Source organism: Pogona vitticeps, chromosome 3 (genome assembly GCF_051106095.1).
Source record: "Pogona vitticeps strain Pit_001003342236 chromosome 3, PviZW2.1, whole genome shotgun sequence".
Classification (NCBI taxonomy): domain Eukaryota; kingdom Metazoa; phylum Chordata; class Lepidosauria; order Squamata; family Agamidae; genus Pogona; species Pogona vitticeps.
Genome location: NC_135785.1, coordinates 6,145,665 through 6,202,199, shown reverse-complemented (window position 1 = coordinate 6,202,199; position 56,535 = coordinate 6,145,665). Strand labels below are relative to the sequence as shown.

The window sequence follows — 56,535 nt, the reverse complement described above, 5'->3', positions numbered from 1 at the left end:
AGGGAGTTTCTCTCTCTCTCTTAGTGCATTATAAATACCTGCCTTGCTAACAACCTTCACCTCTCAGTATTAAAAAGAAAAAAGAAGAGATTTGTTGTCCTGAAAGCAAATCATGAGAATCGGGGAAAAACCAAGCATATCAGGCAAAATCCAAAGAAACAAAAAACAGCAACAAGCAAAACAATATAAAAGAGAGAGACAAAAAACTTATATTTTAAATGTAAGCTTTCCTGGACACCTCCACTTTGTGAGACCTTAAGAGACAAAATGGAATGGAATGAAAGGTAGATGAAATATCCATTTCACATTCGTGAGTTACATGCAGTGGTTAGGTCTATGTTTGTTTTACAATCCTGTTGTAAAAATACTTCAAGATGTTGGAAAACAGACACCAGGTCTAAGCAGAGATGGGGTTGGGGGGGGAGAGAAGAGAGAGGGGATTTGGGAGAGGTTGAAGATGCAGTAAATCCCAAGAAGGAAAAGACAGAATGAAAGAAGTTAACAGAGGAATCACATGTTTTAGTGTAGGGAATACAGATAATTTTCATAGAATCATAGAATCGTCATAGGGTTGGAAGGGACCTGGGTGGTCTTCTAGTCCAGCCCCCTGCCCAAGGCAGGAGACCTCATGCCACCTCAAACCTCATACCATCCAGGACAGATGGCTGTCCAATCTTCTCTTGAAAACCTCCAGCGATTGAGCACCCACCCCATCGGGAGGCAAGCTGTTCCACTGCTTTATGGTTCTCACTGTCAGGAAATTCCACCATGGAGAATAAATCGATGCCCTCTTCCCTGGGGCAGCCCTTCAGATATTGGAAGACTGCTATCATGTCTTTAACCTTAGAGCCTTGTGATGAGAGATGGGCATGGTAAGAAAATTACGGTGGCATTGGATAACAGCCAAAGTGTTACATTTGGTAATGGTTCAAGAAACCTGGCCTTATATTTAATCCATTCCTGTGGGTGTCCATCGTGCGTATACATTTTATTTATACCAAGTGGGTGAGACCAAAGCAACAGGAGTCTCAGAGAAGAGCGGTCGTGTCATTTTGGAATTCATGATACTATGAAACGAGAGATTTGATCTGAGCATAATCAGGCATGTACTCTGATCTTTAAGGGAACCCATTTAAAGAGGAGCTGGGTAAGGACTGATGGATAGAGATTTTGGAGAAAAAATATTTAAGAGGGATGTTTAGGCATCTGACTGTGGCGCCACAGGGTGGGAGTTCGATTTCCCCTCGGTGCCTCCTCGACTCGGGCTGGACTCAATGATCCATAGAGTCCTTTCCAACTCAGCAGCTCTAAGATTGTTCAAAGATTTCTGAAATCTGAAATGTTGGAGATGCAGTCAGAAACTATTGTAAAAAGAAGGGAACATGAATAAAACCGAGAAGGCAGCTGGGGGAAGTCTGGCAGTTCTCTTCTCACGAGATGGCCAAAGGATTGGAGCCTCAGCTTCAGGATCTGTCCTTCTAGGGAGCACTCAGGGTTGATTTCCTTCAAAATGGATAGGCTTGTTCTCCTTGCAGTCCAGGGGACTCTCAAGAGCCTCCTCCAGCACCACAGTTCAAAAGCATCAATTCTTTGGCAGTCAGCCTTCTTTATGATCCAGCTCTGATACATCACCTTAAATTAGAAGTGGCCACCACTTCCCCCTCCTTGATTCATCCAAATTGAACAGAGCCACTTCTTCGCCAAGAGATGGGAAGAATTCTTTGGTCAGGTCTTTTCCTGGATCTGGAAGGTGCGATAAACAAAAGAACACACACACACCCCTCCCAAAATAACTCTGAGCCTTTGGCTGGCTTTCCCACTCCCTTGGTCAGGGAAAATCTCTGGAATGTTAACCAAGGGGCAATGGAAAGGCTGGGTTATTTCAAAAAAGGAAGGAAACTTTATTATGTCTTAAAGGAAAAGAGTACAATGCATTTAAAGCAAAAGGTAGAAAAATCTCAGAGCCAGGTCTCCGGGCACAAACTTTTTAAAATGCAAAAGGGTACACGGAGCGCAGGTGGGAATTTCTGAATAATCAGCACATCCAGACAGAATTATAATCTGTGATGTGACCAGCACTTTATAGTCCTATTTTTCCCCTCACAGCATTCAACTGGTTCTCATCTCCCATTGTCCTCGAATCAGCTCTTTCTCAAGTCTAGCTAAAGAGTGGAAGGCAAGTGAGATAAGGAAACATTTGCTGATCATTCAAAAAGCCCCTGGCCGCCAGGGCTGGCTGATGCTAGTGAGGCATCAGCAGCATCTTCACTGATATCCCCAGCCACCTTTCTCTGGGTGCTAACCTTTCCAACCCTTTCCAAGTATCACCGGCAAGCCCATAAGTTAAACATGAGGACGTTGGACTTATTTTGCCGCCTGATGACGCGGGCAAATCTGCTGTCGGGAGGCAGCAGATGTAAATGTACCTCTGCCAGCTGCAGTTTTCGAATGGAGTGTGGCAAGACGCCTCATGAATTATTCATCTCGGGATTACTTCCCCCCCCCCTTGATTTTTCCCACGATACCATGAGCGGAACAAGTTCTGACATCTAAAAAATGCCTCAAGCTGTTTGATAGGGGAAAGAAAGAGTGTACCAAAGTAGGAAGGCAGGAAAATATATATATATATAAAGAATTCTGAGTATGAGCACACCCATGGGAGAGCGCTTGTTGAGTTAAAAAAAACACCCTCCACTCACACCACCCCAACACAAAGTGTTTCTGTCCCAGGAAGCGGCGAGGAGATGCTGCCGTTCAGTTACCTGTTTCTTCTCTTCATTTTGGGCCTTCTGATTGTCCAGTTTGTCAAATTGCAAGGGATAAGAAAACAGCTCCCTCCCGGACCGGCTCCTCTACCTTTTCTGGGATGCTTATGGCAGCTGAATTTCTTCCAATTAAACCGTGATATTCTGACCAAGGTATTTATTTTCCAAGACTTGAACTGGTTGACTGGTGACTGGGGCTTAGGGCACGAGGTGTGCCAGTGAGCAGACATGAATGAAGTAGGTTTTAGGTAAGAAGGCTTTTTAGAGCGTCATGGGTGCTAAGAAGTTGAGCAAGAGCAAGCTTAAGATCTGGCTCTTTAGGCAGGCTTTCCCTCCTGTCATTACTTTAATGTTTTTCCCCCATCTTGAGCTATATTACTACTGTTGTTTTTTATTATTATATTGTTTTTATTTTATCTATTATTGTTAGCCGCCCAGAGTAGACTTCGGTCTAGATGGGCGGGGTACAAATTTAATAAATAAATAAATAAAGTTGGTGGTTAAGCTGTTTTTACACATTGGGTGCTTGGCTTCAGCATGATAGGCTACAGAGTTAATTCTTGGGCTGCAGGGAAAAGCAGCCAAGCAGGAAAAAAAGTTGGTTGCTGGAAGATCCCCCGTCATGCCTACGGTCTTGGATCTTGGAATGATAGGATGCCGCCTTCTTCCGCGGTTTTTCTAGGTGCAAATATATGCAACCCAAGGACCACATGCACTCCATCGTGGAGTATGGAACTGCATGAAAAGGACTGTGATGGGCAGGGTGCGGTGGAGAGACTCCATTAAGGACAGCAATTTTTGCTAGGGTTGGGCCAATCCTATATGATTAGCTAGATCAGCCTGATATGGACTGATTTGTTGGAGGTCCGGATCAAAACAGAATAGACAGATTCAGTTCTGGAGGTGATGCAAAACTCGTCAAATGAGAAAGGGCACAAATTGATTCAGCTCTATTCCTTTTCCCTTTTGTAAATAATAAAAATGAGAGGAAACTTTAAAGGTGTTTACTATGTAATCTCTGAAGCTAGCTGCCAGAAATTCTGCAGGTTGACTTTAGTGGCCATCATGAGTCTTCTAATGTTATACAGTGTAAAACAGATACACACACACACACAGAGAGATGGCTACTGGGGTTTTCCAAAGCTAATATTGGGAGGCCTATAAATCCATTTGGGTGCATAAATTGCTCTGGAATGTCCTGTAACTAGTAATTACAGTTGTAACTAGTAATTTTGTCACCCAGGGTTTTGCTGCCATGTTGGATAAAGTTGGGTCACTTGGAACAGGCATATGTGGGAAAAGGACAGAAGTATGGAAAAGACAGCTTGGGTTGGAGCATGTAATAGATATACTGGTCCCATAGCAAGCCTGAGAGTTTCATGTTTCCTTCTGCCCATGCATGGGGTGCTGGCTGGCTGGGAATTCTTGCAGCTTCAGTAGCAATTGCTCATAGGCAGGACTGTCCTTTTGCAGCAGCCCTTGTTAGAGCCCCAGTAATGGGTTACGAGCTGAACTCTACATCAGAAGCAATGGATGCCACACATCTTATGTATTAATTGATTTTATCTGTATTCTGCCATTTGCCATAAGTTAACCAGCCTATAGATGAAGTAAGTCGCGTTCTCAGATCTCAGGGAATTATTTAGTTCCTTTCATCTTGAGGGAAGGGGACAAAAATCTTATGGTGAGCTGAGCTGGAGGGGGAGAGAAGCTTGTTTTTTTGCACGTGGTATGACTTGAAGGCCAAGACCCTTATCTCTACTCATTCCGTGCTATAACTGGGGTTCACTGGCTTCAGTGAGAATAAAAGAAGTTGGTGCATCAAAAAGCCAGGGTTGAGAGGAATGCAGTGGGCCACATGCACTTGGACCCGTCATGCCTTATGGAACATGATGGCCTAATTTGGAAACAACACACTTTTTTAATGGTCCTGAACATGCTGGCTGAGCACTCGTCCAGCTCCCTTTTGAAAACTTCACTGGTGATGTTCCCTCTCTGCCTTTGTCACATTAAAATTAATGTGTGCATTTGCCATGTGTGTGGAAGATGTTTAGCATAAACTAATCACTGCATGTTCATTGGCCCTAATTCCAAAGAGAAGTGATTTAGGTCTTGAATATCTGAGGTCAAAGGCCAGTTTGGTTCTTCAAGTAAAAGTGAATAGTTAATACAGCGTTTTAATGCAGTGGGAAGGAAATGAATATATGAACGACAGTTGGATCCTCCTCTCCCAGGCGAGTCCCTCGTCCTCCTGAGTCCTTGGGTCGTATCATTAACTCAAGCCTGTAGAGACTGAATTTGTTGATTCCCCATAACTAGACTGTGTGATATGGATTGTTAATGAAAAAACCCCAGAAAATGTGCATCTCAGTTCAATCGTCAATCTAAGTGGAGTTTGCATCCAAGATATTAGAGGACAGTGTTTTTAGAAGAAAGTCTTGGAAAGGCAGCTATAAAGGAACTAGAAAAAGAGCTAGGATGAAGTCCTATTGTAATTCAGTAATATTTCCAGTCACTGTAATGTGAAAGCTAGATAGTGAAGAAACTAGTTGGAATAAAAAAAAATGATTCATTTGAAATAAGGTGTTGGAAGATTGCTTTATGAATAACATGGAGCATTAAAAAAAGAGAGATCAAAGGGCTCTAGATCAAATAAAGCCAATTTCAAAGGAGTTAACTAACCAATTTCACTCTGATTCAGTGTGCCTAATCTGTTTGCAACTTACTACACTAAACAAAAGGATGTAGTGCCTCAAAAACTTTCTCCAGTACAGTATAGGATAAAGAGAACTTGTTTACCAACAAAGGGGAGAAGGCGATCATGATGTGAATTGGATTCTGCTGACCTGGCAACACTCTCTATGCTGAAGTTGATGGTCATGACACTAGGGTGGCCATGCAGCCTCCTTTATAGAGGAACAGTCCTCTTTTTGAAGAGCTGTCCAGTCAAAGTCTAATGAAAAGAAAAACAGCCTTAAGGAGGGAGATCAGTGTCCTTGAATTTGTGAATCCATAGTAGGAAACCCAGCAGACACAGAAGCCACTTGATCAGTCTTCCCCTTGTAGGCGAAACACTATCATCATCATCATCATCATCATCATCATCATCATCATCATCATCATCATCATCATCATCATCATCATCATCATCATCAGTTAAATACGCAGAGAGACAATATACAGCCTTGTCGTACTCCTAGGATCAGGCTAAATAGGGTTGCTTAATATCATGTAGACATGTGGTATGCCATTTGGTGGGACGCTTGCATCTACATGGCGTACACGCCTCAAGTCACCCTACTTGGTCCGCCTCCCTTTAAAGGGAAAGAAAACAAAAGAAATAAAATAAAACAAAACTGTGTGGGGGGGGTTCTGCACTATTCCTAGGATATTCTACTTCAGGAAAGACGAAAGAGGCTTCAGGATTATGAAATAAAGCATTTTTTTAACATAACTTGTATTAACTCGTTCTTCAACTTCAACTGGTTTCGATAAAGTCAAATGGGGTGGAGAATCGTCCCAAAACCAGGCTAACGATTTCTCAACAGGTAAATCTTTTAATAGTAAGTTTTCGCAGTTTTCTCTTTCTCGGTTGGCATTCTCATGATTCCTTTGCAGACCACACATAGGGTCCCGCAACAGGGATGGCGGGCCCAATCCCCCTCTTTCAACAGCTCTTTCTCTACTTCCGGATCGAATTGATGTACCATTTTCTCTGGACCGTGAGCCCTGTGATATACCAGAACTGTCCATTCTTCAGGGCTAAGACTGGGTATTATTGGTCTAAACTTTCCTTTAGCTGGATCTCTGTATTCTTCATTGATATCGCCCTCGGCCGGTCTTTTCTGTGGGACTGGCCTTTGATCTATTCCCTTCTTCTGTTGTCAAAAATACGTCTACACTCTCCCTGTTACTGCTCCAATCTCCCTTTTCTCTCTCCTCTGCCGCCTCTGACCGTTTCTTCCGTTTCTCCTCCTCACGCTTTCCCCCGCCTTCCCACTCTCCTATTTCAGCCTCGTGGATCTTTCTCTCTTCCTTGGCGCGCGCATCTGTTAATTGCTTTTCTTTACGTCTTGCTCCTAACTCCCTTTCAGGCTTTATCTCTTGATCTATCTCAGATGGTTGAGGGGACGGCTCACTCTTTGATGCTTTTCCTACTTCTTCCTCACATGCCCCCTCCCTTGAGTGGGCCGTCCTCTCGACATCTATGTTCTCCTCGATATCCTGTCGAGAAAAATAATCTGCGTTAATATGATTTTTCCCCTTCCTGTATTGGACTGTGAAAGAAAAAGGTTGTAGGCTAAGATACCATCTGGTCTATCTCGCATTAGAGTCCTTAATTTTGTTTAACCACTGCAGGGGAGCGTGATCGGTCATTAAAATAAATGTTGTGCCCAGCAAATAATATTTAAAAGATTGGATCGCCCATTTCACAGCTAAGGCTTCCTTTTCAATTGTAGAATATTTCCTTTCTCTTTCACGTAATTTTCTACTAATATACATGACAGGATATTCTTTACCATTTTTATTCTGCGACAGGACTGCTCCAATTCCTCTTTCTGATGCATCTGTTTGAACTAGAAATGGTAATTCAAAATCAGGAGCATATCTATGAGGCAATGTGTTTAAGATTTCTTTTACCTTGTTAAAAGCAAGCTGTTCTTTCTTGCCCCAAATTATTTCTTTAGTTTTTCTCTTTTTTGTTAAATCTGTCAAAGGTGCTGTAACTTCTGAATAATTTGGAATAAATTGTCGGTAGTAACCTGCCAAACCTAAAAACTGTTGTATTTCCTTTTTATTTTTTGGAACATGCCATTTTGTTATTTTGTCAACATTATCAGGTACTGGTTGTATCTTTCCATTTTCAATTAGAAATCCCAAATATTTTATACTTTTTCTAGCAATTTTACATTTAGAAGGATTTACTTTTAGATTAGCTCTCCTTAACTCATCCAGTACCTTTGTTAAATGTACCAAATGTTCTTTAAAATTTCTACTATAAATCAAAATGTCATCGATGTAAGCAGCTGCAAATTTTTCTACGGGCTCAAGTACTTTATCCATTACCCTTTGGAATGTCGCTGACGCTCCATGTAAACCAAATGGCATTTTCAAATATTGGAATAACCCTTTAGGGGTGACAAAAGCCGGTTTTCTTTATCTTCTTCTTTTAACGGAATTTGCCAATATCCTTTCACCAAATCCAAAGAACTTAGAATCCTAGCTCCGCCTATTCTTTCCAATAAATCCTCAATTTTAGGCATAGGGTAAGCGTCAAATTTGGAAATCTCGTTCAACCTTCTAAAATCTATACATAACCTGACACTGCCATCCGATTTAGGTACCATTACTGGATAGCTTCTCCACGGGCTATAAGAAGGTTCTATCACCCCTAAAGATAACATTTCGTCTACTTCTTTATTTATCTTTTCTTTAATATGATATGGCCAATTCTTTCCTCCTGATCTCACTACCTTCCCAGGAATAGTATTAATACAGTGCATTCCAATATTTGTAGACCCCGGCTTATTACAAAACACATCTTTATAATTTCGTTCAATCTCCCTAATTTTAATCCTTTCCTCATTGTTAAGGTCGTCTTCTAGTTTTAATTCTTCTTCAGGCATTATACACTCTTTAATATCTGGTCACAAATTCTCTTCTTCTACTTCGCTTACAAAACTATCTCTCTCTTTCCATTCTTTCAATAGATCCACGTGGTAAATTCCTGTTCCTTTTTTCTTATCTGGGGTAGCAATTTCATAATTTACATCACTTAACTTCTTAATCACTTCATAAGGCCCCTGCCAATTTGCAAACAGTTTAGATTGTTCAGAGGGAAGCAACAACAATACTTTTTGTCCCACTTCAAAAGTCCGTTTCCTAACATTTTTGTCATATCTACGTTTTTGTTCAGTCTGCGCTTTTCCCAACTGTTTCTTTGCTTCTTTTGATATATGATTTAAATGTTCTCTCATCTCAATAATCTGTTTAATTTGCAACTGAGATTTATCTCTACCATACTCCCAACTTTCTTTCACTAAATCTAATATTCCCCTGGAATTTCTTCCATATAACAATTCAAAAGGGGTAAAACCTGTGGATGCTTGTGGGACTTCTCTAACCGCAAACATTAAAGGTGCAATTAACATATGCCATTGCTTAGGCTTGTCTTACCGTACAATTGCACTCATTTCGCACGCTAGCAAGGTTATGCTCAAAATCCTACAAGGTAGGCTTCAGCAGTATGTGGACCGAGAACTCCCAGAAGTACAAGCTGGATTCCGAAGGGGCAGAGGAACTCGAGACCAAATTGCTAACTTGCGCTGGATCATGGAGAAAGCCAGAGAGTTCCAGAAAAATATCTACTTCTGCTTCATTGACTATGCGAAAGCCTTTGACTGTGTGGACCACAGCAAACTATGGCAAGTTCTTAAAGAAATGGGAGTGCCTGACCACCTTATCTGTCTACTGAGAAACCTATATGTGGGACAGGAAGCAACAGTTAGAACTGGTCATGGAACAACTGAGTGGTTCAAAATTGGGAAAGGAGTACGACAAGGCTGTATATTGTCCCCCAGCTTATTTAACTTATATGCAGAATACATCATGCGGAAGGCTGGACTGGAAGAAACCCAAGCCGGAATTAAGATTGCCGGAAGAAATATCAACAACCTCCGATATGCAGATGATACCACTCTGATGGCAGAAAGTGAGGAGGAATTAAAGAACCTTGTAATGAGAGTGAAAGAGGAGAGTGCAAAAAACGGTCTGAAACTCAACATCAAAAAAACTAAGATCATGGCCACTGGTCCCATCACCTCCTGGGAAATAGAAGGGGAAGATATGGAGGCAGTGTCAAATTTTATCTTCCTGGGCTCCATGATCACTGCAGATGGAGACAGCAGCCCTGAAATTAAAAGACGCCTTCTTCTTGGGAGGAAAGCGATGACAAATCTTGACAGCATCTTGAAAAGCAGAGACATCACCTTGCCAACAAAAGTCCGAATAGTCAAAGCTATGGTTTTTCCTGTCGTGATGTATGGAAGTGAGAGCTGGACCATAAAGAAAGCAGACCGCCGAAGAATTGATGCCTTTGAATTGTGGTGCTGGAGGAGGCTCTTGAGAATCCCCTGGACTGCAAGGAGAACAAACCTATCAGTTCTAAAGGAAATCAACCCTGAATGCTCACTTGAAGGACAGATCCTGAAGCTGAGGCTCCAGTACTTTGGCCATCTCATGAGAAGAAAAGAGTCCTTGGAAAAAACCTTGATGTTAGGAAGGTGTGATGGCAAGAGGAGAAGGGGACGACCGAGGATGAGATGGCTGGACAGTGTCTGCGAAGCAACCAACATGAACCTGACACAACTCCGGGAGGCAGTAGAAGACAGGAGGGCCTGGCGTGCTCTGGTCCATGGGGTCACGAAGAGTCGGACACGACTAAACGACTAAACACACACACTAGGCTTGTCTATGACCAATTTCCTCAACATGCTCTTTAAAGTCTTATTGAATCTTTCCACTAATCCGTTACACTGAGGGTGATAGACGGTGGTATGTAAGGGTTTTATATCTAATAATTTCCACATTTCCTTCAAAGTTTGGCTCATAAAATTTGAGCCTTGGTCAGTTATCACTTCCTTAGGGAATCCCAACCTGGAAAAAACTTGCATTAATTCTTTAGCCAGAACTTTTGAGGTTACTGTTCTTAAAAGTATTGCCTCAGGATATCTCATTGCGTAATCAATTATTACTAAAATGTGCACATGTCCACCAGCAGATTTTGTTAAGGGCCCTACAATATCTAAACCAATTCTCTCAAAAGGAGTGTCAACCAAAGGCATAGGAATTAATTCTCCTCCCGGTTGAGATCTGGGTTGGGTTAATTGGCACTGCTTACATGTTTTACAATAATTTTCAATATCTGCCCATATATTGGGCCACCAAAATCTCTGCAAAATTCTAGAACCCATTTTCTTTACAGCTAGGTGAGCAGCCATGGGAACATCATGTGCCAGATGCAATATTTTTTCTCTCCATTTCTCAGGCACTACCAGTTGTTTAGTACCGTCAATAGCCATCCTATACAATAAACCATCACATACAGTGGGGTCTAGACTTAAGAACGGCTCGAGTTAAGAACATTTTGACTTAAGAACCACTCTCATAGGAAAATATTGACTTGACTTACATACTTAGATTTGAGTTAAGAACTGAAAAAAAACCACGTGGGAGGCAGGGAAAGTGCAAAATTTGAACTTTCAGTTAACTGTTGGCCAGTGAAAGGGGTGCCTGTCTGCTTCCTCACTCCTCCCAGCGTTTAGAGAGTGGATTGGGAGACAGTCTTCAGACTGCCTGGTACTGTACTGCCTGGACTGTATTTTCCCTGACTTTCCTGAACCTTTCTTGACCTAAGAAAAAAGAAACAAAATATCCCCCTCTAGTGATCAAAGGCAGAATAGCAGCTTCCCATTAGTTTCTATGGACGAAAAAGAGTAGATACGGATCAAATGGTTTTCAATGCATTCCTATGGGAAATGCAGATTTGACCTGAGAACTTTTTGACTTGAGAACCGCCTTCCATTACGGATTAAGTTCTCAAGTCAAGACCCCACTGTAATTCAAATCCCACTTCCCCCTTCTTCACTTCTCCTTCTCTCTTGGCTCTTTCAAAGAATTTTGACAGCATTCCATCGTCTTGTTGCCAAAACCGTGTTACTTCCCGGGATGCCTCTTCCAAACCACCTTCCACCTCGATGTTACCACATTCATTCTTTATACATTTTATATCACTTATTAATTTATCTATTCCCAACCAATCCCTCCCCAATAACATTTCTCTAATCAAACCAGGTACCACAGCAACCTCCATTTTTCTTTTTTCCCCATTAATTTCCACTAGCGCATATGTGGTTTTATACACTTTTACATCTCCGTGAATACATCTTATTTTCATTTCTCCATCCGCGCCAGCCCCATTCAATCTTTTTACAAGAGTTTTACCGCTTCCAGAGTCAATCAGGGCTTTCTTCCATTCTCCATTAACTGACACCTCTATTTCCCATTCTTTATTAAAACCCACACTTCCCCCAGTCACCTGGCTCCATTGTTTGACCCAGGAGCAATCGACTCCAGGGCAATTTTTCTTTTGATGACCGTCAGCTCCACACCGGAAACAAGTCCCCTTGAACTCGCGTTGTTCCTTCCAGTTGTGGTAGGCTTCCATAATTCTATGCTTGCTGCCGCCAGGTTTATTCCCTTCCATTTTAACTTCTTTTCCTGATCCTCCTGTGTGTTGCGCAGCACTTACTTTCAGACGCCATCTTCTCTCTCACTTTCAACCTCTCCTGATTTGCCCAGCTACCTTCACGTGTTCCTTCGTCGGCAATACAAAAATCTTCAACCAATTGGATCGCTGCTTCCAAATCACATGGGTGGTTTCTTTGTACCCAAGCCCTCATGTTAGTATTAAGCGTTGTGATAAGCTGCTCCATAACCATCTGGTTTAAGATTTGTTCCTTGGTTTTCTCTTCTGGCCTTAGCCATCTTAATAAGTTCGCTTTCATTTTCTGCACCAAAGTACGAGGATGTAAACCAGGTTTCATCTTTAAATTTCTAAATTTTTTGCGATAAGCCTCTTCGGTTAGATTCAATGTTTGTAAAATAGTAGATTTCACTTTATTATATTGCATAGCCTCTGCTGGAGATAATGTGTCAATTATTTCTTGCAAATTACCAGATAGACAGGGAGTAAGAATTAGAGTCCACTGTTCTTTCGGCCACCCTGCCGCCAATGCGACTCTTTCAAAAGTATTTAAGTAAGCTTCGGGATCATCTTCAGCTGTCATCTTCTGTAGTCTAATTGGAGCTGGACCCACCACCCAATGGTTCTTTAAAATGTCTTTGTTTACTGCCGTCTTCTTTTCACGGTTTTTTGCCAACTGCGATAAAATAAAGTTTTGTTGCTCTGCTAAGAATTTTATCATTTTCTCTTGTCGTGTTATTATTTGTTTTAAATTTTCTTCCATTTCGGTTGGTGCTTCCGAACCAGCCCCAGGTTGGGCGCCAATGTGTGTGTGTGGGGTTCTGCACTATTCTTAGAATATTCTACTTCAGGAAAGACGAAAGAGGCTTCAGGATTATGAAATAAAGCATTTTTTAAACATAATTTGTATTGACTCGTTCTTCAACTTCAACTGGTTTCTGTAATGTCAAATCGGGTGGAGAATCGTCCCAAAACCAGGCTAACGATTTCTCAACAGGTAAATCTTTTAATAGTAAGTTTTCGCAGTTTTCTCTTTCTCGGTTGGCATTCTCATGAATCCGTCGCAGACCACACATAGGGTCCCGCAACAGGGATGGCGGGCCCAATTCCCCTCTTTCAACAGCTCTTTCTCTACTTCCGGATCGAATTGATATACCATTTTCTCTGGACCGTGAGCCCTGTGATATACCACAACTGTCCATTCTTCAGGGCTAAGACTGGGTATTATTGGTCTAAACTTTCCTTTAGCTGGATCTCTGTATTCTTCATTGATATCGCCCTCGGCCGGTCTTTTCTGTGGGACTGAGAACACTTGCCCCTACTCATCTGGTTCTTCAGTCACTTTCTTTTTTACCACGGTCACTTTCTCTGTCTCCTTTGATCTATTCCCTTCTTCTGTTGTCAAAATACATCTACACTCTCCCTGTTACTGCTCCAATCTCGCTTTTCTCTCTCCACTGCCGCCTCTGACCGTTTCTTCCGTTTCTCCTCCTCGCGCTTTCCTCCGCCTTCCCACTCTCCTATCTCAGCCTCGCGGATCTTTCTCTCTTCCTTGGCGCGCGCATCTGTTATTTGCTTTTCTTTACGTCTTGCTCCTAACTCCCTTTCAGGCTTTATCTCTTGATCTATCTCGGATGGTTGAGGGGATGGCTCACTCTTTGATGCTTTTCCTACTTCTTCCTCACAAAAACAAACAAAAATACACCTCTTCAATTTATCCTGTCTCATCTTTCTGGGAGGAAGTTTTCATTCCCACCCACCCCAAAAAAGGTACAGTGTACCAATGCTGGTGTAATAGGCTTAAACTCCTCCCCCACAACCTTTGCTTCCTTTTTCTCCCCCTCCATGGAGAAGCAGAGGAAGATTTTAATTTCCCACTATCATTAAAAGGCTAATTTGTCTGCTTAAGCCACTTAATGATAGTGGGAAATTAAAAGCAGATGGGAAATCGAAAGCATCAAGCCATCCTTCTTGACTTGATTCTAGTGACTGCACATGCTGCAACCAAAACGAAACAGAGTGATCCTACCTGCATCTAAAATAGAGTAAATCCTGACAGGGAGCCAAAAAGATGCAGGTAGGATGGGTACGAGCTTGTTCATGCTGGTACTTATTGTCATGTGGCTGCCTGGAAAAGGAGTGAAACAGCCCATGGCCAGAGCGGACCAAACTACGGGATAAACTGCCATGTAGTTACACCCTTACCTATCCTGAAAGGCACTTTATAAAATAATATTGCTGAAATACATCCCTTTGGAGTTCCAGCAAGAATTTGTTCAATACTATTGACATCATTATAAGTGGAACCTTCCTTTAAAAAGACTAATTCAGGCATAAAATGCTAATAGGCATTTTATGCTAAGAGACATCTCAGGCACAGAAAAAGAAAAAACTAGGCATGGCTGAGTCAAGGGTTGTTTCAGTTGTTTAGTCATGCCCGACTCTTCGTGGCCCCGTGGACCAGAGCACGCCAGGCTCTCCTGTCTTCCACTGCCTTCCCGGAGTTTGGTCAAAATCATGTTGGTCGCTTCGATGACCCTGTCCATCCATCTCGTCCTCTGTCGTCCCCTTCTCCTCTTGCCTTCACACTTTCCCAACATCATGGTCTTTTCCAGGGAGTCTTCTTTGGGCTATGGCAGCAGTGAGACTGGGCCAGAATGAAGAAATAGGGTTGCCCTGCTTTTGAAAGCAACCATGAACCCTGGAAATCACAGCCAAGGATACACCAGTTTAATTTGATCTAATCTGATCTCAGTAGTATAAGAAATCTACCAGATTAGCAAATTATGCTATGGTTAGGGTCAGCCACCCTAGTGCTGTGGCCCAGTGGGATCAGCGGCAAAATACATGGTGGTCAAACTAATTTATTCAGAACGTAGCAAAAATACAGAAATACGGGCAGCTTAAGAATAGAAAGTTACAGGAAGGAAAAAGATGATTAGAAAGAAAGAAAAAAAATCTGCCTATCATGTACTTACAAGTCCCTTCTATCTTCTTCCATATGACTGCCCCCAACCATCATGTCAGAAGGGTCTTCTCCAATCAAGAGAATAGATGAACCCCAAGATAGAAAGGTGAAACAAAATATGTAGCGTATTGAATGGGGTGGAAGATATGAAAAGGTGTGTGGGTTATTATTGTTATCTAATGGTCTTAGAAGTCCTTGCATACAATCTTTAGATTTTCCCTGGCTAATTGCACCTTGCAGGAGATCAACTCCCGTATCTTAACAGAAAGGAGGAACATTGGCTCTGGACGACGCTTCAAAGGGGCCCCAGCTTCATCCTGGGTTTAACTTGGCTAAACTACAGCAAGAGGGTCTAAGAATGTAAAATGAAAAAGTAAACTACATATAGGGATAACAATGCAGAAAGAAGAGATGGGCACGAACTTTGGTTCAGAGGTTCGTGCCAGTTCGTACAGGTGTCACCACGGGGGCCACACATTCCCCTTTCCTGCCCTCCGAGCTGGATTCCCCCCACTCACCAGCTGGTGCACGCTCCTCTCCTCCTCGGCTACGGATTTACATTACGTTCTCTGCCATTTTGAGTTTTGGAGGTGCCCCTTGATCACTGAGGGCAGATTTGGTTGTACACGGGCTCGATTCTACTAGCATGAGCTCAGCGAGTGTTTCCTAGGGTCCCAATGAAACGGTCAACAGTAACACCCAAACCTTCGCTCCATTCTAATCAAGTCCAACAGCCCCTTTTCCATATTGGGTCTCCAGGGGATGATGACACCATACATGAAAGTACTCTACAGTAACTCCCTTCCTGCTGGATAGCTCAGTGGTTTAGGCATCTGGTTGCAGAGCCAGATGTTGGGAGTTTGATTTTCCCCACTGGGCCTCCTTGATAGGGGCTGGACTTGATGACCCCACAGGGCCCTTTCCAGCTCTGCAGTTCTAAGATGCTGCTGCTGATGATGACGACAATGAGGATGATAATGATTGCTGCTAAAACAAATCTGTTATTGACGTAATGTGTTGGAAGAAGTAACAAGTTACATCTAAGTTCTGAGTCTGACACTTCAGGAATGCATCTTCCCTGTATGAAGGGCTCTCTAGTCTAAACCCAGTTTAAAGAGAGAGTCCCTCCCAAGGAAAAAAAGAGGCCTTGAATGCATTCATCAACAGTAACTATCCTTCTTCCCTGCTGATGCCATATCCATGGTCTTATACACATGCGCATCAATACATATTCATATATACACATGTGCATGTGCATCTATACATATTCTGTGCATGTGCATCTATACATATTCTGTGCATGTGCATCTATACATATAGAATGGCCGATGGTTGGATTCCAAAAGATCTCCTGTATAGAGAATTAGTGCAGGGAAATTACCCCAGAGGTAGACCACAGCTGCGATACAAGGACATCTGCAAGCGGGATCTGAAGGCCTTAGGAATGGTCCTCTACAGATGGGAAACCCTGACATTTGAGCGTTCAACCTGGAGGCAGGCGGTGCATCATGGCCTCTCCCAATTTGAAGAGACCCTTGTCCAGCAGGCCAAGGCAAAGAGGCAGTCCCGAAACCAGCCAGGGAGCTGGACAGGGGACAGATTGGATTTGTCTTCAGGGTGGAAGGGATGGTCACTCTCGAATTGGCCTTCTCAGCCACATGAGATGCTGTTCCAAGACCTTGTATTCAGAGCATGTTACCCTACTCTCTCGAGACTGAACGATGCCCACATACTATACCTATACGATGCCTACATACTATACCTATTCTGCACATGCATGTTCTCTTTTGCAACAATGCATTTAATTTTTTTTGGCAACATGCAAGCAGTGAGATTAACCACTGGGTGAAGCACTTGGTGCTGAACCAAGGGAAATACAAGGCTCCCCGCATGCTTTGTGCTGCGTCCTGAATGACTGTGTACACGAGCACCTGTTTTTGCATGCCAGAGCAAGTCACAAAGGAGGTTCGTTGGGCTCCTGATGGGCCATCGTGCATGGTGTACGACTCACCCACCCCCAATGTAGGGTTGTTGTTGGGTGAACCCTCCTCCATTCCCATATCTGTTGACTCCACACAGTCTGGCTCAGCAGCAACAGGGTTTATTGGAGGAAGGGAAGGGGGTACAACAGGCTTGGGGGTTTGCCCTTGAATATTTATTTGGTCTCTTTCAAAGGAAGTCGCCATAGGGGACCAAAGGTGAGGGCTCAGAGGAGGAATGGCGTATATGCCCCCAGGACTTGAGCCGTCCCTCCGTTCTCCTCCATCACCCCTTTTAGGGTTCTTACCTGTAAAGTAACTCCAGACCCCTTGTCTTTCACCAGGTGACTTTCACCTGAGGCTGGCTCCCCTCTTTAGAATCATAGAATAATTGAGTTGGAAGGAGCTTATAAGGCCATCGAGTCCAGCCCCCTGCTCAATGGCAGGAATCCATATCAAAGCCGATCTGACAAGACGGCGGCCCAATTTTCTCTTAAATGCCTCCAGCGTTGGAGCGCTCACCACCTCCCAAGATCATGGGCTCCACTGTCGTACTGCTCCAACAGTTAAGACGTTTTTCCTGCTATTCATCCCAAATCTGGCCTCCTGTAGCTTGAGCCCATTATTATGTGTCCTGTACTCTGGGATGACTGAGAATAGGCCCTTCCTGAGCCCGCTGTTCTTGATCTGCATGGGACTCAAAATCAGCCATAGTTAGGTCTGAGGACTCACTTGAATATCTGGGGTGAGAGCAGCAGCAGCCTGCAAGTTTGGAAATGGCAAGTTGTCTAGGGGAGGTAGGGGAGAAAGAAAGATGAGCATCACCACTGAGGTGGTTTTCCTGATATTTCCTTACAGTTTGCCAAATCCTATGGGGACATCTATACATTATGGATTGGGTCAAGCCCTGTGATTATACTGAATGGATTCCAAGCAGTGAAGGATGGTCTCACCACCCACCCAGAAGATGTTGCGGGACGGCCAGTGCCCCCATTCTTTAGAGCTCTGGCAAATAATAAGGGTAAGATTATCCTTGCATAACTCATGTTCACGGCATGCTCCACCATAACAGTGTGTGTCTCTGTGTTGTTGTTGTTGTTGTTTAGTCGTAAAATCATGTCCGACTCTTCGTGACCCCATGAACCAGAGCATGCCAGGGCCTCCTGTCTTCCACTGCCTCCTGGAGTTGGGTCAAAGTCATTTTGGTCACTTCGATGACTCTGTCCATCTGTCTCGTCCTCTGTCGTCCCCTTCGCCTCTTGCCTTCACACTTTCCCAACATCAGGGTCTTTTCCAGGGAGTCTTCTCTTCTCATGAGATGGCCAAAGGTTTGGAGCCTCAGCTTCAGGATTTGTCCTTCCAGTGAGTGCTCAGGGTGTGTCTGTGTACATTATTATAATAAATAGATGTAGAATTTATGGGGGAGGGAATAAACTTCTTCCTTCCTCTTTTTTGGATACCCCTACCTACTGTAGCAACAGTTGCTACATAAATAAGATGGAATTTAACCACCTAAGAACTACTGAGCTGGAAGGGATCCGATGGATCACTGAGTCCAATTTATTTTCAGTTGTTCTGCCTTTCCAGAAATGAGAACCAGTGTTTAGTTGTGAGGGTGTCAGACTAGGACTCTAACAATCTGGGTTGAAATCCTCAGTTACAGAAACTCAGTGCTGAATGGCAGTGGTAAATCACTCTTTGAACACCTCACATACTTCAAGAGCCTTATTAGTGTTGCCCTAAATTGAAAATGATTTGATGACACATAACACAGAAGAACAAACCACAATCTTAAATCCGGTCGTTAGTCCCAGCCAGATTAGAATTGCTGAATTACTTGCGGAAAGCAACGTCAGACCTTATGTAAACCCAAACAATTCAGTGAGCCTGCTTTAATCAGGACTAGCACTGCATTTAGGCTCTTATTACATCTTGATGATAGTGTGCTGTCAAGTTAATTCTGACTCATGGTGAAATGTTCAGGCTTTTTTTCAGTGTAGAGTACTCAGAAATGGCGTCCCATCTCCATCTTCTGGGGGTGCCCTGGGACTGTGCAGCTTGCCCAAGGCCACCCAGGCTGGCTCTTTCCCCAAAGGCAGAGTGGGAAACTGAACTCCTAGCCAGGTACCCAACTCACTGACAAATCCAGATAGCGCCCTATAACATACCGTAATCTGTCAACATGAAACTTAGCAAGGAAAATTGTCTTTGTGAAATGGACCGTTCCATCCTGATTCTGGGGTAACTGAGGAAGAAAACACTCACATTTTGAGTTTTGTTGGGTAAGAAAATTTGCTTTGAGGGGTATGTTTTCTTTTTCCATGGAACTGGAAGAAGGGACACCTTTCTATCGTGTTTCCCTGAAAATAAGTTAAGGTATATTAATTTTTGCTCCAAAAATGCAGTAGGGCTTATTTTCAGGGGATGCTTTATTTTTTTCATGTACCACAATCTACATTTATTCAAATATAGTCATGTCATCGTCTTCTGGTTGCTGCACAATAGTGAAGGGTGGGTTTTCATGTTTTCAGTGGGTTAACTGGGGCTTATTTTTTGGGGTAGGGCTTATATTACGAGCATCCTGAAAAATCATACTAGGGCTTATTTTCAGGTTAGGTCTTATTTCCGGGGGAACAGGGTATCTGCTGCAGAGCTAATGTCCTTTCTTAGGAGATTCCTCATGGTGGTAGGGATTAGAGATGGACACTTATGGTTCAGTACAGTTTACCAAAGTAGGTCCACATGTGCAACTGGGTGCCACAAATTCCACACCCTGCTTCATTCTGCAGGCACCCACTCAGAGGAGGAAGTGGGGCAGGGAAGCCTGAGAGCCAGTGTGGTTTAGCTTCTGACATGGCGTCTGTGAAACGAGGCAGGGTGTGGAATTCAGGGTGCCTGTGCAACACTTGTGGGCCCAATTCACACAACCACACCAAAATGCTGAACCATGCTAAGTGCCCGTTTCTAGTAGGAATCATTGCAGCGAATCACTTCTATCGCTATACAGTGGCGCATAGTGATCGCTCCGCTTAGTGAAGAAATCGCTTTGCGATGGACTTTTTGCCATTGCAAAAGCGATCGCTTTATGATGGTCCCTATGGGCTATTTTCGCTTTGTGATGCTCGCAGGGAAGTGATCAACACAAAGCACTCATTTTCACACAGCTGATCGGCAGTTTCAGAATGGCCACCGGGTAAACAAAATGGCTGCCCGCTGTGTTTAGGGATGGATTCCTCACTTTAGAGGCACTGAAAATGGCGGCGCTATGGAGGATCTTCGCTTAAAGGAAAATTTTATGTCCATAGGAACGCATTAATCGCGTTTTAATGCATTTCTATGGGCTTTTTAATATCGCTTAGTGACATTTTTGTTCTGCAGTGATTTTTGCGGAACGAATTAACATCGCTAAGCGAGGCACCACTGTACTGCTATTGCAGCGAATCACTTCTATCGCTATATCGCTATTGCAGTGAATCACTTATATTGCTATTCTGAGACATGGGTTTTACATTGACAATGAAAATCAGTAATTGATGTAACCTTCACAGTAGTGGATATTTGATGGTTTCAGGGATTTTGCTGTCCACTGGCAACACGTGGAAACACCAGAGGCGGTTTTCCTTGATGACTCTGAAGAGCTTGGGTCTGGGGAAGAGAAGTATGGAGTATCAGATACAAGAGGAGGCTCACCACCTGGTGGAAACCTTCCGAGAAACCAAAGGTACTGTGAAGACGTACAGAAAATGTCTGCAGGCAGAAAGCTCAAGGATAGCCTAGATGTTTTCCTTCATTCCTGACCAAAATGTCTTCCTAACAGCCCTGAGAGGCAGGCAAGGTTTGAGAGACTTCTGAGGTCACCCAATGTGCTTCACAGCCGAATGCCAACATGAACCTCTCTAACCTTAACCAGTTACTCTAACTTGGGATAGGCAAGTTCTATGGAACTGAGGACCACTCATCTGCTCAACTTAACCCTGGCACACCGCATGCATTCCTTTGATCCATCTTCCCCAAGACAGTTGCCTTAAAAAAAAGCTTTTAACAAAAAGAAAAGAAAAGTCTTGTGGGAAACATGTTATTTTTTTAATTGCCATTTCAGTTGGTGTTCCCCTTCTAAAATCATCTCCCACACTCTTAACCAAACGCAAGGGCCTTTTTGCACCAGTTTTTAAAAATAATAAGAACAGGTTTAGCCAGTGGCTTTTCTTAGATGCCTGCTGATTTTGGCTCAGTGCAAGTCACATGATCGCTCAGCAGATTAACGCAGGAAAGTGCCTCCCGGTTTCTCTTACCACATAACTCTATGAAAATGTTTTGGTGTCCCATCATTGTTGTTCGAAGCCTGGTTGTGTAAGCTAGTTGAGACATCCCACGATTCAAGTGAAATGTCAAAACAGGCTGATGTTATCTGGGCTATGTAAATGTCTGTGGGATCATTATCCTCTCTTGATGGAGGAGGTATCTCTAAAATGTAATTGCACAGCCTACTGGAACTATAGTAATTGTTGCTAAACCTCAAGGGAACCTAGGAACTAAGGTGGAGGGCTAGAAAATTATGTCCCATCTCCAAGCCAAGGCTGAGATTTGTCATTGGTGCTGATGGAAGCTTCCACCTCAATCTAAATATAGGGAACAGGTAGGTGTAGGTAAAGGTTCCCCTTGATATTTAATCCAGTCGTGTCTGACTCTAGGGGGTGGTGCTCATCCCTGTTTCCAAGCCGTAGAGCCAGTGTTTGTCCGAAGACCATTTCCGTGGTCATGTGGCCAGTGCAATTAGACACAGAACTCCATGACCTTCCCACTGAGGTGGTACCTATTTATCGACTCGCATTTTACATGCTTTTGAACAGCTAGGTTGGCAGGAGCTGGGACAAGCGATGGGAGCTCACTCCATCACATGGATTTGATCTTACGATGGCTGGTCTTCTGACCTTGCAGCACAGAGGCTTCTGCGAGGGCACAGACGGGACGAGAACTGCGCCCTCGAGTCGGACACGACTGGACCAAATGTCAAGGGGAACCTTTACTTTTACCTATTTCTAAGATCTACTACTCTGCCACCTGATCATCTCAGGCTGTGTTCTTGTGGGTGGCCACTCGAGGGAGACCTGTAAAACATCCACCACGAACCAGGCCTTTTCGGCGGTGGCCGCAACATTATCCAATTCGCTGCCTGCAGATGGGGGCCAACCTCTTCAAGAAACAAATGAAAACAGTGCTGTTTAAATAGGCGTTTGGGTCCATTTTTTCCCTCATGAGAGACATTTCAAACCTTTTTGTGTAAATTTTAGTTGATGTGGTCTCACCCTCCTGGGGCGGTTTATTATGTGTTATTCATTTATGTTTATGATACTTGGCTTCTTATTTTGTTACTGTTTTTATCTTAACAAACATTATTTTGTGCAACCCTGTTGCACATTTTTCTGTAAGCCGCCATTAGATGGGTGGGAGATAAGTCCAAGGAATGAATGAATGAATAAAAGAATAAATGAATAAATGAATGAATAAATAAATATTCTGCATTGCTAAAAAATACTAGTGAGAAAAGAGGTGGCCACACAGCTGTTGCTTACTGTAGCAGTTATGCATGAGCTGAGAAACACTGTTCTGTCCTCAGTCACTGCTCTGTCAGATTTAAAAGATACACCACCATCCTCTCTATATTTAAGAGGAAATGGGGTAGACAGGATGAAGCACCCAGACAACAGTCTGAACAACCTGAGTTCATGGCTGTTAAAAAATTGGAGCAGCCGTGCGTGGATGAGCAGAAGGTTGCCTCATCCCAAAATTGAGGGTAGAGGTGGCGCTCCCTTGCTGGTAGCAGGCTGCCTCTTTCAAAATATTTGCACCAGAGACATCCTGGACTGCAGGGTCTCATTCATTGACCCTATCTTACATTTAAGCTTACTATCATCACCAATATCTCCCTCTGCAGGAAAACCCATGAATCCTTCTTTTGCACTCAGCCTTGCTGTTTCAAATGTGATTTGTGCTGTGGTCTTTGGGCATCGCTTCTCCACGAAGGATGAGACTTTTCATCAACTGCTGGAAGCCATGGATCCTATATTTAAAATCGGTGGCAGTGCCACACAAGTTGTGAGTACAGTCGTGGCCCGCTTTACGATTGCCCTGCATTGCGACGAAACCGCATTACAATGATGTTTTTGCAACCGCTTTTGCGATAACAAAACAATGGTCTGAATAGGCTTTTTTCACTTTGCGATGATTGGTTTCCTGCTTCAGGAACCGATTCTTCGCAAAACGATGATTTTCCTACAGCTGATCGGCGGTTTCAAAATGGCCGATGGGTAAATAAAATGGCTCCCTGCTGTTTTCTGGGATGGATTTGTCACAAGACAGCCACTGAAAATGGCTGCCCTATGGAGGATCTTCACTGGACGGTGAGTTTTTAGCCCATTGGAATGCATTAAATGGGTTTTAATGCGTTTCAATGGGTTTTTTATTTTCTCATTACGACATTTTCGTTCTACAGCGATTTCGCTGGAACGAATTAATGTTGTAATGCGAGGCACCACTGTAAAGCAATTTTTTTGGGTTGCCTCTTTATCATTGTATTCCAGTGATCTCGGTCTCGGTCTCTTGTGACACATCCTTACTAGAGATAGGGGTATTCGTATATGAACATGAATATCCCCACACAGGTGGTGTTACACGTGGCATTACGGAGGGTCCAGCCCCACTCACTGATCCACCGCGGACATGGACTGCACGATTCTACCAGTGGCTCTGCAGCATCCGATCTGCTCACCGCTCCTGGCAGCAGGTGGGAGCACCATCCTCGCTGCAAGGTTGAAGCGTGGTGAGCAGATTGTGTGCTGCAGAGCCACTGGTAGAATCGTGCAGTCCGCGTCCGCGGTGGATCAGTGAGTGGACCCTTGTTAACGCCACCTGTGCAAATATTCGTATTCATATACAAATAGGAATACCCCCATCTCTAAGCCTTACTGTTGACAATCTTTTCCAATCCTTTCACTTCCCAGCACGTAGTTGATGCTAAAACAAGATACGATACAAGATGTGAAATTGGAAACAGAAAAAAAATAGGTTATGTTTATCTGACTATTAAGAACTTAAACAATAGACATTGCCATGTAACACAATTTATGTAAGTGTTATGCAGGACTTGACTTCCATATGTAAAAAAAAAACACAATCTCTGGCTGATGTATATTAAAATGTCTCCTTCCTTTCAGCTGGAACCTCTTCATCATTGTTGAAAGTCTGCCGGCTTTCAAGACTGTAGTGTGACAGACAATAAAACAGCCACCCAGCCTGAAAAGTAATTACTACCTGGAAGGCAGTAATATTATGAAATAGCAAATTAAAACTTCTTTCACAGAATAATAGCACCCAGCACACTACCTGAGCTCACTATCTCGTAGCTGATTTCTGGAACAGCCTTAACTTACCTTACAATTAAAATATATTTCGGTCTGGCAGGCCTCCCAGAGGAGAGAGCTGGATAATCATTTGAAAGATCCACGCCAGCACTCCAGGGCAAAGATAACTGGAGTATCCCTTTATGTGAAGGTGATTCTATGAGTCCCATGTGTGACATCTCAAGGACCTCATCCTTTCCATGTCTCTGATCTGTCTCTTTCCCAGATGTATGATGTTTTCCCTTGGTTGATGCGTCATCTGCCAGGACCCCACCAAAAGGCCTTGTCTGCCCGGGACTTTGTGTGTTCATTCATAAAAAAGGAGATCGCTAAACACCAGGATGCAGGGGTTCCGGATGACCCTCAAGACTTCATTGATTTTTACCTGGCTCAAATGGAGAAAGTAGGTAGATGATCTGTTTATGATGACCATAACTATCCTGAGGACCTATTACAGTGGTACCACGCAAGGCGATGACCCCACTAAACAACAAATTTGCATAACGATGACTTTTTGTGATCGCTATAGCGATTCACAAAACAGTCATTCCAATGGGGGATTTTCGCTGGACATTGATTTGGTCCATGCTTCGCGGACCGTTTGTTCGCAAGACGATTTTTACAGCTGATCGTCGGCTTCACAAAATGGCTGCCGTGTGTTTTCCAGACCCATGCTTCGCAAGACAGCCATTTTTACAGCTGATTGGCGCTCACAAAATGGCTTCCCTATGGGCGATCTTTGCTGGACGACGAGGTATTTTCCCCATTGGAACGCATTAAATGGTTTTCAATGCATTCCAATGAGGAAACAGATTTCACATGATGATGATTTCGCTAAACAGCGATTTCAATGGGACGGATTATCGTCGTCATGTGGGGCACCACTGTATAATAATCTTAAAACTGCAGCGGTAGAGGGACCTTATGGAACACGGTGTCAAGCCCATATCAGGAAGGCCCAGTGGGGAATCGAACTCCCAACCTCTGGCTCCACAGGCAGAGACCTAAATCACTGAGCTAAACCAGCGGCTATACAATGAAAGGTATCATAGTATTAGAAGGGAGATACTGTGCCATAGTAATTAGGATAACCAGGAAAACATTGACTTGGGCGTTGGCCCAAGGTAGGTTTGTCATAATTAGTTGGTTTGCTTTTCTCCACTTTCAGAAGTGCCAGCCCTGGTGCTCCTTTGAACCATCATCTGATCTAGCTTCCTGTTTAGAGAAAGGCATGAACCTGGAAAAAATGTGGTTCAGAGTTTGTGGTTAGCCACCAGGAAACAACTGAAAAAATGAACCAGTTCATGGTTTAGTTTTTGGTTGGTTTCCAGTGGGGGGGGGGGCGCTACCTGCTCCTGTCATGCCACCATCATTGCGCCATTGCCCGTTGCCACTATCCCACCACCGCTGGCCTGCGACCGCTTCGACACCAGTGACGGTGGTACATCTTTCCTTCCAGGAGCTTGGGTGCTGTCTTCTGCACCTCCGACCAACCCCAAACTGAATGCCTTGATCAGTGGGGCTGGGGGCACATGCGCAGAAGGCGGCAGTCAGCTTCCCTGCCGGGAGCCCCGATCTGCTGGGCTACAAGGGCATGCGCAGGAGCAGCTGGCCTAGCTCCCGGGAGGGAAGCTGCCCTCATGTCTCTGATGGCGTTGGCAGCCGCGGCCATGGCAGGACTAGGTAGGAAGGCGATGGGGCCAGTGGGAAGGGGGAAGTAGGCATCCATTTGGCCGAAGCAAAATGAAGGGCCCTGGGGGGGAAAAATGTTTGGTGCCTCATTTTGCTTCGGCAAAACAGGATCCCCAAATTGGTTCATGATAAAGCGAATCACGAACCAGCCCAGTTCATCCGTTTTTCTGTTTCCTATTTTTGGTTCATACCCCTCTCTAGTTCTCTTTCCAGTTCTTACAGAACTGGACAACCAGGGCAAAATGTACAGTCCCTGTGTTGACCTACTGTCTGTGAGAAGGAAACCTTTCTGTGAGGGAAGCCAATGAGGGAAGCCCTCCAAAGATTCCCACGCTTTCACAGACAGGTCAAGGAGAGAAATGGGTCAATGTCGCCATGCGTAGATGGCCCGGCCTCCTTCTGCCGCAGCTCAAGGCTGTTGGCCAAATCATCTGCTCTCTTTCTAGGCAAACGGGACACAGAAAGCCACTGAGCCATAGCAAGGAATGCTGGTGGTGGGACTGCGAGAGCTGTCAGGAAACAGAGGGTGTGTTGCTGGGGGGGGGAGAAGGAGGCAAGGAATCTAACACGACTTGAAAAGTCTTTACTGGGGTGTCTCCGTGTGTGAAGGCAGCTTACCCTGACGAAAAGAAGGAATGGGGCAAATAGTCTTCATAGGAGTTAGTGAAGGGGGATTGTTGAAGAGGTTCCTAGCCCTAAGCAACCTGTCTCACTAGAAATGATGCTGTTGGATTAGTAGGCTCATCATCCTTAGCCTGAGATTGCACTTTCCTAAAAGATGTTGAGGATGCAATTCCCTGATGAGTGGATCGCCCATTAAGGTCTGAGTCCTACAGGCTCAGGCATGTCGTGAGAATGGCTGATGGTCGGATTCCAAAAGATCTCCTGGATGGAGAATCAGTGCAGGGAAATCACCCCAGAGGGAGACCCCAGCTGTGATACAAGGAGATATTCAAGTGGGACCTGAAGGCCTTAATAATGGACTTCAACAAATGGGAAACCTGGACCTCTGAGTGTTCAGCCTGGAGGCAGATGGTGCATCACAGCCTCTCCCAATTTGAAGAGTCCCTTGTCCAGCAGGCCGAGGCCAAGAGGCTGTCCCGAAAGCAGCAAAACCAGGGAGCTGGACAAGGGACAGATTGTATTTGTCTTCAGTGTGGAAGGGATGGTCACTCTCGAACTGGCCTTCTCAGCCACACACTAGACACTGTTCCAAGACCTCAATTTAGAGCACGTTATCATAGCCTTTGATACCATTGACCACGGTATCCTCCTGGGGAGGCTCTCCGAGTTGGGAATAGGTGGCCTGGCATTGTCCTGGCTCCGTTCCTTCTTGGAGGACCGCCCCCAGAGAGTTCAGCTTGGGGAGAGAGTCTCGGCCCCGTGGAGCCTCAGTTGTGGGGTTCCACAGGGGTCGATTATCTCCCCAATGCTATTTAACATCTATATGAGGCCGCTGGGTGGGGTCATCAGGGGGTGTGGTGCTTCGTGTCACCAGTATGCGGACAACACGCAGCTCTACATTTCCTTTTCGCCAACCGCAGGAGAAGCCATTCTGTGCCTTCAGCGCTGCCTGGGGACTATACTGGAATGGATGCAGGAGAACGGGCTTAGGCTGAACCCGGACAAGACGGAAGTACTGAGGGTGGGCCCTCCCACAGTTGGGTATTTGGGAAACTCCCTCTCTTTTGGGGGGGTGACTCTCCCTGCAAAGGATGGTGTACGCAGCTTGGGGATCCATCTGGACCCGGTGCTCTCCATGGAGTCACAGGTGGCGCCGGTGGTCCGCACCGCCTTTTTTCACCTCAGGCGGATAGCCCAGCTGCGGCCCTACCTGGATGTGGGGGCACTCACCATCTTAGTACACGCGCTCGTAATCTCAAGATTAGACCACTGTAATGCGCTCTACGTGGGGCTTCCTTTGAGGTTGCTGCGGAAATTACAGGTGGTGCAGAATGCGGCGGCCAGATTACTCAGTGGAGTGAAAAAATTCCAACATATTTCACCCACTCTGGCCGCATTGCATTGGCTGCCCATCAGGTTCCGCATCGACTTCAAAGTGTTAACGCTTACGTATAAAGCCCTAAACGGTTTAGGGCCTCGATACCTGGAGGAACGCCTACTCCCACCAAGTTCTACCCGGGTCACACGAGCGAGCCAGGAGGTGAGGCTGAGGAGCTTAACGCTGAGGGAGGCCCGAAAAGAGAAAACAAGAAATAGGGCCTTCTCGGCGGTGGCTCCTCGCCTTTGGAATAACTTACCTCCTGGCATTCACGGAGCTCCCTCGCTGGGCACCTTTAAGAACCTATTAAAGACTTGGATGTTTCGGCAGGCCTTCTCTCCAGATTACTTTTGATTTTCTTCTCTCCTTTATTGTCTCCCTATTTTTAATTGTTGTTGTAATTATGCTGTTTTATGTTATTGTATTTTATCTCTGTTGTTGGCCGCCTAGAGTAGTCCACCACGACTAGATAGGCGGGATATAAATTAAATTAATAATAATAATAATAATAATAATAATAATAATAATAATAATAATAATAATAATAATAATAATAATAATAATAATAATAATAATAATAATAATAATAATAATAATAATAATAATAATAATAATAATAATAGTCTCTCGAGACTGAAGGATGCCTAATCCTACAGGAGTGACTCATCTTCAGTCATCTTTTCTGTTTCCTGGAGCCTCTCACTGCTTGTTACCCTGTTCCTCCTGATGAGGCTTGAGAAGGATGGAGCAGGTGCTAAGCACAGAGGGTGTGATTTGTGCAGCACAGGGGCTATTCACAAGTAGCTGTGTTCATTTGTCTTCCTGTCATTTGCGCCGGGTTGCTTGCAAGCAACAAGCATCTCTGGTGTTAGTCCCAGTTACAATGCTTTCTCCTGGACAGGGATTCGTCAGGCTTCAAACCCTAGACATTTTCTAGGTTGAAGCCGAGAAGCACCTCGAACGGTTTGACAAGACACTTTGTTTTTATTAAATCTACAGACCAAAGACCAGCCCAAACCAGCCTATGACGAAAATAATATGATCCAGAGTATATTTGACCTTTTCTTGGGTGGGACCGAGACGTCCAGTACCACCCTCTGTTGGGCATTGCTCTATATGGTGCTTTATCCGGACCACCAAGGTAAGAGGAAAAGCAAGTAGGATTGCTGATCTCTGGGCAGTGGCCAAAGTCTTGGGGACGGCTGTACTTATCTGAGTCTCCAGGTGGGCAGACACATCCCCAGAGGAGTAGTGCTGGAGGATGAGGCAGTTTGATTTTGGTGGCTTGCTCCACCTATGTCAGTCTCCATGCTTAATAGCTGTTACCACAGGCAGAACATTTGCAAAGATCAGGTGTTTCCTGAAACTCTTCTGAAAACTTGGATTCTTTGGCTAAAACTACCAGAATTCTGTCTGATTTCTGCTGAACTCTTGTAGCTGTAGTGGGGGGTGGGGGTGGGAGAGAGAGGGAGATAATCTGAAAGCCCCACGTCTACTCATAAGTTGCAATGCTGGCGCATCACTCCCTGCCTTGCTCCAAATGGCACAATGGGCCCAACATTTGTGTGACGATATGCCAGAAACAGAGCAACACACACACATTCTTGCTGAGGCTCTGAGCTCTAGCATCAGCAGTGATGGGCGCCCTGGACTTGATGACTGAGCAGTTATGTTAGAGTAGGGTTGCCAGATACACGGGTACTAAAAGGAGGACATTGAAAGACAAAAAGGAGGACAAAGGAGGACATATTGAATATTTCATTTGAATCGTTCCAGATTAAACCCACAATCAATACAATTTTATTACAATAGCTGCCAATAAATGTCTCTTAGTGAACCGACCAAGAAACAGTCATGTTAAAAATTAAAAATAAATTCAATGGAGGTTTTTTTTCAAAATACCGGGGGTGGGCGGGCAGGTGGTGGAGGGGAAAGCCAGGGGGAAGGGGGTCCTTCCACCTTTCCCCCTCCCATCCAAAATGATAACATAAAATATACAAAAGCCTGACATTTTATCTTTGCCTGCCTGACGGAGGACATTAGGCTAAAAAGGAGGACATGTCCTCCTTTTGCCTGACATCTGGCAACCCTATGTTAGAGTGACATCTTTGGGATTAGCTATCTGGGTATTCCCCCATCCCTAGAGAAAGTGAGCCCATGGAATCCTATGCCTGAAGAACACTCTGCTTGTTTCTCCTCAGCAAAAGTCCAGAAGGAGATAGACATGGCTCTGGTTCCTAGACAAACTATCTGCTATGAGGATCGGAAGAAGCTGCCTTTCACAAATGCTGTGATTCATGAGGCGCAACGCTTCAGCAACATTATCGCTGTCGGCTTGCCCAGGTTATGCGTGAAGGACACAACGATCCGTCAGTATCATCTTAAAAGGGTAAACAGATCTCAAGGGTCTGACTTCACGCCACAGAAAAGGGAGATCACCAAGCTAGTCATTTAAAAAGGAAATTCCTCATGTTACTCATTACTTTGAGGCACTGAAGGTGCTGTTAACATTATTCTGCAGAGCTGTCGCCGTGTTATTCTGTGCAAGGGTTTCAACAAGAAAAAACAGAAAGATGTTGCAGCATTTTAAAGACTGACTGCTATATTTTAAAGTAAGCTTTCACAGAACATCGTTCACATCTTCAGACATGTGAGCTATAATACGGAGACTACTCCATGGTAAAAGAGGTTTCATGCAAGGCCCTAAAATCGATGGTTGCATTTCACACCCAGTAATCATTTATGGCCCCTCTTTGATATTCAGTTCTTTTCAAGTCTAGCATTGCAAATATTAAACAATTGCATTGTGCATTATTAAGGCATTTGTATTGGAATATTTCACATTCTGGAGTAGGGAAAAATTCCAGACACAATTTAAAAGGGTGTAGTTTAATCATTACTACAGCTTTGGAGGAAAAGCTAATTATTCCAAAGCACTAAAAATTACAGAGCAGTTTATAATGTGCGCAGTAAATGTATTTATAATAATTAGATACAAGTTCATTACTTGAGTTACAGGCTTGTTCAGGCTGGTTTCCAACACTGGAGGCATTCAAGAAAAACTTAGATGATCATCCGACAGATATGCTTTGATTGTATTCCTGCCTTGAGCAGGGGGTTGGACTTGATGACCTTTTAGGCCCCTTCCAACTTCACAATTCTATGATTCTCTTTGGCCTCGTAGTTTCTTGTATCAAGACCCACCAGAGACCTCCAATGCCGTTTTCCAACTATCAACATTTCTACCCTGGGGGCAGTTTATAATTGTCGGGTTTCTTCCTCACCAGAGCATTAATTAGTTTCCATAGGAAATTAAAACAATGGGTCTATGGTTATGGCAGACTTTGGCATCTAAAATATCATGGCAGAATTCACAGCGAAACACTCCGCTGATCGGCGGTTTTAAAATGGCCACCGGAAAAACAAAATGGCCACCCACTGTTTTCAGGGACTGATTCCTCGCTTTAGAGGCACCGAAAATGGTGGTGCTATGGAGGATTTTCTCTTAAGGTGAGTTTTTAAGCCCACAGGAACGCATTGAAGGTGTTTCAATGTGTTTCTATGGGCTTTTTAATATTGCTTTGCAATGAAATTGCTTAGCAACGTTTGGATCCATTGATGAAGGCTTTTAATCAGGCCTTAAGAACTCATCTTTTTCAAGTTGTGCGTCAAAGTGTGTTTTGATCCACGACAGCTCACACTGGTACAAATCTCTTAGTTCCAGAGCAGCTGGTACAAATTTATTAGTTCCACACATGGTGCAGTGTTTAAACTGCAAAACTACAGTCAAGATTCTGCTCACTATCTGAGTTTGATCCTGACAGGCTTAGGTAGCTGGCTCGAGGTTCACTCAACCTTCCATCGTTCCAAGGTTGGTAAATTGAGCACCCAGCTTGCTGTGGGTGGACAGCAATGTGTACCCTGCATAATTAGATCAGAGAGTGCTTTAAGCACTATGGGGTGGCATGTAAGCAGCATATTTGCTTTTAGAACTGTAGAGCTGGAATGGGCCCTATGGACCCACTCCATAAGGCCCAACCCCTATCAAGAAGGCACGGTAGGGAATTGAACTCCCAAGTTTAAACCACTGAGCTATCTTGCAGTTCCTAATATCTGTCATTGGGAAGCCATTCTGTTTCTACCTATTATGTCTGAACTTTTGTTCAGTCGTTTAGTCGTGTCCGACTCTTCGTGACCCCATGGACCAGAGCACGCCAGGCCCTCCTATCCTCCACCGCCTCCCGGAGTTGTGTCAAATTCATGTTGGTTGCTTCGATGACACTGTCCAACCATCTCATCTTCGGTCGTCCCCTTCTCCTCTTGCCTTCACACTTTCCCAACATCAAAGTCTTATGTCTGAACAGTCTGAACAGTCCAGAGTATATAGGATATGGATCAGGACAGTCATCTCTGTTCAAAACTGCCAGCCTGCTGATTACATAGACCAGTGCTAGGCAATCTGGTGCCCTCCAGCTTGTTTTGAACTAAAGTTGCCAGAATCCCAATGCATCATGGCCATCCCACTGACATCAGAACCACCTCTTCATCTTATCCACTTATCTACCTGTCCCCAACAGTCCAAAGCCGGGCTGTCTCATGCCCCTATTTTGCAATGAACATTTGTGCAATGTTCCTGGAGTTGGAATAAGAGGCAGGATATACCGTATTTTTCCGTGTATAAAATGACACGTTTTGCTTAAATAATTTGAGAAAAAACTGAGGGTCGTTTTATACACGGATGGCAGATCTTTACCCCTGCCTTTTGCGAAGGCATGGGGCTTAGCAAAAAGGAAGGGGAGGGATTGCTTCCTTCCTTTTTGCTAGGCTCTGTGCCTTCTGAAAAGGCAAGGAAAAGTGGCAATCACTTTTACAGCTGCTTTCCTTGCCTTTTGCCAAGACACGGGGCTTAGTGAAAAGGGAGCCCTTTCATCCTTGCTTTTTCTAATTTGGGGTTAGAAAAGGGGGAAAAATCATCTTATACTTTGGGTCATCTTATAAACGGAAAAATATGGTAATGGTCATTTTTCTATTCCAGGGCAGCGTCATCTTTCCAAACATGGCTTCTGCACTCCACGATCCGAACGAATGGGAGAGCCCTCTGCTGTTCAATCCACATCACTTCCTTGACAAGGACGGCCATTTCATCTGCCCAGAAGCCTTCATACCATTTTCTTTAGGTGCCTTGACAAATCATTCCCATTTCTTCCACTCTTGGACATATCTCTACCAATGGATACAATCTACAGATGGGCATGAACTGGTTTGTCCTGGTTCCTCCTAGTTCATTGAGGATGAACATGCTCCCCTTCCCTGCCTCCTCTGGATCAATCAACCAGGCCCAGCAGTGGTAGCTTCCAGCACCTCTTCAACTGATCTTCCAGTCCTGGCAGCAGCTCAGGCTTCTCTGCCCCGCCCTCTTGGCTGATCTGCCAATCAGAGAAAAGGGTGGGGCCAAGAAGTCTGGGCTCTTGCTCCTGATTGAGAGATTAGCCGAGGAGGTGGGAAACGCAAGCAAGCAAGCTGGGCCCGGTGAGGGGCTGATTGTCTGAGGAGGCGGGGGAGGAGAGCAGCAGCATCTATTCTGCCACCTTTATGAACTGGGACAAACCAGGACAAACTGGTTTGTGCCCATCTCTGGTACAATCTCCGTTAATTGGATTGGGGGGAAAAAGTCTTATGTACTCGTTCTCTAGAACTACTTTAATCTTATGCATCAGGACTGGGCATTCTGTCACCCCCCCTCAAGGCATATTTTGCTGCAGAATCTTGCTGTACAACAATACCTACAAGCTTGACATGTTAGCCCACGGCCACCGGAAGGGACGTCATGTTCCTGATTACATCTGATTTCAGCCACTTCTTGCAGTTAAACATGCTGGGTTGAATTATCCTGACAAATCTATTGTATTTTGCAATGGAATATTATTTTTTAAAATTATTGTACTGATAATTAGTGTATTGAGACAAAAAAGGTTCTATTCCACTTTTTAGTGAAGTATGAGATCAAGAAGTAGACATGACGTCCTATTATGCTTAGTGGATTGGTTTCATTCCAGGACAACCATGGAATTCTAAGTGGGTTCAAGATATATTGATCCCACTGAGATATATACATTCAGCCCAATGGTAGCTGTAACTTTAACTTTAACCCTAACCCTTGAGGGATGTGGTGGCACTGCGGGTTAAACTGCAGAAGCGTCTGTGCTGCAAGGTCAGACGACCAGCCGTCGTTAAGTTCGAAGCCATGCGACAGAGTGAGCTCCTGTCGCTTGTCCCAGCTCCTGCCAACCTAGCAGTTCGAAAGCATGTAAAAATGAGAGTCGATAAATAGGTACCACCTTGGTGGGAAGGTCACAGTATTCTGTCTCTAGTTGCGCTAGCCACGTGACCACGGAAACTATCTTCGGACAAACGCTGGCTCTACGATGATGAGCACCACACCCTAGAGTTGGACATGACTGGACTAAATGTCAAGGGGAACCTTTACCTTTACCTTACCTTGACATAGTGGTAGAATTATGGTTTCAGAAAGTTCCCTCCAATTCATTTAATAATAACCATGTGCTGTGTAATCAATTCTTTCTGACTTATGATGACCCTTTTCAGAGCATTCGGGGTAGAGAGAACTCAGAAGTGGTTTGTTGCGTGCTGTTAATCACTGAAACCTGGCTGAACCCCACTATTCCAAACACTGTTATTGATATGGAAGGTTTTTTATTACATCGTTTGGACAGAGACAGGAATGTGGGGAAGTGCAGAGGAGGAGGATTGTGCGTGTTTGTTAGAGAGAGCTGGTGCACAAACTCAGAGATTATAACACGTCATAGCTCTTTGGAGCTGGAATATCTGTCTGTTAAATGCAGACCTTTTTACCTTCCACGGGAATTCAGCGTTGTTATTATTCTTGTTGTTTATATTCCGCCGGATGCAAATGCTGATTTGGCGCTGGGTCATCTGGGCGATGAAATTGGCAACTTGCAAAGTAAATTTCCGGATGCTGTATACATTATTGCAGGAGACTTCAATCATGTAGATCTACGTGCAGTCCTCCCCAAATTCCATCAACATGTAAGGTGTGCTACTAGGGGGCTGAACACCTTAGATAAGGTCTACACGAATATTGCAAATGGATACAGGATATTACAATTGCCACACTTGGGCCAGTCTGACCATATGTCCCTGTTTTTAGCTCCGGAGTATATTCCTCTGAGAAAACAGTCAGGGCCAGTAGTCAAGACAGTGAAAAGCTGGCCGGAGGGAGCAATGGAGCAGTTAAAGGACTGTTTTGAACAAACAAATTGGGAAATTTTTGACCATCCTGATCTGGAAGAACATACAGCTGCAGTGTTAGGGTATATGGCACACTGTATTGACACGGTCACAGTGGATAAACGTATCCGGGTTTATCCCAATCAAAAACCTTGGATGACCGGGAAGGTTAGACGCCTGTTGTATGCTAGAAATAAGGCTTTTAAGTCTGGGGATGATCTAGACTACAGTGCAGTAAGAACGAATTTGAGGAGAGGCATTAAGCAAGCTAAGGCCGAATACAAGAGGAGAATTGAAGACTGCTTTCTCAGCAATAACATGAGGCAAGTTTGGCAGGGGGTTCAACAACTAACAAACTACAAAGCAAAAAAGGTTTCCTCAGGCGGAGGTGTGGAGGTGGCTGAGGAGTTGAACAACTTTTTTGCTCGATTCGAGATCGATCAAACTGAAACTGTTCATTTGCCATCATTTACTCAGCAGAGTCCCCCCTTCATTGTGAATGAGCAGGATGTGAGACAGATTATGAAAATGGTTAACTCCAGAAAAGCAGCTGGACCCGACTTAATTCCTGGTCGGGTGGTAAAAGACTGTGCTGATCAGCTAGCCGGGATATGGACTGTAATTTTTAATAGATCCCTGACACTATGCGCAGTTCCCGTCTGTCTCAAGGCTTCCATCATCGTTCCACTGCCTAAAAAGTTGCCTACAAACAGTCCGAATGACTACAGGCCGGTGGCACTAACTTCAATCTTAATGAAGTGCTTTGAGCAGTTAGTTCGGAAATATATTATCTCCTGCCTTCCTCATCCCTTTGATGGGCTTCAGTTTGCTTATAAAGAAAATAGATCAACTGAGGATGCGATCAATACTGTGCTTTATATGGCTTTATCCCACTTGGAAACACAAGGGAATTATGTAAGAATGCTGTTCGCGGACTTTAGCTCTGCTTTTAACACCATTATACCCCACAGATTAATAGACAAACTTAAAGATCTTGATTTTCCAGATTCTATCTGTCTGTGGATTTTGGATTTTTTAACAAATCGTCCACAAAGGGTTAAACTGAATGACTACATCTCTACTGACAAGATACTCAGCACTGGCACTCCACAAGGCTGTGTCCTTAGTCCACTACTGTTCTCCATTTATTCATCGGATTGCACCAATAACCATCCCAGTAATAGGATTATCAAATTTGCAGACGATACTACACTAGTAGGACTTATCTCTGGGGATGATGAGTCTGCGTATCGGGACGAGGTATTACAGCTATCCCGCTGGTGCAAAAAAAACAATCTTTTATTTAACATCCAAAAAACCAAGGAATTCATAGTGTACTATAGGAAAAAAAGAGCAGACATTCAGCCACTGTATATAGATGGAGTTTGTGTGGAACAGGTGGTTGAATGTAAGTTTCTTGGGACTATCATAACAAATGACCTGACTTGGAGTGCAAACACTGCTGCGTTAATCAGGAAGGCACAACAACGGTTGTATTTTCTAAGGATTCTTAGAAAGCAACAATTGACTGAGAGTTTGTTGATCACCTTCTATCGGAGTTCGATTGAGAGCATATTATCCTACTGTCTCTGTGTATGGTTCACGAGCTGCACAGTGGCAGAGAAAAAGGCAATTCAAAGGGTGATTAAGACGGCCCAAAACATCATTGGCTGTTCACTCCCCTCTTTGGAAGAATTGTATAAGAACAGATGTAAGAGGAAGATATCTAACATACTGAAAGACTCCTCTCATCCAGGATATCAGCTCTTTAAACTATTACCATCAGGAAGGAGATTCAGGGTATTGAAAGCAAGGACAAGCAGATTCAAGAACAGTTTTTACCCAAGTGCAGTATTGAGTTTAAATGTGGGGCCATAGGTTTTTGGTGGATTTTAATTGCTGAGAGAAAACGGGGTATCTATATTTGGATGGTGAAAGTTGTGTATATTTTAACTTTTTTTTGTAGTGTTGTCCAGTTTTACCTTGGGGAAGAGCACCTCATTTCGTTGCACCCACTTGTGAGCGCAATGACAAATAAATTTCTTATGTCTTATGTCTTATGATTCCTTTCTTCTGCGCTCACCCTGGGACTGCACAGCTGTCCCAAGGCCACACAGGCTAACTCTACTCCCAGGAGGACCAGTGGGGAACTGAACTCCCAACCTCTGGCTCCATGGCCAGAGACCTAAAACACTCAGTTATCCTTTTTTTGCTTAGTCGTTAAGTCATGTCCGACTCTTCGTGACCCCATGGACCAGAGCACGCCAGGCCCTCCTGTCATCCACTGCCTCCCAGAGTTGGGTCAGATTCATTTTTGGTAGCTTCAATGACCCTGTCCAGCCACCTCATCCTCTGTCGTCCCCTTCTCCTCCTGCCTTCTCACTTTCCTAACATCAGCGTCTATTACATGGAGTCTTCTCTTCTCCTGAGATGGCCAAAGGATTGGAGCCTCTGCTTTAGGATTTGTCCTTCCTGTGAGCACTCAGGGTTGATTTCCTACAGAATGAATAGGTTTGTTCTCCTTGCAGTCCGGGAGAGTCTCAAGAGTCTCCTCCAGCCCCACAATTCAAAAGCATCCATTCTTCAGTGGTCAGCCTTCTTTACGGTCCAGCTCTCACTTCCATACATCGGTTATCCAGCTGGATACAATTCACTTACTATAATCTATAAAATTCTGATGAATGAAGATCAAATAACATCTGCTTTCTAATAGACAAGACAATTTCCATTGTTTATGGTTAGTGGCTTGTGGTCCCCATACTATGGTTAAATTTTCGTGGTTTCTGTCCAGAAGGCTTTTAACTGAAAAGTATCTATTATGAAATGATTGAAAACAGATAACTATTTTGATCCTCTGCCAATGGGAGGCGAACACACTTTTTCGACATATATTGTGTGGTCATCTCTGAAAACAGGTTGATGCTAAATGAGTGTGCATCTTTCCAGGTGTTCCATCTCACAGAATAAGAAAGCAGGGTCATAACTAGTAATTGCATGTCTGTGTCTCCCCTAGTCTTCAACCCCACTGTCCACACAAGAGAAGGAACACCTGTAGGGTTGTACCTGACTTATGTTTTGTTGTTGTCAGGCATGAAATAGGGGCACAAGGCAGCAAGGAAAGCCAGATGTTGTGACATCCAGGAGAAGTAAACAACTTGTTCCAACAAAGTTAGAAGCTCAAGCTAGAGGATGGATTTAATGTGTTTTTCAGAGACTTGCTCCCTCAAGTGGTGAAAGATGTATTTTTGCCAAGGAGTGTGATTTTCCTCACTCATATATCTTGCATTTAGCATGCTTTCTTTTGTCACTGGCCTCTGGAAGGTGAATTGGTCGGATTTGTAATCCTGTTGTGGAAGGAAACATAGCTTATAGGGAACAAGCATTTCCCTATGTCTATTCTGATGCTGAGATTAAGCTTTTATGGTCCCATCCTACAGCGGTATCTTTCAGACCCTGGTTCCTTCCTGCAAAGGGCAAAGTTTTTGCAGAAATACATGTTTGCCTTGAAGTCTTATTTTGGCCATGAAGTGTGATTCGTTGCAAATGGAGTTGTACGATTCAGCATGCAAACTGGTTATATCTCTGGTCACTTCTCAACTAGGGGCAATTTGCCTCCAAAAAGGTACGCCATTTGCCTAGCTTTGCATCGAGATTTGAGTTGACATTTGTTTTGCAACGAAGGAAACATGAAACGCTTCACTCAGTATTGGTCAGAGTGCCTGTTTGAGGCAGAGCACCAAATAAATGGCACCCACCATGATAAACCAAGAGCCATCAGATAAATGGCGGGTGTAGCTGTGACCCAGAAGAGATCTGGGAGGGAAGCCGCTGATGGCGTTTTTAATTAGAAAATATAGAACCTGCTTTTCAACAAGTTCTCAAGTGGCAATAAATGGACCCTTGCTTTGTTCCTTAACCTCTCTCCTTTTCTGTTTCTCCAGGGCATCGTGTGTGTTTAGGAGAAAATCTGGCCAAGACAGAGATGTTCCTTTTCTTCACCAACTTGCTGCAGGCATTCACATTCCACTTGGCGGAAGGGACAAAAGATATAAGCCTGGAACCGGTCCAGGGAGGAACCCTGCAGCCTCACTACTTTGAAATCTGTGCAATTCCTCGATAGGTCCCAGCTGGTGTGTGTCTTTGTGTGGCTTGAGTTTGGACAGCAAACTGCTCTTCCAACATGAGGTTGGGCAGCTTCTTCAGAATCTGGAGACTCAAAACTTTCATCCACAGGTGAAGAATACATTAGTAGACCTAAAGACAGCAAGAAGAAGTCGACACAGAGACCAATAATTTTTACAAACACAGTCTGAATGTGGTACCCGGGATATGACCTCGACTTTACAGAGCGTTCCCCCATTTCTGCTCTTTGGAGACTGCCTCCTCGGGGCACCAGCTGTTGAGGGGATGTTCTCTTAAAGCCATGGAAGGGCAGGTAGAGTTCTGCCTCTCAAGCTTCTGCCTGGAGGTGGGTGAGAATTCATAACACATCATTCAAGCCTTCATGAAGGTCTTCTGCCTTCTGCTTGAATGGGGCTGTGGGGGCAGAAGGTTTAGAAGCAGGAGAATTGGGCAATAGCTGCAGCACTCAATGGCATTTAAGAAAAAGAAGTCAATTTGCTGGGGAGAGAGCAGGGGGTGGTCTTTGGAGAACACTTAGGGGAAGATTGGGTCACCATTGCCTGCACCGATTATAATACTTCTTTTTACGCTGGTCAATGACTGTAATAAAGACAATGCGTATACTGTATATAAGACTTCTTCTGGTTAATTACTCACCCTGGTGTCTTCACTGATCCAAGCTCTGGCTTAGCTAGGATTCCAGGACAAAACAGATTTTAACATGACAACATGTATGGCACATTGCCCCCCCCCCGATCAATGAATAAAGAGGAGTAACATCATCAAAACTGGAACAAGTTCAAAGGGCAACAAGGGGTGATCAGGGGGTACTGGAAACCAAGCCCTAGGAGGAAAGACTGAAAGAACTGGGCATGTTTAGCCTTGAGAAAAGATGAATGAGTGAAACTAGGACATCATGTTTCAAATACTAGAAAGGTAGTCATACAGAGGAGGGGCAGGATCTGTTTCCTATCATCCCGCAGTGCAGATAATAGTGGGCTCAAGCTACAGGAAGCCAGATTTTGGCAGAATATCAGGAAAAAAACTTCCTAACTGTTAAAGCAGTACGACAACGGAACCCATGACCTCAAGAGGTGGTGAGTGCTCCAACACTGGAGGCCTTCAAGAGAAAATTGGACCACCTGCTGTAAGATCTGCTTTGATTTGGATTTCTGTCTTGAAAGCAGGAGCAGGAGGTTGGACTTGATGACCTTATAGGCCCCTTCCAACTCAACTGTTCTATGACTCCATGATCATCGTCATCATCGTCTTAGAACTGCAGAGCTGGAAGGGACCCTATGGATCATGCAGTCCAACTCCAAAGAGGCACCAAGGGGGAATCGAACTCCCAACATCTGGCTTCATAGCCAGATACCTAAGCCACTGAGCTAACCAGAAGTCCTGAGTGATGGGTTTAACAAGGGTCATGACTTTGTTAAACTGTTGAGCTTCCCCGTCTTTCAGAGGGGCTTTCCCGTGGCATGGGCTCTGGATCAGGAGCAGGGGGCACTCCTCTCACCTGTCTTACAAGGCCTTGGTATCCTGCTGTAGCACTTCAGCCCAGCATTGGCCAGCTCAACCAGAAGACCTTCCTGGGTCCATTTCCTCCTCCAAACCTCAAGACTTGACTTGCAATGTACCCTTGTGGGTCCCATATGGGGCATCAATCAGGGGTGGGCTGGTGTGCCATCCTTTATAGGTAAAGGTAGGAGGGAGGGAAGTACCCACGTGGCATTTTGGATGCATAAGGATTATTCAATTGTAGGTTACTGGATGAAGCTTCAGCAAATTGCTGTGCTTTTCTGGATCTCAGGGTGAGCAGTGATGGTGGAGGAGATAATTTGATCTCTCTTTAACGCCTGGACAACCATGTTCTCCAATTTCAAGTCACACCATACTGTACTTTACTAGCTCAACACGAAGTGTTTCTCTCTCACTTCCTCTCCCCATATGTGTTTGTATTGCACTTGCTTTTATTTGGAACTGATTCTTATGCAAATAAAATAATTTAGACTGGTGGGGTGTAGCTGATTCCTCTTCCAACTCCAAAAATGCCCCAGTCTAAAACATGCTGACCAAGTTTAAAACTGTTTAGAAAACCACCTGGAGAAGACATCTATGTGTGGGTTGGAAAACTCCAGAGGCAGACTTCGAATACAGCTTTAGGCAGAGAGATTGGCTGAATAGTTTAATGGTTTAGGTATCTGGCTATGGGGCCAGAGGTTGGGAATTTGATTCCTCCCTGTTTCTCCTGCAATTACAACTGGCCTGGGTGACCTTGGGCAAGCTGCACAGTCCCAGGGCGACACCAGAAGAAGGGAATAGTAGACCCCCTTTGTGCATTCTCTACCTAAAAAACTCTGGAAAAGTTTACCAGAAGTCAGAATTGACTTTAGGGCATGGCGCCTTTCAAAGGAACTCCCAGAACAGAGAATTCCAAGATTCCTAGTCCAACAATTCAGAACGGCATACCCCTCGTAAATATATTCCTTAGGTTTTGGTCTGGAAAAAAAGTGAAAGTTTGTATTAATTTCTCCCATACCTAAACACAGCTACATATATCGAATTGCTACAAGCTGATCTGTAGCCAGTCTGATTTGATTTGTATCTAAATATTTCAAAGTATTTGTAGGTATAGGCATGTGTTTGAATAATGGCAAAAGCATGAACATGGGGAAAATAGGCAAAGGAGCGAAATGCAGTGCCATCAACTACAGCCTCCAGTGTGCATGCAAAGCTTTTGCCAGTTTCCTTCCTTCCTTCCTTCCTTCCTTCCTTCCTTCCTTCCTTCCTTCCTTCCTTCCTTCCTTCCTTCCTTCCTTCCTTCCTTCCTTCCTTCCTTCCTTCCTTCCTTCCTTCCTTCCTTTTATCCATCATCAGCTCCTCCCTCCCTCCCTCCCTCCCTCCCTCCCTCCCTCCCTCCCTTCCTTCCTTCCTTCCTTCCTTCCTTCCTTCCTTCCTTCCTTCCTTCCTCTTATCCATCATCAGCTCCTTCCTTCCATCAGAGCCATGCAATGTACTCCTTGCCCAGCTTCCACTAATCCGTCCTGCCTGGTTGCCCAGCTGTCAATCAATCTTGGATCCTCTAAAATAGAAGCTCTTACACTGGCTTGTTAACTTCCCAAGCAAAGTTTAGTACTCTGGGGAATCCTGACTTGATTTGCGCATTGTCTTGGGCTTCCTTGTTTTGCTTCAGATTGTTTCGGAACCTACTATCCCTGCTTCACTTTGTTTTCCGCATACATTCCAAATCTGAAGCATTTCTCTACTCACAGTATAACTTTAAGAGGTGAATTCCCTCAGCTTAAGGAGCCACCATTGGCCTTATGAGCTGAGTACTGAACCACATGGCTCAGGCTGTGACTACACTGGCAGACGGAATCAGAACGATTCAGCGTTGCTGTGGCTTGAGTCTCGGCCTATTATATATGCTTCTGTTAGGATTAGGTGGCCAAACAGAGACCACAGATTCTTTTCAGTGCTCACACTGGTCCCCTAGTCTGATCTAGTTTGATCCACATCACCGTCCACAGCCCCACTTCCTTTGATCTCACCCTCTGACAATCCTTGGCTTTCCTTTTAGTTTTTCATTGTGAAGCTGGTGTCATGTTTAAAGTGTTGCACAGCATTAGGAAAAAGGGACAGATTTCCAAAATTCTCCATAATGTACAAATACAAACACAGACATGGCATGGAAAAATACTCATCTGCTGTAGTTTGTTGGAGTAGTTTCTTCTTCATGTTGGTTTTTAATCTTCTTTTTTTTGTCTAGCTCTGCTTTCATATATCAATGCAACGATAAACTGGTCAAATGATAAACTTAGTAGTTTATTTAACTTTTAAAAAAAGAACAGGGAGAAAGATTGGGGAGGGTGTTCCTCCTGTTCAAAGCATCACACAATATGTCACCATAATAGTTCCCATAATCACGTCCTTCATCCTTTTGTTCTGCAACTGATTCCACTGAGACAATGTTGTACGAATTGCACCAGGCAAAAAATAAAAATACAAGAAGCCCCCCAGGGGCAGGAGAAAAGACTCTGCGTCTGAGGCAAAAAGCATATGGTTGATTCACATTTGGCCTTTGCATTGTGTAATCAGTTTTTTTCCTAAAGTCTGAATTTATCCATTTTGCCCCCACAGTAAATCCCACACTATTCGATAATGTAGTTGCAGCATGAGTACACGGCCAATAATATCTGTGGTGATTTTTTAACTTGAGTCAATTCACCTCCCAGAAGGACACCATTTGGGTAATTAAATAAGAACACTAAAATTGCCATTAATTCTCTGTGAAGAGGCATTTCAAAGATGAACCCAACGATTCCAGGAGAACGTTCAGAATAATTCAGTAGATGGATTCCCCACCATTCCCAGTACCCAGCTCCTCAAACTGGTCTAAGTTTTCACCTTCAACTGAGGATGGAGCACGGTGGTGGGGACCGTTTCAGCTGAGCCTCAGTTTCCCCTGACGTTCTCATAGGCTGGAGCCCTCTTAGCAGTGAGCCAGTCAAGAGGGAAGGTGAGAAGATGAGGTGTCAGGAGAAGGCACAGGAGGGGAGATCACAGTCAATGAGAACACTGTAGAATATTTTAATATTTTGCTAGGAGGAACTGATGCGGGGAATGGCACGTATCTGATAAGGCTCGGGATGCAAAGTGAACCCTAATACAGGCTCCTTGTCGAGTTCTTCTACTCCTCTGGTAGGCTGGAAATGGAATGCTCTCAACAGGTAGGTGAGGAAGAGGAAGAGTTCCATTTTCCCCAGCTGTTCCCCAAGACACACCCGAGCCCCTGTGAAGGAAGGGCAAAAGAGGTGTGAGTCGGAATTGTTTTGAAGCGTCTTGAAAGAATGTGGACTTTTTAAAAGAACACATACAATTGGTTTTAATCTGTTTTAAAAATATTGTCATCTTCCTTTGGCAGCCGTGGTCATCAGAAAAGGGATACATAAATGCTATGAATAAATTAACACACTAAACAATCCTCTAGGTTCATTGGTCTTCACACTTGTCTGAATATTGGGATGCTGTTCTCTGATGTAATAATGGATACCCAAAACCGTGCGCTAGGGAGTACTCTATAAAAAAATACAGAATGATAATATTTGCTAAGAATAGGGGGGATACAACTTGCTAAGATGTGTGTTAGAGGGGCAGCTGTGCACAACAGGAGAATAAATTTTTAGGCAGAAGAAATAACATGCGAGTTTTAGTGTAGATGTGTTGAAAACTAGCCAACTGGACTCATGGGTCTGCATGCCAAAAGTTCTCGTTTTGACATCCAGCAGCTTTAAAGAACCTGAAGTAACAGAGCTCAGAATTAGGGAGGAAGCTAAAATTCATTCGGTTCATATTTTAATGACAAGAAACAGAATCAACACTTCCCAAATTAAGAGACAAAATGGATCATCATCATCATCATCATCATCATCATCATCATCATCATCATGCAAATTTAAAAGTACAGTAGGACTCTTGTATCCACGCGGGATTGATTCCAAGCCCCCACTCCCCTGCTGCAACTGAAAATGCTGTACATAGCATGGTAAAAGAAAATATCCAGAAAAAAAGTTTTTTTCACATATGTTACAAAAACTGACCACTAGAGGGAGTCAGAGACCACATTCAGCAATAAGAACATCTAGCGTGCTCTGTGGTTCCCTCTAGTAGCCAATTCTGGTAAATACATTGTGAAATATACATTTCTAGTTTTTTTCTTTTAATATCTTTTATATTTTCAAACTGCACTTAAGTAAAATTGTGGATACCGATCCTGTGAATACAGGGTCCTGCTGTAAAGGCAAAAATGATTGCTGGAGGGAAAATGATGTGAAAATCCACACTTCAGAGGAAAGTATTTGAGCAAGTGTGTGCATTAGCACAAACAGGGATAAAAATGTGTACAATGGTGCCCCGCTTGACAATGACCCCACTTGATGATGATCCTGCTTGACAATGAAATCGCTTGATGATGGTTCCTATGGTTTTTTTTCACTTTACGTTGATTAGGTGCCTGCTTCGCGAACCGTTTGTTTGCAAAATGATGTTTTTTCCAGCTCCACAAAATGGCTTCCCTTCGCAAAATAGCTTCCCTCCCTTCATAAAATGACTGTTTTCTGGACAGAAGCTTAGGAAGACAGCAATTTTAAACAGCTGATCGGCGGTTCTCTATGGGCAATCTCTGCTGGACGATGAGGTATTTCCCCATTGGAACACATTAACCGGTTTTCAATGCATTCCAATGGGTGCTTTTTTTTGCTTGACGACGATTTCACTTAACAGCGATTTTCCTGGAATGGATTATCATCGTCAAGCGGGGCACCACTATACACATTTTCATGAGCACAACATTGTACTCAGTAATGCATATGCAGTGCTCAAGTAGATGTGTGGCTCCATGGGAGAACAGGTAGAGGATTTTATTTCAGTTTTAAACAGGTGAAAATCTTCACCACATGAATATCTTTCCTCTTCTTTTTCTCTCCAAATTAATGGATATTGACAGATTTCATATTTTTATACATGGAACCGTTTTAAGACCTGTTCTACGAACCCAATACGGTTGCAGAAATAATCCTCGGTTATTTGAAAAATAAACATTCCATTTTATTTTTGTTTACCTGCTCCAAAAGGCACAAAGTCTTCTCGAAGCACAAAATTTCCATCTTCATCCAAAAAATGAGATGGGTTAAACTCTTTCGGGGTCTTCCATCGTTTGGGATCAAGAAACAAGGCGGGCATGTTTGCCATGAAAAAGGTCCCCTGAAAGGAAAATCAGTCAGTTCAGAGCATGGGGTAGAAAAGCAGAAGACGCTGTCCTATACAGCTGTGGTCCCCAACCTTGGGCCTCCAGATGTTCTTGGACTACAACTCCCAGAAGCCTTCACCACCACCTCTGCTGGCCAGGATTTCTGGGTGTTGAAGTCCAAGAACATCTGGAGGCCCGAGGTTGGGGACCACTGCTATACAGTGTATAGCCCTTGACCCCAGTTCTTGTTTCATGATTAGAGATGGACACAGACCAGCTGACAGGCAGACACATGCGCAGATAGATGCACATGGAGCAGACGCAGGTTCAAGGATCTGGGCCGTCTCCTTCTGTGCATGTGTCCACCGATAAGCTGAATGGCGGGCACTTGTACACAAGCAGCAGACTTGGGCTGGCTGCCTGTCAGGAGGGCAGCGACTGAGAAAAGCGCTGGCAGCAGCTTGAAGCCAAGGTAGGGAGCTGGCAGTTCAGCAGGCATCTCCGTTTGACCAAACGAAACAAAGTGCCGAGGGGGGGGGGGGGAAAGTTTGGCCCTTTGTTTTATTTCAGCCAAATGGGATCCCCGGACCATGGACTGAACCACCAACCAGTCCAGTTCATGCTTTTTCTTCTTCTGGCTTGTGGATCAATTTGTGCCCACCTCTTTTCGTGACCTATGAGATTTTTGAAGCAAAAAACGAACGGCTTGGATAAAAGCTCCTTCTTCTTCCTTTTTGGAAGATTGGTTCAGAGAATTTGTTAAATGCTTCCAGTCACCCTAATAAACAGAACAGCACACAGTGATATCAACGGAGATGGTGTAGCCAATGCAGGTGTGTATGTGTAAGCTCTGTTGTAGCAGAATATTGTTGGAGATTTTACAGCTTTGCTTGCTGCCTTGAGAAGGTGTGGCTGGAAGGGACCTTTCTGGGCTGGGATGACTGTCAATCTACCCATCACTAACCAACTGTTTCCTCTTGCCTCTGAATTCAAAGAGAGCACCGCCTCCCTGCTCAGTTCTTTTACTCCCCTCTCTTGAGTTTGTTGAAGTCTATTGCTGAAAAGCCGTCATGTTTATCAGTTTGCTGTTTGATCTGTTCAATTGTAAGTAATTCAACTTTTTATTCTTTCTCCTGCTAATGTCTCAGAGTAAATTATTGAGATTGTAAGTGCCAGTTGATGAGGGGAAAAATGGGGGATGGTCTTCTCTGGAGAACTTGAAGCTATGTTGTGTGAATTCCTGCACTTCTGCTGCACAGCTAGAGGAATTTAATAAAAAAAAATCACAACTGGTGTTTCTGAGCAGATGGTTGAAAAATGCATTTAGTTCTCATTTCAGTTACCAGATTTATACTCTTTGAACCTCAAAACCAACCTAAATAAATATATTCACGAAGGCTTTCACGGCCGGGATCTAATGGTTGTTGTGGGTTTTTCGGGCTGAAATCCACAAGCACCAGCAAAACTTCAACAGAAAAGAGGAAAGTGTAAAGCTCAACAAAACTTGGTTCCCAGCTCTCAAAAATACAGCGTGCAAAAGGTCAACAAACTCTACCCAGCCACAAGGACAGGGGATCACTACACACAAAAGACCAGCTAATGACACCCATCAACCACAGGAACAGATAATCTCTTCTCCTTAGCACAACAATACACCCACAACAATACACACTAATCATCCATCTACAGAAAAAGACACAGGCCTATCTCATAGCCATAAATACTGCACTCCCAAAGCCAACTACACCAGAGCACAGAGTGCTGTCCTCTGAAGATGCCGGCCACAGAGACTGGTGAAATGTTAGGAAGAACAACCTCCAGAACACGGCCAAAGAGCCCGAAAAACCCACAACAACCATGGCTGAATATTGTTCTAGCTTCCAGCAGAAGAGGGCCCCCAGGCTTATTTTTTTAACCATGCAGCTTGGGGTGGTGGTGGTGGTTTCAGATTTGGGTTTTCTGGGGCCTTAAAACTGGGGTGCAGATATGTGCCTTTCCTTTACCTTGGGAATGTTGTAACCGCATATATTCACTTCTTTTGTACTTCTTCGAGGGACACCAAGTGGTAAGATATATCGTATACGCAGGATCTCATGAATGACAGCCTGGGTGTAGGGCAGCTTCTTACAGTCTTGGTAGCAAATGGAAGGAGACGAGCCCAAAATGTCTTCTAGTTCTTTGTAGACATTCTCTGAGAGAAATAATGAAAACAGAAGCTTCACTTTGAAAAGGGTGAGAAGCTTTATATAGCAAATGCCAGCCTGAATGTTGGAAGCTGTCAAATTTACTGTATTTTTCCGTGTATAAGACTATACTTTTCTCTAAAACCATTAGACTAAACGTTGAGGGTCGTCTTATACACGGAAGTAAGCTGAGGAGAGAACAAAAAGAAGTGGAGGGGAAAGCAGGGATCAAAGCGATCCTGCAGCGCTTTGATCTCCTTACACTTGCTAAGCCCCACTTATTTTTCTTAATATTGGATTGGAAAAATGGGGGGAGTCTTATACATGGGGTGTCTTATACATGGAAAAATATGGTACTTTGATTTGGATTTCCTGCCTTGGGCAGAGGGTTGGACTCAATGGACTTATGATCTCCTTCCAACTCATTTATTCTGTGATTCAACGATTCAGCCCTGTTCTGCGATGCAGGTTAAACAGAAGTTTTCAGCAGCATAACAGTTTCTTCCAATGATCACCATAAAATTCATGTATCCCTGCAACATTTATTCCCATTTTCCTAATGCTACTACTGGAAAACTCCATTCTAGGGGGCCAAATGACTTGTACGTGTTGAGGATTGCTGAGGATTTCCTTGAGGCCTTGCAATAGTCAATAATGGATAATGTTCAAATAACAGTGAATCATACAAGCTCTCTACGAGGCCCAAAGTACAGGGGGCATTTTCCAATCCCAACACGATATCAGGTTTCCATGATATCATTTGCCCCATGTCCAAAGAAATGCTGAATTAAGTCTATTTTGCCAAATGTTCAGAACCAGAAAACACAAAACAGAATAACAATAAAATCAAACCAGATAAAATAAAATGAAACATACGAGAGGAACTTGGTTGAATGAAGACAGCTTATTCTCTATAAATTTGATGAAGCAAAATCCCAAGGTGGTGAAACAAAACTAGTTTTCTTTTGTGCTGTTAAATTATTTCTGACTTACTGTCCTAATAGGGTTCCTGAGGAGTGGTTGGCCATTCCCACCATACAGGCTCTCTTTTCATCCATTAGACAGAGACAAAGATTTATCACAGAGCTGTTATGAAATCCTCCAGTCGGAAAATGCAACTTGCTACTAAGACAAGAAACAAACAGCCTTAGTATCTTTCCTCTCTCTTACCTTGGATGTCTGGATGATGGGCCATGAAGAGCAGACCCCATTGCAGACTATTGGTAGACGTCTCGACGCCTGCAGTGATCAAGTCAAAGATACACTGAACTAAGTTCTCTTCGTCATAGGTAGAGCCGGCGCTACCCTTGCTCTGTGGTTGATAAGAGAAAAGGTGAAAGATTCTTCAGACTCACTTCCAGATTAGTTGACCAACGCATGCACTGTGCTGCGTGTATTGACTATCCATCCATTTTTGGCCTTGCTTCATCATCCCAAAGCTCTTGACCAAACCAAGGAGCAGCTCAGCTTCTACAGCAATGGACAAAGGGGTTGGAAACAAAGGTTTTGACAGTCTTACCATGTATCCCCATTCCTGAGTTCACCTAGGGATTTGACAGGATGGCAATCCCTCCAGAGCTTCCAGGAACCCATGAAATTCCATAAATCTCTGGGGTATGGCCGTCTTTGTGGTGCCCCTACCCCGCCCCGCCATGGCGTGAGAGGGAGACAGGCACTGAAATACCAAGACAGGAGTTGAATGACGACAACAGGTAACCCCCCACCCACTCATATCCAGCTTATCTTCTCAATCCCCAAGGCAAAGATGATATCAACAGTACGTCTTTGACCTGCGGAGCAAGACTGGTGCCAAGTCTAGATGGTTGCAAGATCGTCACAGAGAGCCAAGGAATGGCAGCATGGTATGGCAGGGGAAGATCTGTTATATCTGAATTCAGAACATGGCCAGATTCCCTGAGTTGTACGTTACCTTCCCAATTGGGAACATAAGTTGCATGTAGGGGAATTCCCTTAGCATGGAGTGGAGCTTTGGGGAGGGCATAGCATCAGAGTAAGGGGCAATCCCGGGGTCTCTCTCCGACTGATTTTGACCAGATTAAACTGGTAGGCTGGACATTCCCTCCCCTTGCTATACCCTTAATATAAGAACCTTGGAGGGGAAAGATGTAGGGGGAAAAGGTACTCGTGAATATTTCTTTTTTCTAAAAACCATCAAGTGGATAAAAACAGGGGAAAATGCCACTGGTACAATTTGGTTTTACGTTATCAATTGCTTTAATTTGAGTGTGTGTCTTCATTAATATATCTTCTATTTTGTTGTAAACTCTCCAGAATGCTGCCTCATAGGGTGGTATATAAATTTACCGTATTTTCCATGTATAAGACACCCCCACTTTTCTAGCCCTAAATTAAGAAATCAACATTTTAAACATAAAACAGAACACATTTTTATTGAGTAATTAGGTAACATTTACATACCAGTGCTGTCATATTATGCGTCATGCTTTAACTTTATTCAGCCTCTGGGCTCAGAACGCTCAGACATTCTGAGTCCCTGTTGCATCTGAACAGTGCTACAATTGGTTTGTTCAGCATCAGCTGATGTCAGTTGCATACGGCTCATGACTGGAGGAAGGTAAGTCTCCTGACTGTAGGAAGCTAAGCCTCAGTGACTGAAGGACGCCTGTTTGCAGAGGCAAGGTATGGGCTGTTTTGTTCTCTCCTCAGCTTATTTCCGTGTATAAGAAAGCCCTCAATTTTTAGTCTAATGATTTTAGGAAAAAGTAGTGTCTTATACACAGAAAAATACGGTAATAAATAAATAATGTAGAGCCTATCACAGATCACATAGAACAGTGGTTCTTAACGTGGGCGATAATGCCCCCCAGGGGGCGATTTAATTTTTCAGGGGGGCGGTAGAACGAAAAGGGGCGGCGTGGGGGCGCTGGAGCAGAAGGGGGGCGGTAGGGGGGCGCTGGAGCAAGCCAAACCTGTGAAGATGGCTGCAGCCTTTTTACAGTGAGCATGAATATATATTTTCCCCCAATTTTAATTTAGTTTCAGACTTTTTGTCTTCAAATTTTTAGTTCTTACATTTGTTTTTATGCCCTTTTTATATTTCTTTTTGCGTCTTAAAATTCACTTGCAACTAAATCATTAAATGTTACTTTTTGGGGGGCATTTCATTTTCTTGGAATTGAATTTTGTTTTCAGGGGTCATTGGATTTAAGTGTCATAAATAAATAAATAAATAAATAAATAAATAAATAGATAGATAGATAGATAGATAGTTAAATAAATAAATAAATAAATAAATAAATAAATAAATAAATAAATAAATAAATAAATAAATAAATAAATAAATAAATAAATAAAAGATATCATCACCACGGGGAGGGGGGCGATGATAACTTCCTCAATGGCTCAAGGGGGCGTTTCTTTCAAAAAGGTTAAGAACCACTGACATAGAAGGTTAGAACAGATGCTGAACCTCAGCAATTTTAAATCCTGAGGCTTGGCTTCAGGTATACTTACTTTCTCCATCTGAAGTAGGTAGTATTCAATAAAGTCCTCTGGCTCATGTTGGAGCTGACACTGCTTATACTTCTCAACCACCTTCATTAGCATTGACTTAGACTGCTGTATTCTGAATAATGCCTTCTTATGAGGCCCTGGAAGACATTTCATAAGTAAGGGGCTTATTTCATAGAGCTGCAGAGAAGGAGAAAAGAAAGTTTTGTAATTATCCTGAGCGGGCTTAATGACCTTGTTCATCAAGCAGGTCCTTTGATTTAATATCATGTTCAAGAGCATCCTTGAGGCTGTGGCTATGTAGCTTGTGAGCATCCGCTTCATTACAGCTGCTCGTAGACACCAGACAGAAGCAATGGCCAAGTTTTTTTTAATCCCACTTCAGCTGGTTCGCCAGCTGCAGCACTTTTATGGAGAAATAAAATGATTCGGATTACTAATCTAGATTTCATTACCATAACTCTTTCTATATGGAGCCAGTCTGTTTTGTAATTGTTCCAAAAAGAAAAAGAAAGAAAGAAAGCGAATGTAGCATTTACCCCTTGTTATGCTAAATAAGTCATGTATTATTCATGTTTTATGCTGATGTGGTTGAGAGGTGAGGGCACTAAAGAGGTTAAAAGGCGGAGCCTGAGAGGACGAATCCATCAGTCAAGAGTCAGTCAGGAGTGGGAGAGTGAGTTAGTCAAGAGCCGGAGGCAGAAGAGAGAGATTGAGAGAGAGAGACTGGTTAAGATAAATACCGTATTTTTCACTCCATAAGACGCACCTTTCCATAAGACGCATCAATTTTTTAGGAGAAGAAAACAGGAAAATATAATCTGTTTTCTTTGCTCCATAAGATGCACAGACTTTCCACCCCCCCTGTTTTGTGGGGAAAAAAGTGTGTCTTATGGTGCGAAAAATATGGTAGATAGAGAAGGTAATTAATTATATGGCAAGAATAAGTATGTATAGAGAGACCTGTGAATGATTTGCTTGTGTACAATGAACATCTGAAGAACATCTGTGATTATTAATAACTTTGCTACACTTTAATAAATAAGTTTTGTTTGCATTCACAATACAAGTGTCTGATCAAACGTCATTTATTTTGTGGATTGAGGGAATCCACTGGTGGCAGTGAAAGGAAAACAACTGGAACCTTTGTGAAGGCACAAAACGTAGGTGCCTCAAGGAGGTGACCGTCACAGCAATCTACAGCTTGAATGTCAGAGCTAGAGATGGGCAGGAAACCTCTGTTTTGCAGTTCGTGCCAGTTCATATCTCGTCCAAACAGGTGTCTGGTTCTTCCCTGCCCACCTCCTCCAGCAGGTGCCCACACAGAGACAGCTGCCTCTGACTGGGTATCCAGTGGAGAAGGTGGGGCCAGGAAGCTCCAAAACCCTTTCGGATGAAGTACAAAGCAGTACAAACCGCTGGTTCAGCATCATGAAAAGCCAGGAAAAGGCAGCAGGAAAAGAGGAGGAACCAAATACAAGATGGGTTGATTCAAGAGAGGTAAGCCATGGGCGTGAGTTTGCAGGAGCTGAGCAGAGCTATTAATGATAGGACATTTTGGAGATCACTCGGTAAGGTTGTCCTAAATCCGAGGTGACCTTACAGCATGTAACAACAGCAGCAAGGTTAATCTTAAGTCAACTTTCTTTCCCAGAAATCAGAATGTTAGCGGAATGGGTGAATGAGTATGTTTAAGGAACTGTTATGGAGCTCACAAAATCTAATTCAGTTTTTGAATCTTCCACTGTGGTGCTGGCTACTGTCTCCCATTTCCACTCCCCACAGGTGAGGCTGCCCATCAAAGGTAAGTTAAACTTGAGAAAGGTAAGTTAAACTTGAGAAAGACAGCTTCTGCACCTTCTCATCCAGAGTGGAAGACAGGAGGGCCTGGTCCGTGGGGTCACGAAGAGTCAGACACGACTTAACGACTAAAGAACAACAATCTTCACAGTTGTGAAGCCCAGGGATGATCCAGGGATGGGAGCAGCAGATGCACACCTACCTGCCTGTGTGTTTTGAGGAATCCTTTTAAAGGAGCTGAGGAAAAAAGCATGATCAGGCTTAGCTCAGCAGCCATGAGCCTGTGTGATCCGCAACAGGCCATCTCTATGGACTATTATTTTCATGAGCTCTTTATTTGGATTGCATTGATCTTTTAGAGATTTAGAATAATTTAGTGAAACGCAAGATAAAGGTAAAGGTTCCCCTTGACAATTTTTGTCCAGTCGTGTTCGACTCTAGGGGGCGGTGCTCATCCCCGTTTCCAAGCCATAGAGCCAGCGTTTTGTCCGAAGACAATCTTTCCGTGGTCACATGGCCAGTGTGATTTAGACACGGAACGCTGTTACCTTCCCACCGAGGTGGTCCCTATTTATCTACCCGCATTTGCATGTTTTCGAACCGCTAGGTTGGCAGGAGCTGGGACAAGCGACGGGTGCTCACTCCGTCGCGTGGATTCGATCTTACGACTGCTTGGTCTTCTGACCCTGCAGCACAGGCTTCTGCGGTTTAGCCCGCAGCGCCACCACGTCCCTCCCGAAACGCAAGATAAATGTATGTTAAATAACTGAATGTCAAGTCTTAAACCCTGAGGATTTTGTGTTTGTATAAATAATCATTATTACATTTAATGTTGTCTTTTCTGCAAAGAGTTTGGCTTGGGGTAGTAGCTTGTTCTCCTACCCTCTCTTGTTTGCAAAATAATCATTAGAAAGGATATAGGCCATGGGATGGAAGCTCACCAAAACAAGAGGCTCATAGTTCAACCCTCCAATTGTTCTCACAAAGGGCTTCAGAATGTTGACCAGATAAAAGATCCATCTAACTCAGAGGGTGGGGTGGGGTAAGACTACTCACAATATGAAAGAAGGTGCCCAGAAAATGTTGACCAAAGTCAATGCTTTTCATCACCTCCTCGAATTGTTCCTTGTCAATGAAAAGACTGTTTCCGAAAATCAGTGCTCTGATCACATTGGAGATTCCATTTAAGATAGGCAGTGAAGGATCTAGTGGCTGTTCTGTAAATAAAGTTATTGATATTCATTAAAAAAAAAGGGTATGGTAGTGGCTCTTCAATTAAGACAGAATAAATTTTTTTCCACCATCAGAAGCTTGACACTTGTTAAACTAATAATCTAAACCTTGGAACCTACCGTTCATTATGACAAATTTGAAAAATATCCAAGAGATGTAGCAGAGATACACCATGCTAAAATGAGGGACATGAAAAGAGTCTCACTAAGCAATGGGGTGACTGGGCAATGACACTACTCTTCCACTCCAGAAGAACCAAAGAAAGGTGACTCACTGGATGAGCAACTGCATGATTTGGCAATGGTCCACAAGTGACCATCAATAATGACAGAGCCCATGTTAGGGCCAAAGTTAATGTTTATCTCTAACAATATAGCCAGCTTGTCAACAACAAAGTCCCCACTCTACCTTTTTTTGACAGACACGAATGTGATATACTTTGTATTTGCGAAGGCTTTCATGGTCGGGAGCCAATGGTTGTTGTGGGTTTTTTTGGGCTCTTTGGCCGTGTTCCGAAGGTTGTTCTTCCTAACGTTTCGCCAGTCTCTGTGGCCGGCATTTTCAGAGGACAGCACTCTGTAGAGCGAAATCCTCGTTAAGCGAAATAAAAAATCCCATTGAAACACACTGAAAACCCGTTCAAAGCATTCCAATTGGCTGAATAACTCACTGTCCAGTGAAGATCCTCCATAGGGTGGCCATTTTCGATGCCTGTAATGTGAGGAATCTGTCCTGATGCACAGCGGAGAGCCATTTTACATAGTGGACAGCCGCCAATCAGCTGTTTTAAAAACGTCATCTAGCGAAGAATTGGTTCCCGAAACAGGGAACCGATCGCCAGGAAGCAAAATTTGACTATTAAAACATCGTTTTGCGATCGCAAAACAGTTATTGTATAGCGGTTTTGTTGTTTAACGAGGTAATCGTTAAGCGAGGCACCACTGTAATAGACAGTGGTTCTGAGAGTTCTTTGGCCAGTTGCTTCAATACTCCTGCATGCAGTTCATACAGCCTTGGTGATTTGAACTTGACCATTTGTTTATCAGTGCTGTCTCATCTACTGTACTTATTCACAGTTTTTGCCTTTCTAATGACATCCCTACAACTCCTTGTCTCTACTCTTCCTTTGTGTCCTAGCCTTCCTTTCACTTCCTATATGTGTCCTTTTTTATTTTCAGGTTCTCTCTGCACTTCATTGATCTTTCCTCTTTTCCTCCTTTTTTCCTTGTTCATATTGTTTATATCTTCAGAATTCCCTTTTTTTTTTTTGTACAAGCTCCCAAACCTCTAGGACTCCTTTTCCTGTTAGGATCTCCTGCCGTGGGACCTTTACCTATCATTTTCTAGAGTTTATTGACTTTCCTAAAATCCAGCATACACATGTGCCTGCACTCCACTTTTGCTTCCTTTCAAATCAAGAACTCAAGTAGAAAATGATCACTTCCCCATTACTGCTACTTCTTCCACCAAATCATCGATTTTGGTTAGAATCATGTCCGGAATTGCTAATCCTCTTGTTTCTTCCTCCATTTTTTGTAGGATAAAATTATTAGCTGCACAAGCCAAGAATTTCTTGGAAGGAACATATTTGGCAATAGTTGCCTCCCAACAGAT

At 43.7% G+C, this 56,535-nt stretch overlaps 2 protein-coding genes across 2 annotated transcripts; one reads left to right on the top strand and one right to left on the bottom strand.

The window, feature by feature from the left end:
- Window positions 1-2,744: 2,744 nt before the first annotated feature.
- Window positions 2,745-40,294, top strand: LOC110088872 (cytochrome P450 2J4). Its single transcript, XM_020811486.3, has 9 exons — window positions 2,745-2,918; window positions 17,836-17,998; window positions 20,549-20,698; window positions 22,913-23,073; window positions 24,604-24,780; window positions 29,071-29,212; window positions 30,273-30,460; window positions 33,107-33,248; window positions 39,282-40,294. The coding sequence occupies exons 1-9, from the start codon at window positions 2,745-2,747 to the stop codon at window positions 39,458-39,460; spliced, it is 1,476 nt and encodes a 491-aa protein (XP_020667145.3). The 3' UTR covers window positions 39,461-40,294.
- Window positions 40,295-41,965: 1,671 nt separating this feature from the next.
- Window positions 41,966-51,984, bottom strand: LOC110088882 (cytochrome P450 2J1). Its single transcript, XM_072993279.2, has 5 exons — window positions 51,892-51,984; window positions 49,567-49,708; window positions 48,217-48,404; window positions 46,086-46,227; window positions 41,966-44,257 (listed from the first exon to the last, which is right to left on the bottom strand). Exons 1-5 carry the CDS (start codon window positions 51,982-51,984, stop codon window positions 44,067-44,069), a joined length of 756 nt encoding a protein of 251 aa, XP_072849380.2. The 3' UTR covers window positions 41,966-44,066.
- Window positions 51,985-56,535: the final 4,551 nt, after the last annotated feature.

Excerpts from the sequence above, each read along its gene's own strand:
- LOC110088882 (XM_072993279.2), bottom strand. The coding sequence starts at position 51,984 with ATGCTAATGAAGGTGGTTGAGAAGTATAAGCAGTGTCAGCTCCAACAT. Across the intron at positions 48,405-49,566 it reads CCATCATCCAGACATCCAAG|AGAATGTCTACAAAGAACTA; the intron begins GTAAGAGAGAGG and ends TATTTCTCTCAG. Across the intron at positions 46,228-48,216 it reads GCGGTTACAACATTCCCAAG|GGGACCTTTTTCATGGCAAA; the intron begins GTAAAGGAAAGG and ends TTTTCCTTTCAG.
- LOC110088872 (XM_020811486.3), top strand. The coding sequence starts at position 2,745 with ATGCTGCCGTTCAGTTACCTGTTTCTTCTCTTCATTTTGGGCCTTCTG. Across the intron at positions 20,699-22,912 it reads AACCTTCCGAGAAACCAAAG|GAAAACCCATGAATCCTTCT; the intron begins GTACTGTGAAGA and ends CTCCCTCTGCAG. Across the intron at positions 33,249-39,281 it reads CTTCATACCATTTTCTTTAG|GGCATCGTGTGTGTTTAGGA; the intron begins GTGCCTTGACAA and ends CTGTTTCTCCAG.